Source organism: Pelecanus crispus, chromosome 12, assembly GCF_030463565.1.
Source record: "Pelecanus crispus isolate bPelCri1 chromosome 12, bPelCri1.pri, whole genome shotgun sequence".
Classification (NCBI taxonomy): domain Eukaryota; kingdom Metazoa; phylum Chordata; class Aves; order Pelecaniformes; family Pelecanidae; genus Pelecanus; species Pelecanus crispus.
The window spans coordinates 12,550,686-12,620,115 of NC_134654.1; the positions used below are offsets into that span (position 1 = coordinate 12,550,686).

Here is a 69,430-nt window from a genome sequence, read left to right on the forward strand (position 1 = left end):
TCGGAAGCAGCGTCGCCTTTCCAGGAGGCGCCCGTCCCGATGCCACGGTGAGGGGCGGCGTGCAGGCGGTCCCGTTGTATCCCCCCCATCTCCTCCAAGGCTGATCCCGGGACGCTGCTCGGCTGCTGCCTGCCGGGACCTGGCAGGTGCTGCCTCGCTGCCCGTGCCTCCCCCTCCCCGCTGCGGCACCGGCGGCCCCGGCCCGCTCCGCCCCCGCCGCACCGTCACCTTCACGGAGGGCACCGGGATGCGGGAGCGGGCCCGGCGCGGCCCCCCGGTGCGGTGCGGTGCGGTGCGGTGCAGCCCGGCCCGGCCCCCCCCGCCGCCGGCCTTACCATGGCTGCGGCGCCGGGCGCCGTCCGAGAGCGGCGGCTGCCGAGCGGCACAGCCGGGCCCCGCCGCCGGGATTAGCAGAAATAGCAGCCGGCGGGGGCGGGGGCGGCCCGGGGCGGGGCGGGGCGGGCGGCGGGCGGGGCGGGGGCGGCCGCTCGGCACCACCGGCACCGGCACCCGGCACCAGCACCGTGCCCTGGGACCAGGCACTGTACAGCGGGCACCGGCACCCAGCACTGGCATCATGCACCCCGCACCGGGCGCTGCACACCGCGCACGGGGCAGCAGTACGAGGCAGCGGCACCAGGCACGGGGCTCCAGCATCGGCTCCGGGACACTGTGACCAGGAACAGGACACCTGCACCGGGTACAGGGCAATGGCACTGGGTGCCAGGTACAGGGCGCCAGTACCAGGTGTAGGGCACAGGCACTAGGTACAGGGCACCGGCATGGTGCACCGTGCACCAGGTGCAGGGTCCTGGTGCAGGCAGCAGCCAGCGGGTACAAGGCCCCAGCACTGGGTACTGGTACCGGTGAGAGAGAACAGCACTGGGGGTGACCTGCCAGCAGCAGGCACCAGCACCGGGCATTGCTCGGCAGGTACCAGGTATTGGGCAGGAGGCACTGGGCACGCCAGCCACTGGGTATTGGGAGCACTGGGTACTGGGTACCAGTTAGGGGGTATTGGATGCTGGGAACCATGCACCAGCTACTGAGCACCAGGGAAACGTGCTGGCACCACACATCAGGCACCATATGCCGGGTACCAGGGACTGGGGACTGCACTGCATGGGGCACCAGGTCCCAGTCTTTCCCAGTGTCCCCTCTGCAAAATCCCAGCCTGCCCCCCCCACACCCTGGAGCCTTTCCCAGGGCTGATGCCTGCAGCCCTGTTTTGGCTCTGCTGCGACTGGCTGGCAGGCTGGAAATCTGTTGGGGGAACCAGCAACAGGCTGTGTCCCTATCCCCATTCCCGTCCTAAACCAGGGATTGCAGCCCCTTCCCAGGGTGCCCCCAGCCCCAGGCAGCGAGTACCAGTGCACATGGCTGTATGCCCTTGTTCCCTCTGAGGGCAGGAGAGGACGCTGGCACAGCCGGCCGGGGCAGCATGGGGCGCTTGTGTTCCCAGCCATAAAAGGGACTACGGGAGTCTTGGCTGGTGGTGGCCGTTCCCTGCAGTGAGCAGCTGGCAGAGGGTCAGCCATCCCCAACTTTCAGCCTCCTAGTCCAGCTACCCACTGGGGCTGTCCTTGTCCCCCCCCCCAATGCACCCCATGCCAGGGGGGCAGCAAGGCCACACACATGCCCAGAGCATCCCTCTCATGAGCAGCTCCTCCCTGCTTCAGTTTCCTTACACATAAGACAAAGCTAGTGGTAATTTCCCAGCAGGAAAAGCTGTATCTAGCCCTGCACAGAGACTCCCACTGAGGCTGGGTGACTCTGCAGGGACCATCTCGGCCTTGTCCCCAACCGTGTCACCACGCAGGGCCTCGTCCCCCGACATGTTACAGGGCCAGACTGTGACCAGATGGCTCCACATTCCCTTTAGTCCCACAAATAACTGACGCAGTCCCAATGTGGGGTGGGGGAGCCCCAGCAGCCACCTGGACCCCATCCACCTGGGGCAGCTGGGCAGAGAGCCTGGCAGCCCTTCCTTGCCTGCTGCCAGCCAGAGGGCTGCAGGCAGCACCACAGGCAGGGGAGCAGGCAGGGCCAGGTAGGTGAGGGTGGCTGTTTGCCTCTCTAATCCCCACAGCGAGCGCTTTACTCTGAGATTACTGGGGATTACAGGCTCGGGTGTTCCAGGAGCTCAGCCCCGTCTCTCCCTGCCCTTCAAGGAGCAGCACTGAGCCCCACAGGGTGTGGGAGGGCAAGCCAGGCACTGCTGTGATGAGCTGGGTGTCCTCAGCCATGCCAGCAGGCACAGCCTGGACCAGCCGCTGGCTTGCCAGGGCCTGGCTCCAGGAGCTCAGTGCCCATTGAGGCTGGCGAGCTGCAGCCCAGGCTTTAAATAGAGCATTAAAAGCTGAAGGGATCAGCTGCAGAGTGGGAGGGGGGATGCAAGGGGCTGCATTTTTCTTGGCCGGGGGATGACGCAAGAGGAGCAACAGTGATGCCAAGGGAGGCTGGTGCTACTTGAGAGGTCCCCGAGGTCCCTGAGGCACCCCAGTCTCCCTCACCCCAGCTGGCAGAAGCATTATCAGGTCCCGGCACAGCACAGCAGGGCCAAGAAGCCACCACGAGCCGCTACCAGGGACCAGAGCTCTGTAATTACCATGGGAGGCTGAGTTATTTTGGGAAGTGGCTATGCTGCTGCCAAAGCTTTTATTCCTTCAAACCAAAACAAGATGGAAAGAGCCCAGCCCAGGATGCTGCATCCGGCGGGCGCAAGGACATTAACCCCTTGCCTCCTCGCTACCCATAGCCGGGGGGGCTGCCTGCTCCCGCCCTGCCTATACTCAGCTTTGCCCCAGGTCAAGGCAGGTCCTGCTGGCTTTGGTTGCACTGGGGGAGTTTCAAAGGGGGGGGTTGGTGGGGGAAGATTTGGGGTCATAGAGGCCACAGGGTGTCTGCTGGGCATAGGACAGGGCTGGGGGATCGGCCCAGTCCTCAGCTGCTGGCAGGTTCAGAGGCTGCATGTTCGGATGCTTTTCTGCATCCACCGTGAGAACCACTATTTTTAGCTCTTTCTGTTGCAATGGGTCCAGTTCTGGGGCCTTCCCAGCATGGAGGTTGGGCCAAGGAACGCCAGCCCGAGTGGAGCACCTCACAGCTGCTCCACATAAAACGTCCCAGGGGACAAAGCCCCAAAGAGTCTCCCAAAAGCCACCCCGAAGGATGGGCAGAAGCAGCAGCCAGGCAGGGAGGCTGTGTTTTCCAGTTTCTGAAGCAGCCAAACAGCCTCCAAGATGGGGATAAACTCTTTTTTCCCAGCACGAAGAGGATGAGCCACATCGTGTACCCCACAGTGCTCCAGCCATCCTGAGCATGGGGTCCAGGTGGGCTGAGGGTCTGTGCTCAGGGTGGCACCCGAAAGCCTGGGGTTTGATTCCTGCCTTTTGCCTTCTTTCCCTTGATCTGAGCCTGTAAGGGCTGTCTGTGCCTGGGTTGCTCCCAGTGCTGGATCCCTGCAGGGCAGCAAATAGTCCTCAAACACATGTGCTACGGTCCCCCAGATTCTAAACCAACATGCCAGGGTTTCCCAGCCCCCCAAACCATGCACTGGGGTCTCCCAAGTCCTAAACCCACACGCCAGGGTCTCCCAGCCCCCCAAACCCATGCGCTAGGGTCACCCCATCCTTGCTCCAAGCCCACTAGTCTGTCTCTCTCCAGGCAGCTCCAGACCCCAGTAAGACTAGGGGGTCTGGGGGCTGTCAGCAGCCAGCTTGCCCATATCTGGCCCTCAGAGGGCCACAGGGTGAGCTCCATAGGATGGCTGGCACAGCAATGGGGACAGAGAGTCATAGCCATCCAAACCTGCAAGCCCAGGAGGGCCCACCTCAAGCCCTGGCCAGGGACCCAGGAGTCCTGCCTGCCCACCCCAACTGAGTCCTCACACATCTCATCATGTCACCAGTCCCAGCAAACCCTTTGCAAAGGATTCACCAGCCAGTGTTGCCCATCTCTGGCACCAGGCCTGGGGACCTGGTAGCACTGGTGTCACCCCAAGCTCCCACCCCGCAGCCCCAGCCCATCACGTACCTCCTCCTCTGGAGTCACAGCCGGAAAGGGGTTTGCACCGGAGCCGGTGGAGGATGGCAGTGGGACCGAGGAGAAACAAGTTTTCCCATCAGAAGCAGCTGAGGTTTTTCAAGGGCCCTCTGCTAATCCCTGGCTGTCCCCCACCCCGTCCCCCCCCCGTCCCTGTGTTCCCCCCAGGACCACCAGCTGGGTCAGGGATGGGACCCACGTGTCCCCAGTTGGCAGAGAGGGGCAGGGACAGGTGGGCACTCAGGAAAGGCAGTGATGCTGCAGGGGAGCATGGGAGAGCTGTATCTCCAGTGCTGTTTAAAAATGCCACATTTATGTAGACCCTACAAAAACCACCAGCAAGCGAGGTGGCAACGCATGGCCCATAGAATTTCCCTACCAGGTTTTGCCCAGGGCGAGCCGCACCTTTCAGGGACCAGAGGATGTTGGGGTGCCTCTCATCAGCCCCGTCTGTGGGGGGACAGGGAGCTGGAGCAATGGCCCTTTATTCCTATCCCCACATCCAGACCCACCATCCCACGCTCCTGCAAGAGGAGAAGCTGAGGCAGGCGGGTACCAACACACCAGCATCAGCCTCGGTGCCCCTCAGGGGTTTCTGGGGTCTAGATTCACCCCATGGAGCCACCAGGTCCCAGTGACCCGGTGACATGTGTGACCCAAGGAGGTTGCTCCTGTCCCAGCCCAGGCTGCTGGGGGGGACGACATGGGGCTGTGACAGTGACAGCTCTCTGCCCAAATCACAGAAGGAGGGCTCAAGCTGCTCCTGGACTGTGCAAAGTCCCCAGGCCTGAGCTGGAAGGATGGACACTGTGCCCAGGGGTCAAAGGGTTGCTCTGGGGACAGTGCCAACCATGACAGAGACCCTGCAGAGCCAGGCACCAGGCATAGCATGGTGGATCAAAGGGGTGTAGGACAGGAGAGATCTTGCAACATCTATAGACCAGCCTCTGGCTCAAAGCAGGGATGGACACAGCCACAGAAATGCTGGTGGAAAGGGCTCCGGAGGTCCCCACTGCTACTTCCCACTCGCCACCAGAAAATCCTCCAGTGTAGGCGAGCCTTCCTGTGGCCAAGGATGGGGACTTTTCCCCATATCCCTAAGGAGCTGGACACCCTGGCCAGATCCCAATGACCCCTCTCCAGCTGTCCATGACCCTATGATGCTGGGTGCCCCATTGGACCCCAGAAACCCTTCTCCAGCTCCCCATGTCACTTCACTATGGAGTTGGGCACCCTGGTAGGACCCCAGCAACCCTTCTCAACCTCCCCACATCCCTATGGAGCTGGATGCCCTCACCGGACCACAGTGGCCCCTCTCCAGCTCCCCATGTCCCTGTGGAGCTGGGCACCCTTGTGGAATCCCAGCAACCCTTCTCTTCAACTCTGGACATCCCTATGAAGCTGGGTACCTGACTGGACCCTAGTAGCACCTCCTCTCTTTGCACATCTCCTCAAGCCTCATGAGGACCCTACTGCCCCGTCACCCCATTGCCCACAGGCAGCCGCTGTCACCCTGGAAGTGTCCCCCCTGGAGGGTCCCACCAGCACTGGTGCCCACCCTGCTGAGATGCCAGGGGAAGCCACACTCTCCCCCCGACCTGGTCACCCAAACTTACCCACAAAGAAGGCGATAAACCCAGTGGCTGATGGCTCATTCCCATCATCGTAGCTGGAGCCAGAGCTCTTGGTCTGGGCGTCATGCAGGAGGACAGTGGGGGAGGCTCTGCCGAGCAGCACTGACTTGGCTGTGTCCTTGCCAGAGCCACCAATGCCTTTGGCCACCACCTCGGTGGTACTTGGATGCTGGCCCACCAGAGGGGACATGGGATGTGGGGACACCTGGCTCCCCACCTGCAGCAAGGGCCACCACGCTGAGCCGGGGCCAAGCTTGGGCAGAGCCCTGCCAGGGATGTCCCTGGGGACCACCTCAGACGGGGACAGAGGGGGACCCTGGGGAGGACAGGGGGCATGGGGGGAGTTCTCAATGGTCTGCAGCTTGGTCTGGGTGCCCTTGTCCCTCCTGGGAGGTGACGGCTGGGGGGGACAGCCGGGTGCCGGGAGCGGGGGTGCCGAGACCCTCACGCCAGCTTCAGGCAAGGCTGGGGGGCACTGCGTGGGCGAGGAGCCTTGCCAGGCTGCCGCTGGATGGGCAGGGGGCCGGCAGGAGGCCAGGTGCCGCACACACCGGTGGCCGGATTTGGGGATGGGGTGCTGCACACCCCCGGGGGGGGGCTTTGGGTGGAAGATGGCTGTGGTGTGGGGCCACTTTGGCTGTGCCAGGGCCACTTCTCTGCCTGGTGAGGGGGGGCTCCCAGCCGGTGGCTCGGTCTGCGATGAGTCATTGGTCGTGGGGGTGACTGAGCTGCCACTGCTTCGGCCCTGCTGTGGACAGCTGCCAGCTCTTGCCTGGCTCTCCCCCTGCCCGGCACCGAGGGTCCTCTGCAGGGTCACCAGCAAGTGGCCCGATTGCACTGGCTGCACAAGGCACATCCTGCTCTGCAGCTCCATCCAGCTGGGCGAGGGGCTGCGGGGGGACTGGGGGTCCTGCGGGGATGGGGGGTTCCCACTGCTGGGCTGGGTGTCCCCTGGGGTCCTGGTCTCCCATGGCAGCAGGGGTTTGGGGACCATGGTGTTTCCCAGGGGTGACGGCCACAACAGGTTCCCCTCTGCCCTGATGTTTCTGGGGAGCAATGGTGTCCTGCTCCCAGAGCAAAGAACCATCACTGTGCAATGTCACCAAGGGCACTGTGACGGCACCATGACATTGGCAGGGTGTTTGCCCCCTGTCCTTTCACCAGGGTGACATGGGACAGGCAGTCAGATGAAGAAGCCACCCCAGGGCGGGAGTGAGCCACAGTCACCTCCCCAACGCCCCCAGTCCCTCCTGTGCTGAGGCCTTGCATCCCCAGAGCAATAAATCATGAGGTTTTCCTGATGGGGTGTCCAGCCTGGGTCTCGGGACCCCTTCAGGCTGCTCTGTCTCCCTTCCTTGCCCAGCTGCAGCACCCCTGGGGACATCCTCGGGGACATCCCCTGGTCCCTTCCCTGTCACCCCCCATGAGCTCCTTGGAGTACAGGTTTTGTCTAGCCAAAGCTCAAACCCCTCTGATGATGGAGATCCCCCACCTTGGGGACCTTAATTTGGTTTAGGAAGGTGATGAGGACAGCGGGACAGCATGGGGACAACCATGGACCACCACTGTGTGGGGCACAGACCACCTTGCTGTCCCCTGGGGCTTGTTTTACATCAAAGACAAAGCTGCTCCATGGCGCCCACAGTCATGCAGCTCCATAACATGCCTGTCGCCACCGTGGGCTCTGTTATCATGTGGGGTGACAATGGGCACAGACAGGCAGGGTAGGGACATGGGGTTTGGGGCTCCTGGGGGCCCAGCCAGGCGGTGCAGGCAGGGAGATGGCATCAGCCCCAGGGCTGTGGGGGGCACCCACATGCAGTGGGAACAGCATGAAGGGGGACAACAGTGCTGCCACCATGGGGGTGACCGAGCCTGGGCGATGCCACCGAGTCCAGTACCACCACGCTGCCCCGAGCAGAATCCAGTCCCTCCTGCCTCAGTTTCCCCAAGAGCTCCCAGCCCCCCCAGGGGAGGCGAGCGATTCCCAAGCAGGCCGGGCAGCGAGCAGGGAAGGATTTATTGACTCACGGCTCAGGGTACATCACAGTTTGAGCTCCCTTCCCGCCTCCAGAGAGGACGTCGCCTTGGACTTCCCGGGCAAAAGTGCGCGGAGAGGCTTCACAGTTTCATCCCTTTGAGAAAGCAGAACCGAGGCAGTGACAAATGGCAAACGCTACGTCGTATGAAAAAATAATACAAACTCTTCTCTTTAAATATCTTACAGAAAAATGAACCTGAATAAAGAGCATGAAAAGCACCGCGTGGCGCAACCCCGCCCAACCACCCCACTTCAAGGGGACCAAGACGAGCCGCTTCCCCACATCCCTCTGGACCACCCAGTGTTGTCCCCAGGGATGTGCAGTCACGGATTAGCACGGGCAGCAGGGACGTGGGAGCAGCAGGGACCGCTACATGCCTGTCCCCACGCCATGGGGGCATCACCCCCCCATGGACCCCTTGCTCAGCCAGGGGTGCCGGCAGCCCCCCAAACCCGGGGTGCCAGCAGTGTGAGAAGGGCTGGCTGAGGACAAGGGCATTGCTACGAGGCTGCCCTGGGACCCACGCTCACCCGGGGGGCCAGGGGCCTTGTACCCCCCCCAAAGGAACCAGGGGGGTCCCTCCTGTGTCGCAGTGCAAGTTCATGGAAAGCCAAGGCACCGCCGCTAGGCCGCGGCTCTGTACGGGGGAGCCCACGGGGCTCGTGGGGGTGCAGCGGCCACGCAGCCCCCCGGCGTGCAAACGCGAAGCGAGCCAGGGCGGGAGGGGGACATGGGGACATGGGGATGGTCCCCATGGTGCGGCCAGCCAGGCTTGTTCTGGGGGGTAACAGCTACAGCGTTGTGGGGGGATGCACAGGGGCTGTGCAGCCCCAGGGAGAGCCAGCTCCCAGGGACAGCGTGGGCAGCGGTGCGGGCAGCAGTGCAGGCAGCCCGTGCAGAGGAGACGGGAGGGGGTCTCATCCAGGGAGCCCCAGGGATCCAGCCCCAGGGGTGGCGGCAACTGGAGGAGTTGCTGGCGGTGGGTGCAGCTCCTTCTCCCACAGCTTCAGAGGAGACGCGGGCAGGTGTGGGGGTCTATCGGGGAGGCGCGGGCAGCCCCGCCTCGCCCCGCTGGTGCATCTCCCCGAAGGCTCGGTCCAGCTGCTCCAGCTGGGAGCTCAGTGGCAGGTGGATCTCCAGGTGCATGCGGAGGGTTTCCAACCACTGCTCCAGCTTGCTGAAGGACGGCCTGAGCAAGAAGGGGGAACATGTAGCAGCTCCGCTGGCCCCGTCCACCCCTGCCACCCGCTCCAGTGGTCCCCCGGTGGGGTCCCAACCACTCACCGCTTCTCAGGGTCCAGGTCGCAGCAGCAGACAGCGATGGGGAAGAAGCTGGGGGGGCAGGTGGGGGGGCAGTAGCGGTCCAGGAAGCCCCTGACGTTGAGGCCAAAGTCAGTGGTGCGGGGCAGGTAGTCAGGGTCAGCGCTCACCCGGCCGATGATCTGGGGGACAGTGGGAGGGAAGAGCAGGCTCAGCCCCAGTGGGGGACCCCAAACACAATGAGGACCCCAAGGGGAGACCCCACCCCCAAGCAGAAAACTCAACCCCAATGGTACTTGCCTCGCACAGGACAATGCCGAAGGAGAAGATGTCCACCTTCTCATCATAGCTCCTCCCTGTGGGGAGAGATGGATTGGGCCATGCCGCACGTCCTGCCCCAGCAAGTGTCCCCTGCTTGGCCATGTCCCCCCTCCTGGCACCGCAGCCAGGCTCACCATTGATCATCTCAGGTGCCATCCAGTACGGATTCCCCACCACTGTGTACCGCTTCTTGCGGTCCGGTTTCTTCAGGTTCTTGAGATGTTCAGGCTGATTCTTCTCATCCACCATCAGCCGTGCCAGCCCAAAATCAGCCACCACCACACTCTTGTTCTGGGTGGATGGAGAGAGGTGAGGTATGGGGGGAGCCATGCAGGGGGCTGAGACTCCCACCCAGGCTGGGGGAGGACACCACCAATGTGGGACTCACCTCCCGCACGAGGCAGTTGTGAGAGTTGAGGTCACGGTGGATGATGTTCATGGAGTGGAGATAGGCCTGGGGGAAGGATGGGCTGAGAGCAGAGGGCACCCCCACCCCACGGTCCCCCACCCACCAGCACCCATCTCACCCACCCATTCTGCAGTGGCACCCACCATGCCGGCGGCGATGTCCTTGGCGAAGCTGACCCGCTGGCTCCAGGGGTAGTGGCTGTCCTGGGGGCAGGAGGGGAGATTTGCCATAGGAGAGAGGAGAGGGGTCCCAGAGCCCCGGTGGGGCTCTGGGGTGGTGGGGGGCCAACCTGCCCCCCAGTGCTCACCATGCTCTTGATGAGGCCCCTCAAGGTGCCACCCTTGATGTACTCCGTGATGAAGTTGAGCCTCTTCTCCTTGTACAGCACCCCAATGAATTTCAGCACGTTGGGGTGCTCCAGGCAGCGCATCACCTTCACCTGCAGGACCCCCCCATGCCTGTGACACCCCGAGGCACTCAGCACTCACCCGACCAGACCCACTGCTTGCGTGTTCTCCATTAAATAGGCAGGGCTGCCTGCACCCCACGGTGCCTGGCCACCCCTACTCCAGATGTCATGCCCAGCATCCCATGTCAGGGTGGGGGACGGGATCGGACAGCCCCATCCCTTGTGTCTCCCAGCGCCAACCAGGGGGATTAAAGAAAGGGGACGCTCACCTCTTTGAGAAAGGTCCTCTGCGTCTCCTCGTCAAAGCGGATCAGCTCCTTCATGACCATCACCTCGCCTGTCTCCCGATGCGTCACCTGGCAGGGAGTGCAGGGGCTGAGCCACCACTCCCACCTCTGGGAACACCCTGGGGGAAGACGATACCCCCTACTCCATCCCAGTGAGCTGAGACCCTCACGCTCGTGACACTTGTGGCCGCCCAGACCCACCTTGATGGCCTGGCCAAAGCAGCCCTTGCCCAGCACCTCGCCGTGGATCAGATCAGAGGGGCGGAAGATGCGATGGGCACGGGAGACAACACGCAATGACTCAGAGCGACCGATGTCCTTGCGTTGGGATGCAGGTGAGCCCACCGAGCCGGAGCCTGGAGACTTGTCTGTGCTGCAGCTCCTCCTGTGGGATGGATGGACAGTCAATCCCAAGGAGGGACTGCTACGGGAGAGGAGGGCGAGCTGGTGGCCTTACATGACAGTCCGCTGGCGCATGGCACCGGGCTCCCCGCAGGGCAGGGGGGCCGGGGAGCGCAGGGGGCTGCACAGGGCAGGCAGGGGACTGCAGGCAAGTCCTGACTCGTGGGCAAGAGGCTCGTGGGGGTCGTGCTCGATGGTCAGCTGGAGCAGGCGGCTGGTCTCCTGGATCAACAGGTCGATCTAGGGCAGAAAAGGATGGCAGGGGTGGTTTGAGGCGGGTGCAGTGCTGGTTTGGGGGGCACCCTGGAGGGAACATACCTCATCCAGGGGGACGTGGCTGATGGGGGTGCCGTTGATCTCCAGGATGCGGTCGCCCACATGGATGGAGTTCTTCATGTCAGGGCTGATGCAGTCTGGATCCACCCTATGGGGCCGGCAGGCAATGGGGGTCAGCCCCCCAGCTCTGACACTGCCATGGGTGGGGATACGCTGGGACACTGCCCACGAACCACCCCCAGCCAATGGGGACAGGCTATCATGTCCCCTGAGAGTCACCTCTGCAAGACAGGGACATGTTGTCATGGTACCCGAGTCACCCCTACCAGATGGGGACATGCAGGCAAGCTGCCCATGGGTCGCCCCTGCTAACTGGGGACATACAGTCAAGCTGCCCTTGTTGGATGGGGACACACGCATGCTGCCCACAAGCCACCCTTGCTTGATGGGGACATGGTGTCACAGTACCCATGAGTCACCCCTCCAGGATGGGGACACGTAGTCACGGTACCCACGAGTCACCCCTGCTAAATAGGGACATGCAGGCATGGTACCCACAGGTCACCCCTGCTAGTCGGGGACATGCAGGCATGTTGCCCATGAGTCACTCTTCCTGGATGGGGACATGCTGGCACAGTACCCACAAGCCATCCCAAGCATACGGGGACATGCCAGCCTGGTACACACAGCCCACCCTGGCAGATGGGGCAATGCCAGCATGTCACCCCCCAGCCACCATGATGGACAGGAACAGGCCAGCATGGTCCCCACAAACCACCCCAGCAGCTGGGGACACGCCACCACAGTCCCCTCTGACCACCCCCAGCTGCTAGGGACACACCAGCCCCAACCCTCACTCTCCCACCCCAGAAAGTCTCTGTGGGGTGGATCCCACCAGCAGAAGATGCGCGGGATGCCCCCACCCCCGGGGAGGGGACAGTGGCAGACGGGACACAGACGCACTCTCGGACGCGGACGGTGCGTGGGTGCTCGGTGCCGCAGCCCTGGTCAATGGAGACGGAGAAGCCACGCTTGCCATCGGAGCAGGCAGGGATGGAGACAAGCGTGACTGTGTGCGGGATGCGGGAAGCCGGCGAATCTGGCAGGATCTGCTCGATGACCGGCGTCACCACCATCTGGTAATAGCAGTGCCCGCTGTGGGGCCAAGAGGAGGTGGGTGGGTGCAAGGGGATGTGCTCCCCCCAGCCACCCACCCAGGCTGGGGCATACCAGTAGAGCTTGGAGCGTTCCACCAGTGCATAGGTGTCCCCGTCCCCGATGAACATGCGGCAGTTGAGGCAGCTGAAGCACTCGGGGTGGTACTTCTGCTCCCCAGCCACCTGGAGGCAGATACCATCAGCCCCAGGGACCCAGGCGTCTGGGGCACCGAGCATGGGTGCCGGGGCTCAGATGGTGCTGGGAGCACCCATGGGTACACCAGAGCCAAAGGAAGGGCAGGCTGAGCCACGGGGGTGAGGGATGGTCATGCCACCGGGCTGGGGATGGCTGTGGGGACACGTCCCCACCACCCTGAGCCACCCCCTGCGATCCCCAGCCACAACATGAGGGCACGCCCCCCGCCCAGGGTTCCCGTAAAATGCAAAGCACACCCCTGCCACCCCCAGAGCCCAACCTGTGCTGGGGATCTGCACCCCCTCCGCACCTCACCCCTTTCCAGGGAGCTGAGCCGTGGGTCAGGGCTCCGTGCTGCACCCCCCGGGCCCCCCCCAGCACTCACCATGACCAGCCCCTTGGTGATCTGCTCGGAGCAGCCATGGCAGAGCTCCCCAAAGCGTGCCCAGTAATCCTTCTTGCAGTAGAGGCACCCATCCTTCTCATAGTACTGGTGGGACAGAGAGGCCCCGCACTCACAGCACCTGCGGCAGGGGATGGGGACCCCCTTGTCACCATGTCCCCATTGTCACCCTGTCCCCATCATCACCGCAGTGGGCAGCCAGTGCCCATCCACCTCATGGCTCTCTGGGCAAGCTGCTGATTCCTACCCTGCTGCAGGGCCACCACATCCATGTGTCACCGTCCCCAGGGTAGCAGCAGGTGGCTCCGGGGGTGCCAGTGCAGGCTGGCTGTGCAGGGATGTGCAGGGACACTGGGGTGGACAGGGCAGGGGACACAGGGCAAGAACAGGCATGGGGAGGGATGTGCCAGCCCTGCATGGACATGCCAGCCTGGTCATGGACACACAGAGGGACATGCCAGACTGGTCACAGACATGCCACCCTGATCACAGAAATGCCAGCCCAGCACAGACACAGAGGGACGTGCCACCCAGGTCACAGACACAGCGACATGCCAGCTTGGTAACAGATGGACATGCCACCCTGGTCATGAATGTGCCAGCTTGGTTATGGACACATGGAGGCATGTGCCACCCTGGTCACATACAGAGGGACATGCCACCCGGGTCACGGACATGCCAGCTTTGGGGTTGCAACACCCTGGGTAATGCAAACGGGGTGCAGGGAGCTGCTCTGGGACTGTGAGATGGGGGTGCTGGGAAGGTGAGGTGCAGGGAAGGTGGGGTGTTGCAGGGAGGTGCAGCAGGGGGTGCAGGGGGGCTGTGCAATGGGAAGGTGTGCCCAGGGGTGCAGAGAGGGTTGTGAATTTTGGGGGTGCACAGGCAGGTGCAGGGGGTGCTGCACAATGGGGTGCTGCATCAGGTTGTGCACAGGGGGTGTGGGGGCTGCTCTAGGGGGTGCAGGGGTGCTGTGCAATGGGGTGCTGCATCAGGTTGTGCAGGGGGGTGCTGTCAGGTGTTTGCTATGGGGGGGGTCTGCAAGGGTGGTGCTGCAATGGGGGTTGCTGTGGGGGGTGCACGGGGACTGCTGCAGTCCCCTCCTGCCCTCCCCCTCAGTCGGGGGCGGGCGCCGCGCACAGGTGGAATACCAACCAGGCGTGACATCACGGCGCGGAATTTCCCCACCCCATGACGTCACCCCGCCAGGACTCCGCTGCCCGAAGCCTCCCTTGGGCTTGGGGGTTCGGGGGGGGCAGTGGCTAATGGGGGGCGGCCGCGCGGCCCCGCCCCCTTAACCCCCGCCACCCCACGGCACCCCGACGGCGGCCGCATCCCTCCTCCTCCCACACGTGACTGGGCCGCGGCCCACGCTCCCTTCCACGGCTGCAAGCGGAGCTGGGGTGGAGGAGGAAGGCTTTTGCACCAGCGAGCCCAGGGCTGCCGGAAGCTGGTCTCCGGGGGGGGGTGGGGGGGGGAGGATCCAGCTGCGGCCCCCGCAGTGGTTTTGCTGGGGCTGATGGCCCAGGGAGGGGGAGAGCCGAGTGGTGGGGGGAGAAGATAGGCAGAGCACCCCGGGGGGTGCAGAGTCCAGCCCGACCCACTCCCACTCACTTGGCTCCGGCGCTCAGGACACGGCTCTTCCTCAGCATTGCCGCCAGCATCCTCCGCGGGACGGGGGTGGACCACCCCGGTGCCCCACCACGCTTGGCAGCCCCAGCCCCATGGGGAACCCCACCAGGTCCCAGCCACCCCTTGCACCCCTCACCCAGGACCTTCCTCCTCCTCCTCCTCAGGGCTCCCACCGCTCGAGCTGCCGGGAGGGTGCGAGTGAAAGAGGAAACAGGGAGGGAGGGGGCCGGGTGACATCAGCCCTGCACGCCCCGTCATTGTCACCGGGCAGGAAGGGACAGCGCAGGGGGGACAGCGGGGTACAGGCAGCAGAGCCCTCTGCCAGACTCAGCATCACCCGGTGAGCCCTGCCTACACCCCGCTGCCTGTGCTGCTCCACGGGCATGAGGACATGCAGCCACGCTCGTGCGAGCATTCGGGTGCGTGCGATGGCCTCGCACGAGTCCATGCCATGGCCGGAGAGGGGGCATCTGCTGTCCCTGTCCCCGCGGAGCATCCCGGTGTCCCTGAGGCCATCCCGGCTGGATCGAGGGCTCCTACCGGAAGCAGTCGGCATGCCAGTCAGCATTCAGCGCCTGCAGGTACTGCCCATCGTAGATGCCCTGCCCACAGCTCGCACACACCGGCAGGTCGGTCCCTGGATGGAGGGGGGGAAACATAAGGGGGACAGGGCTGTCACCCTGCCAGCTGTCCCCATCTTCCCTGCAGCAGCACCCAGGCACATCCCCCAGGATTAACTCCTTCTGCCCGGGGTGATGAATTCTGCCCCCTGGCCCCCACCCATCGATCCCATAATGGGGACAAGGTCATGGCGCTGATGTCCCCGGGGCTGGGGACAGGGCTGGGGCTCAGCACAGTGGTGCCAGCCAGGGCCCATGTTGTGCCAGAGTCCCTGTCCCCCGGGGGCACTGTCGTGACGGTGGGTGCCCACGTCACTGGGGGGTGTGGGTGCCCACAGAGAGGCTGAGGGTGGGTACAGGGTGCAGAGGTGGGGGGTGGGGGGCAGGAGGTAGTGTTGCGGACCCAGGGTGTCCCATGGAGGTGCTGGAAGGGTTGCAGGGTTCAGCCAGCACAGGGGACAGGCAGGTCGGGGGATGGAGGGGTGATGAAGGGGGGAGGGGGGGTAGGGACACAGCAGGGTGCCAAGCAGCAGGACGGATGTTTGCAGGGCACAGAGGTGCTGGGGATGGAGGAGTGCCTGGGTGCTCATGACTGGGCGTGCAGGAGGGGCAGGATCGGGGGGGCATCCACCGGTGGGGGGGATGCAGGGGTGCAGGATGGGGGCAGGGAGGGATAGGGATGCTGAGGTGCAGGATGGGGACAGAGGCTGCAGGGGGGGTGAAGGGGTGCAGGATGGGTGCAGGGAGGGATAAAGGAGGGATGCAAAGGTGCAGGATGGGAACAGAGGGTGCAGCAGGGATGCAGAGGGGATGAAGTGGGGCAGGGGGGATGCAAGGCTGCACAGAGTGCAGGGGGTGTGAAGGAGTGCAGGATAGGGGCAGAGGGTGAAGAGGGAATTGCGGGGGGGGAAGGGGTGTAAAGAGGGACACAGTGGGACATAAAGTGCATGGAGGGACACAGAAGGGTGCGGGAGGGGTGCTGGGGGATGCAGGGTGCATGGGGACACACAGAGGGGTGCAGGATGGGTGCAGGGACACAGAATGTGCTGGGGGATGAGGCAAAAATGGGGTACAGGAGCAGTGCAGGGACACAGAGGGGTGCAGGATGGGTGCAGGGACATAGAAGGTGCTAGGAGATGCGGCATGGATGGAATACAGGAGCAGTGCAGGGACACAGAGGGGTGCAGGATTGGTGCTGGATGGGGGACTGCGGGATGGAAAGCGGTGTGGGGGCACACAGGGGGTGCAGCAGGGGGATGTGCGGGTGCAGGGAGGGAGGTGAAGGATGCAGGGTGGCTACAGATCTACTGGGGTGTGAGTTCAATGGGGGTGCGGGGAGGGATGAGGGATCCGGGGTGTGCAGGGTGGATGGGAGGCACAGTAGGGATGTGGGGTTGCAGGGAAGGAGGCAGGAAGGATAGGAGGTGTTGGGGAATATCAGGGTGCAGGGAGGGAGGTGCAGGGTGTTTGTGGGGTGCAGGCAGGGATGCAGGCCGGAGGGGGATGTGGGGGTACAGGGAGGTGGGGATGCAGAGGGGGTGCAGATTGGATGGGGTGCAGTAGGGAGACATTGAATGTGCAGGGGGAGATGTGGAAGTGTGTGGGGTGCAGAAGGGGGATATGGGGTGCAGGGAGGGGGATGCAGGCTGGATGGGAGGTGCAGGGGGAGATTTGGGGGTGCAGGGGGGATGCAGGCTGGAAGGGGGGTGCAGGGAGAATGCAGGCTGGACGGGGGTGCAGGGAGGGATCTGGGGATGCACGCTGTGGATGTGGGGGGATGCAGGCTGGAAGGGTGGTGCAGTGGGGGCTGCAGGGGTGCAGGGGGTGATGTGGGCTGGATGGGGAGTGCAGGGGGGAGATGCAGGCTGAACAGGGAGTGCAGGGGGAGATGTGGGGGTGCAAGGGGGATGCAGGCTAGAAGAGGGGTGTAGTGGGGGATGCAGGGAGTGATGTGGGCTGGTTGTGGGGTGCAGGGGGCGATTTGTGAGTACAGGGGAGGATGCTGGCTGGAGGGGGAGTGCAGGGGGGATGTAGGGGGGATGCAAGCTGGATGGGGGATGCAGAGGAGGATGTGGGGGTGCAGGGGGGCTGCGGGGAGGATGCAGTCTGGATGGTGGGTGCAGGCGGGATGTAAGGATGCAAGAGGGGGATGTAGCTGTGCAGGAGGGATGCGGGGGGGAATGTGGGGGTGCAGGGGGAATCCGGGGGAGCTGCAGGCTGGCTGGGGAGTGCGGGTGAGCCGGGAGGCCCCAGTGGCGGCGGAAGCGCTGAGTCAGACGGGGGGGGGCCTGTGGGGGGGGGTCACGCACCTTCGTCCTCTCCCATAGGCTCGTCCCTCCAAGTGCAGCACAGCAGCATCAACCTCATGCAGCCGCGCTGCCCGGCGCCGCGCCTGGCCCTGGCCCTGGCCCTGGCCCCGGCCCCGGCCCCGGCCCCGGCCCCGGCCCCGGCCCTGGACCCGGACCCGGACCCGGCCCTGCCCTCGCCTCGCCTCGCCTCGCCTCGCCTCGCCTCCCCGCGGCCCCGGCCCCGGCCCCGGCCCTGCCGCTGCGGCTCCGGCGGGCGGGCGGGGATGGCCGGGCGGGAGCACGGCGCCGGCGCGGCCGCCGGAGGGCGGGGCTGGGCGGGGCTGAGGGGCGGGGCCAGGGCAGGGGCGGGGCCGGGAGAAGGGGCGGGGAGGCGGTGCCAGGGTGGGCGTGGCCAGGAGGGCAGGGGCGGGGCTCCCGGGCGAATGGGGCGGGGCCGGGCACGTGCGGGGCTGCGGGGGCACGCGCGGCGCTGGGGCTGTCAGCGTGGGCAGCGCACGGGTGTCCCCAGCTGCCCCGGGCTGTCCCCGTGGGGCAAGGTACGGATGTCCCAGTCATCGCCTGGGCTGTCGCCAGGGGGCAGGGCGTGGGTGTCCCCACCTATCCCATGCTGACACCGTGGGCAGGGAATGGATGTCCCTCTGCGTCCCCGGGCTGCCACCATGGGACAGGGCATGGATTTCCCCATCTATCCTAGGCTGTCACTGTGGGCAGGGCACGGGTGTCCCCATCATTCCCAGGCCATCACCATGGGACAGGCCATGGATGTCCCGCTGGGTCCCTGGGCTGTCACTGTGGGACAGGGCATGGACATCCCCATCATCCCTTGGTCTGTCACCATAGGGCAGGGCATGGATGTCCCCCTTATCCCCCAGGCTGTCACCATAGGACAGCACATAGATGTATCCCTCATCCCCTGGGCTGTCACCAAGGGCAGGGTATGGACATCTCCCTGCATCCCCAGGCCATCACCATGGGACAGGGCATGGACCTCCTCCTGGGTCCCTAGGCTGTCACCACAGGACAGCACATGGATGTCTCCCTCATCCCCCAGGCTGTCACCATGGGACAGGGCATGGACCTCCCCCTGGGTGCCTGGGCTGTCACTGTGGGACAGGGCATAGACATTTCGGTCATCCCCTGGTCTGTCACCATGGGACAGAACATGGATGTCCCCCTCCTTCCTGAGGCTGTCACTGTGTGACAGGGCATGCACATCCCCCCTGGGTCCCCAGGCAGTCCCCTCACCCAGCCCCTGTGTCCCAGAGCCGTGACCATGTAGTGGGGCAAATGGCATCTCCGGACCAAGGACGCAGCACATCCCCAGGCTTGGGGCAGAGCCATGGGCGCAAGACAACAGGGCAGTGCCACCTGTCCCCACCACCACCACGGGGAGGGGAACAGGGACGCAGGACGGAGCCAGAGTCCTTTAAAAACTTGTCCTTTATTAGTCTGTCGGAAGCAAGTCCCTCTTGATAGGGCATCCCACCCAGTTATAGCAAAGTGAGTAACATGAAGGGACTGAGCCCCTCCCGCCCATGGCCCCCCCCGGGCTGGGGGAAGCGTGGGGACCCGGGGGGGGGTGGCCCAGGGCGATGGGTACATCCTCCCCCATGCAGCCCACTGCCACCAGGGCCCCCTTCCCTCCGTCCCTCCAATGTGGGGTGCCCCTCATCCTGCCCCCCCCACAGGGTAAGCTCTGAGGCTGGGGGGGGGGGGGTGACACCCCAAGAACCCCCCCCTAAATCCCGTAGGGAGCGATAGCACCAAGGGGGACGGCTGCTCCCCGCAGTTTATTCCGTGCTCCCTGCCGGGCCAGAGGGGCTGGTGGGGGGACAGGCGCTGCCGGAGGCGCGGGGTCCCTCCTGGGAACGTGGGACCAGGGATGGCCCCGGCATGGGGAGGGGATCCGGGGTTTTGGGGTGTGGGGGGGTGTCTCAGCTTTGCTTGGGTTTTACATTCTGGACCATGCAGTAGCACCAAAGTTCATGAGGTCATCAGTGACAGCGGGCGGTTACTTCCGCTTCCTCCCGCAGTACTTCCCTTGTGCGCAGCCCACGCCGCCTGTGGGGGGGGGATGCGCAGAGTGAGCCCCCCTGCACCCCCCAAACCCCTGGGGGGTGTCTGGGAGAAGGGCAGGGAGTGCAGGAGCCAGCCCCAGTGGGGCGGGGGCTCACCCGGCGGCAGCGCTCACCTCTAAAGCCCAGGGCACCGAGGGCTCCTCCGAAGGTCTTGGGGGGCTTCCCTGGGGGGGGAGGCAGAGCAGGGTGAGTGGGACCCCCACCCTCCTTGGCCGCTGGGTGCAGGGGAGATATGCACCCCCCCCAAAAAAAAAATGTCCCACTCAGGGGATGGACGGACACTCACCACCAAATCCCAGCTGGCCGGCGACCCCACCTGAAAGCAGAGCAAAGCCCTCAGCACCCACCGGGCACCCACATTGGTCTGCCCCACACCCCCATCTGAGTACCCTCCCACTCAGCTCAGTCCCCTGGGTCCCTCCCCAGGCCGTAACCATGTCCCTGTGCTCCGTGGGCTCTGTGTGTCCCCACGAGCCAGCCGGGCACTGAGATGTGCCCGGGGTGCATGCCAAGGTGCCGAGCTGGGGATGGTACCTGGAAATATCGGTGACACGCCAAAGCCAGGAACTCCAACCCCTGGGGAAAAAGCAACAGCTGGTGACAGCCTGTGACAGCAGTGCCACCCCAACCCTGCCTAGCTGGGGACATCCTGGCTGGGGACACCCTGGCTCACTGCAGGGACAGGGGCACCCGTCTGGCTTCAGGGTGATCTTCCAGGCAGTGGTGGGGGACAGCAGCAGGGTGGGGACAGCAAGCGGGGATGAGCGTGGTGCAGTAGGGGACACGCTCCCATCCCAGCTCCAAACCATGGCACTCACCTGGCTGCAGCCCCCCAACACCAAAACCTGCGGGACGGGAGAGCCCTGGTGAGGGGAAGGAGCATGGGAACAGGCACAGGCACAGGGATGGGGACAGGGATAGGGGTCACCCCTCCAGCCCCCCCAGGCCAGAGCAGCCCCTGTTCCTCACCTGGCTTGGGAGGTTTCCCAACAGCTCCTGGATACAAGATCCCTGCATCGGAGAGGGGCATCAGTGAAGCCCGCAGTGGGGCTCGCTGCCCCTGGGGCTGCAGCCAGACCCTGCTATGACCCTAAAAGGTCCCCAGGCAGGGACCTGCATCTCCATATGTTGGGGAAATGGTACAGTACTGTCTCCTGTCCCCATGGAATGGGCAATGCTGGTGCTATGGCCAAGGTACCTGCTTGGCGATGGCATTCCTTTCCAATCACACCCCAGGAGCAGGGCAGGTGGCAGACACAAGATGGGGCACAGGGCACAGTGACAGTGTGGGGTGGGACCATGCAGTGGGACCAGGAGGGGACAAAAGCGACCCTGCATCCCATACATCCCCTTTTTGACACTCTGAAAACATGCTGCTGCCGCTCCACTCCCTGCACCCCAGCCCTGGGGAGCCCCGATGCCAGGGGGCCACATCACTCACCAGCACCAAGCCCACCAACTCCAAGGCCACCGACTCCAAGGCCACCAACTCCAAGGCCACCTATGACAGGGACCCCAGGTGAGCGCCACTGGGGATGGTCAGCAGGGCAGCACCTGATCCACTCCTCGCCCAGCCCCATGTGTGCCCGTCCTTCCTTGGGCAGCCCCACTCCCTGCATTGCCCTGCAGGAACATCCTTCTGCCCACATCCCTCTGGGGGAGTATCCCTCTGCCTGCACATCCCTGCTGCCTGGGCTCAGTTCCTGCCAGAACCTACCTGGGATGCCGCCAATCCCTGGGACTCCAGCCCCGGGAACACCTGCCAGAGAGAGACCATTAACCCCTGTCTCCCCACAGCCCGGCACCCCTAGCCAACACTTGGCCTGTTGGGGTGGTCCTGACACCCATCCTGGGTGTCCCCAGCACCCATCTTACAGCACCCAGAGCAAGAAGACCCAGAGGGGGCTCACCGCCCTGCATGATGCATTGCTGCAGGCAATGCAGAGCAAGACAAAAATATCCCCGAGCCCAGGGGAGGGGGCACAGGTGGCACATTGCCCCCACAGGTTACAGCATGCCACCTCCCACACCTGGGCCACCCTCCGTTGGGGCACTAGGGAGCATGCAGGGGACACGAAGCAAGGCCAGCACCCCAATGGTCACACAAGGAGAGTGCCCCGTGACAGTCCGAGGTGGACCTGGGGCAGGGTGGCAGAGATACGTACCGAATTTGGGAGGTTTAGCACCAGGCTGCACCCCTACTTGGGGGATGCCTGAAAAGCAAATGAGTACACCATGGTTAGGATGGTCACCCCTGCACCCCTCCCACATGCCACAATCTCCCATCCTGCCTGCATCCCCCCCCATCACCCCTCCACATGACTCAGTGGCTTTTAGCATCCCTAACCACCACTGTCTCCAAGCGTGTCCCTGACCAGAGTGTGACAAAGCACATACCTGCCCCGGGGAGGATACCAGTACCAGGTACCCCCACGCCTGGCACTAACCCAGGCACAACTCCAACGCCGGGCGTCACTCCTGGCACTCCAGCGACACCAGGCACCCCGCCTGGCACCCCTCCGATGCCTGCACCTGCAGAGAGAGGGGGTGAGGCAGCGTAAGGGTGATCCCTCTACGATCCCCATACTCCTGTGGGATGATGTGCATGGCATGGGGTGCGCACCACTGAAGCCTCCCAGCTTCCCCTGGACCAGTCTGTGCCATGCCGGGCTCATGGGGAGACCGCAGATGCCCACTGGGCAGGTAGGGCTGCCTGCTGTGGGCTGAGCCATGAGCGATGGGCTTCTCCAGTTGACTCACCAAATTTGGCTGCCTTCGCTGCTGCTTTTGCTGCTGCAGCCGGACCTCCGACCCCTGAGTGGAGACAGCAAGAGGGGGGTCAGTGTCCCCAGTCTCTCCGGCAATGCTGGGCAGAACCCATCCCTCCTGCCTTGTCTGCATCCCCCAAGGGATGGCCGTGACTTGATGGAGACCACTGAGGTCCTCCTCATGCCTGTCCTGCCCCAGACCTGCCCCCCACACCACCCAGGCTGCCACCACCACCTGCATTCTCCTCACCTGGGACACCTCCAATGCCGGGGGCCAGGCCACCCACTCCAGGAGCCAGGCCACCTATGCCAGGAGCAAGACCACCTACACCAGGAGCCAGGCCACCCACGCCAGGAGCCAGGCCACCTGCTCCTGCAAGGAGAGAGGGAAGGACTGGGGCTTCAGCTCAGGAAGAGAAGTGGTGGAAGGAGCTGGCTGAAAAGGCATGGCAGGCTGGGGTGGGTGCATGGATGGTAGGATGGATGGATGTGGAGTGGATAGATGGATGGTGGGTGGATGGATGGATGGTGGGAAGGATAGATGAATGGATGTGAAGTGGATGGATGGTGAGATGGATGAATGGATGGAGGTGTGGATGGATGGACAGATGGGTACTGAGGGGGCTGGCCGATGGTGTGGATGGGTGGGTAGAAAGGAAGGTGGATGGACTAATGTATGAGAAGGTGTATGGATGGTGAACCTAGGACCCTCCATGCAGGCCATCTCTCTGCAAGGCACCCCCTGACACAGCCAGGACCTTATCCCACATACAGCCCTGCGGAGACCTCATCCCCCCAGCCCACAGGGACCCTGTGCAGTGCCGGGCCTCAGACCCAACCAGGGGAGCAGCCTGGGGTGGGGAAGCAGCAGGAGACAGGACATATGGGATAACCCCGGAGAGATCCTGGCTTACCAAACTTGGCTGCTTTGGCAGCTGCTTTGGCAGCAGCGGCGGCCGCTGGAACTCCAACTCCTGCAGGAGAGGGGAAGCATGAGGGGCATCAATGGGCTGTGGTGGTCACACTGGCACCCCTCAGCTGGCACCGCTGGGGACAGTCCCAAGCAAAACCCTTAGACACCATCTCACCTGGTATGCCTGCGACTCCACCGGGCACCAGACCGGGCACGCCAACACCAGGCACGCCAACTCCAGGCACACCAACTCCAGGCACCCCAACTCCGGGCACCCCAACTCCAGGCACCCCAACTCCGGGCACCCCAACTCCGGGCACGCCGACACCAGGCACGCCGACACCGGGCACACGCCCTGCTCCTGCAGAGAGGTTCAAGGATGTGGCCAAGGAGGCAGGTTCCATAGGCGGGGGTCCCGCTGGCCTCCCCATCATCCACAGCACCAGGGCTGCCCCCCACCCTGCCCATTTGCAAGCGTCCCTCCTCCCTCCCTGGGAAAGGATGACAGTGACTCACCAAATGCTGCGGCTTTCGCTGCAGCCTTCGCCGCAGCTGCTGCAGCTTCTGGGCCACCCACTGCAGGGACAGAAGGGAGAGAGTCAGGCGACCGGTGAGGCCAGCACCACCCCATCAGCTCATGCCAGCCCATCTGCTCACCTCCAACACCGGGCACCACGCCAGGAACCCCAGCCACGCCAGGCACGCCGGGGACACCAGGGATGCCAGGAACACCAGGAACACCACCAATGCCAGGAACACCAACACCAGCTCCTGCAGGCAACAAGAGAGAAGTTAGATCTCGTTGAAGCAACAGTTGAAAGGTGGGACCTCATCATAGGTCTGCTCTCATCATCGTGCCATGGTGAAGAGAGCACCCCACCACCTCATCCCAGGAGAGATGCGCAGTGGTGCAAGGGAGGGACTGGCCCCGTGTCTCCCAATAGGCCCCAGCAGGGATGGTAAATCTGCTGTTGTAAAAGAGAGGCTGGGAAGTCACCAGCACAGGGGACCATGGTAATCCTCGTCATCGTGGGGGACTCCAGATGGTCCTCATCATGGTGACATCAAGCCTTGCAGCCAAACAGGCCACAGAGGAAAAGTGGTTGGTGGTCCCCAGTCTAGAAGGGCTGGGTGCCCTGGGCACTGGCCAGACTGGGAAGCTGCCCAGACATGTGACAGCCTTGACCCGCTGGCACTCGTTAGTGCCACAGGGACAAGCATCAGGTCACTTCTGGAAGGGCTGAATGCCAGAAGGGTTGTCCTCATGGCCCCCTGCTCAACAGGTGCCTGGCACCCCAGCACAGAGCACACACCCATTAACTTGTTGCTGCCAAGTTTCTCCCTAAGTCCCATCCTTCCCTGGGCACGTAGTGGGATTTTTTTCTACATGATGTGGAAGAGAAATGGAAGAAATGGCCAGCAATAGTTTAGCCCTCAAAGGAAAGCTGCCATCGAGCATGGCTGCTCCCAAGGTACTCCCAGGTCTCTGCAGTGATGATGCAGGAGAAGGTCCTGGGACCTGGCCATGTAACCTCTGGCACTGCCTTTTGGAGCAGCACATGGATCCCCCAGCCCTGCATGGAGCCTCAGGACCACTTCTGCCTTCTCTCTGCACCTGGGCTCCTAGCTTCACTGCTGCTTGGCCATGTCCCTCATCCCCTCTGGGTTCCTCCTTGCTGGAGCTCCCTTGGGGGTGGTTATGTCTGCTGAGCACCTGGGCCTTGGTAGACCAAGTTGGATGCACTTGCTGGATTTCACCAAGTTTTTGGAAGGCAGTGAACCTGGGCAGGGGTCCCTCTGCCAGCGATCTCTGCCCACCTGGGCAGTGAGGCTGAGCCTGCAGGCACCAGACCCTGGGTCAGGTCTGCTGATGGAAAAATTGATTTGGTACAAAATGCAAGAATTCAGACGAGGTCCAAAGACACAAGTTCAGTCTCATCCGTTCACCTCCATGAAGCAGCCTGCAGAAACCTCAGAGAGGGAGAAGGTCCTGCCCTGGGGATGAAGCCAATCCCAGATGCAGCAGCTGGGAGCTGGACTGGGCACATCCCGTCCCTGGATGCTTCTCCATAATGAGCCATCAGGAGTGATCCCCAGGGGAGACCCGGCTGCCTGGGGGCACCCTGAGTGCCACGGGTGGAGAGGATCAGCAGGGGTCCCCAGGGAGCTGCTGGGGAGCTCCTTGCACCGCGCAGCACGTACCATACTTAGCTGCCTTTGCTGCTGCTGCTGCTGCTGGTGTCCCGACTCCTGGGGACAAGGAAGAGAGGCACCCTCAGCCACCAGCCCCAACACCTTCCGCAGAGCCAGGTGGTGGGGACAGGGCTCCTGGGAACAGTCACCTGCCACCCCGGGGACACCTCCAACACCGGGCACCAAGCCAGGGACACCGCCAATGCCGGGCACGAGGCCTGGGACACCGCCAACGCCGGGCAGCACCCCTGGACCTGGAGGGAAGCAGAGCAGTCAAATGCCACTGGTGGGGACATGGTCTCCCTCAGTGTCATGAAAGGCTCGAGGGCACCTGGCTTTTAGGTGGGCTCTCCACACCTCCCAGACCAGCTGCTCAGGGGACCTGGGATGCTCCCAGGATTGGGATTCCCAGCTCCCTACACCCAACCCAGGGTCTGGAGCCCACCTGGCCACCCAGCAGCTTGGGGATGCCCAAGGTCCCCTAAGGCCATGGTTGTAAATCCCAGCTGCTCCCAGGGCTGACGCATGTCTTCTGGATGCTCCAATGAGTGGTCGTTTGCTACTCACTTTCCTCCCACAAAACAGCCAACAAGGGGAGCAGTGAACATGAGATCTGCATCACTAAGCACATCCCTCCACTAACAAATGATGGCTCATTACAGACACTGTCTCCCCGGACACCCTGCTGGAGCCCAGTACAGCAAAACCACATCTGTTATGGAGAAACCATGCATGATGGGGACGTACTGTCCTGTGTTGAGCTGCTGCATTGCGAGGTGGCCAGCCAGCCCTCCAATCACTACTGAAAAAGCTGCTTTTTGCAAACTCAGGCTTTGCTATGCCCAAGCCCAGCTCTCCCAACAGGCTGCTGGAAGCTGCCCCCAAGGGCATAAAGCCCCTCTGCAGCCTTGAGGGAGTTTTCACACCTTGCTGCCTCCCACCTGCAAAAGCTGCTGGCTCAACAGAGTGGCTTCACCTCACCTCAAGCTCTGGCAAGGAGCCACTGGAGCTAGGGCAGGGGTCTGGGGCTGGGAGAGCACCCCAGGAGAAGTGACAGGGGGTGGTGGGGCAGGCGGTGAGGCTGTGCAGCCCTGGCACCAATGCACAGCTCTTCTGCGCCCCAAGAGTGAGCCCAGCCCCACAGGCAGCTGCCGGATCTGTCCGAGACAGCAGGGAACTCACCGAAAGCTCCTGCTTTCGCTGCTGCCTTTGCTGCTGCCGCCGCCGCTGCTGCCGCTGCCGGCCCTCCAACTGCCGGGGTAGCAGGAGAGAGTCAGGGGTGCAGGTCGGGGGGGAGGTGACCCTCCCTGAGCCCCAGGGCCAAGCCCCACCATCGCCTCACCTCCGACTCCTGGGACAACGCCGACGCCAGGTACCACTCCACCAACTCCCGGGATGCCGGCAGCCCCGGGCAGGACACCGGCTCCTGCCGCCAGAGAGAAAGAGACTGTCAGATCAGTGATGCAGGGACACAACCAGCATCCCCCCCAGCCTGGGAGGGAGGGAGGGAGCTGCTGCCCCACTGGGGACGTGGGTGATGGATGTGCCCACGGAGGGCCACTCACCCAATTTCGCTGCTGCTTTTGCTGCTGCTGCCTGTGCTCCGACTCCTGGGGAAGGACAGGGGCAGCCACTGAGGTACTGAGACCATTCCCACCTCAGCTCCCCCATCCCACAGGAACCCTGGGGACTGGCCCCTCCTATCAGCATCCACCCCTGTCTCCTTTGGGAGGTGATGCACCCCTCCAGGCTGTCCCCGGGGTGACACTGCCATCCTGAGGCCACCAGACAGCCAGGCAGTGCCCAACACCCCATTCGAGGACTGGCAAAGTGACTAGGGTGCCCAGTCCCCCTGCCATGCCCATGCCAGTCCCCCACCCTGGGGCTGCCTGGAAAGGGAACATACCTGTCCCGGTGGGGTACCCTGCCTTTCCTCCTATCCCGATGCCAGCTCCTATCCCACCGGGCCCGAAGCCTGCAATCACAAACAGAAAGACAAAGACAGGTTAGGCACTGGCCCTAGGAAGCAGGGTGAGGCAGATGAAGCAGCTCCCTTGGTCCAAAGGATCTCCCCCTGCCGGCATCAAGGGATGTGGGGGCGATGCTGGAGCCAGCTCCCCGGAGCTGACATGCCAGTTCAGACATCCCTGCCTGGAGCTGGCTGCGGCTCAGGATGTGTCCAAGCAGAGAGCCAGCCAGCCAGCTGACCACTGCCAGTGCCGCGACGTGCCTGCGGATTAATATCTCCCAGCCCTGTGGCACGGGATGCCAGGAGAGCCGGGTTGCTCCCAGATGGGTCCACAGGCATCACAGCAGGGCAAGGCATGGGTCCCCTGAGGGACCACCTCATCCTGGGAGGGGGATGCCCCTCACACTGCCCTGGGGGTCTGTGGCCACGAGGCCATGGCGGCAGCCGGCAGAGCCGTGAGGAGCTACGACCGCGGAGCAAGGGCTACAAGCACTCACCGTAGGGCAGCTTACCAGTGCTGTAGGGCAATCCATAGCCACCTGGAGAGGAGAGAAGGTGGCGGGTTAGCACCTGGCTGCCGGTGGCTGTGCCCCCTCTGCCCCGCGGTGTAGCCCCTCTCTGCCAGCCGGCTGTGCGGCACCAGCCCTTGGGGCTCTTTCCTTCAGGACAGTAAATCCTCTGGGATACAACCCCCCATGATGGAGCTGGGCCAGGAGATGCTCTTCTCCATCACCTTTGAAGCAGCAGTTCCAAAAAGAGCCACCTGCTCTCAGCCCTGTGCTGAGGGCTGTCGTGCCCAAACCTGGTTTTGCAGGAGTCTCCTGTGACGCCACTTCGGCAGGGTGTCCCCTGGGAGCCCCACGGCAAGAGCTGTACCCAGCTGGCTGTGCCTTGTCTGGCTCCAAATGAAAGGTTTTAATTGGAATCAGGGCTTGGGAGACTCTGTTGAAACGTGACCTTGTTAGGAGGTTGGCACAAAGGGATGGGGAGGCATTACGAGTGGGAATATCACAGCCAGGGAAATGTCTCCTTGCGAAAGAGCAGGATCCCACCGCTCGGGACGGCACAGGGATGCCCATGGCTTGGCAGGGACTGTGCGCTTGGGAGCTGGCAGCACTGAGCTCCCATCACTGCTGGCAGTGGCCTGAGGAGGGGTGATGGGCTGCCACACCCCTGATGGGGACACCTCGAGTGGCACGTAGAGTGGAGGGTGTCTCACACACTAAGCCCTCCCACTGGAAGGGCTTGCAGGCAGAGCGGGGATGCAGCTGCTTGCAGCCAGGATGGGATTGCTCAGGGCAAAGTGTCTCCTTGAGCACAGGACACTGTCCCCTCCCGCCAGCCAGCATGTGGGGACCAGATTTCCCTCCACCCTGCCAGGCTGTACCATCATGTCCCACACCAGCGCGGCATTGCTGGAAGGCAGAGGCTTTCCAGGCTGTGGTGGCTGTGAGCCATACCACGTATCCCCCACCTTGGGGACGCCCCTTGCCCATTCCAGGGCACCTCACCAGTGCCTCGCTCCCCCCAAAGCTGCGGAAGGGTCCAGCACTGGGTGACACGTGGAAGTGACTCCATGGGTCAAGAGTCCAAGCCCTTTGGGTCTCCAATGGTTTTGCCAGGACCAAGCCCAGCTCCCCACCACCCCCAGCCAGATGCAAGAGCAGCCTCTGCCCTGGGGCTGTGCACACCCATCCTGTGCCAGCACGGGGATGCCACCAGCACTGCCAGGGAGGCTCAGGGCCAATGGGCACACCGGCTAGCATGGAAAGGGCTTCGCACAGACCAATGCCACCCCAACACAGCCAGGCACTGGGGAGCAGTCCCCATCCCTACAGCATCGGGTTGGACCTGATTTCAGCCACAGCTTGAGGCTGAGCCCCTAGTGAGTAAGGTGGACCCATGACCACCTCCTGAGCAGGGACAGCACAGAGCAGGAGCTGGCTAGGGGATTTGGAGGAAATCATCCAAAAAGGAGACTTTCCACTGAAAATGTTTTTTCCCCACTGTCCCTTCATCCCCTCTTGACCCAGACCTACTGCAGCTGGGACACAGCCCAGGGAACACAGGGATGTGTGGCAGCCCCCAGGTCCATCCACAGCATCAAAGTCACAGCCTCGACAGACATCCCAGTGTGTCCCCATGCTGCCAGCCCCAGGCCCTCAGAGGTGACAAACTGGCATCCCTCAGCATCCCAGGAAGGACTGGGCAGCACCCAGCAGCTGAAACCACAGCTGGGGACACCACCACTGCCCTGCTGCTCCCCATGAGAGGCATGATACACTGACGGAGCTCCCTGGCCAAGGGAATGGGTGTCCTCCCCTGATTTATTTAACGAAGGCTCCCCATAAAGTGGGTCAGCTGGCAGCGGCGTCCCATCCAGGCTGTGGGCCACTGGTGGGGCTGCCGCAGGATGGAGCCAGGCACCACGCCATGTGCTGGTGGTTTGCTCTCCACACCAGGCACCCCATGAAAGGCAGTCTGGGGCCAGGCTGCAGCCGGGAGGCCAGACGGTATCTGATGGCAGTGGGGCCGAGTCGTCCTAATGAGCATAACTGCCTCCGTGGGAGGAAACCTCAGTGGGCCAAGTATTTCTGCTGCCATTTGCGGTGACGGGCCCCAGTTGGGGGAAGCCAGCAGAGCTGCAGGGGCTGGCACCTGTGCTGGGGTGGGACCTGCTCCCTGGGGGTGGGCTCCCGCCACCAAGGCTTTCCTGCCTGCAGCAACTCATTTCGGCGAGTGGGAAAATGCCCATGGATATCTACTCATTTCCCAGCACCCCAGGGATGCAGGTCCCTGGACAGATCCAGCTGCCCTCCTCCTCGGGGATGCTCTTGGGACTAGTAACCTGGCAGTATGGCCCTTGGAGGGCACAGCACCCAGTACTGGCTGCCTGGCACTGCCAGTCCTGCTGCTGTCCCTGCATGGGCATGTCCAGCTGGTGACAGGCAGAGCTGGCAGCAGGCACAGGGCAGGGAAATGGAAGTCCCTGGAGCAGCCCAGCCTGGGAAATGGGTGCTGAGCACCCTCAGGCTTCCCTGGGCTGGGAGTGAACCTCATCTGGATGGGCAGTGGGGAGGAAGACCTGCCTGGATCTCCATCCCCACCACCTGCCTGCTCTTGGTGGCCTTGGCTAGAGCTCCTTGAGCCCAGGACATTTGGCCCAGGTGAATGCCCAGTGATGCCTGGCACAACCCCAGGAGCCACAAAAAGGAGACAGTCCCTGCAAGGGCTGTGCCTTGTGCCAGGAGGAGCCAGCAGGGACCCCAACCTGGGGTGGCCTGGCCCAAAGCATGTCCCCAGAACATGCTCTTTCCTACCTTACCACAGCCGGAGAGAGGCACAGCATTGTCCTCATGGGCTGGGGGCAAGACCAGCAGCAGCATCCAGGCAGCTGCCCACAGGGCTGTGATAGACAGGGCTGCTGCTGGACTCACCTGCCCAGCGCCCCTTGCTCTGTCCTGCTGTCCCAGGGCCAGCACCAGCACTGCCAGGTCCAGGGGACCTGGGGGCACTGCAGCTCAGCTCTGGGGAACGGCGGGTCCTTCTCCTGGCACTGCTGGGGTCCTTTGTCCCTAGCCCGGTTGGCTGTGGCAGCTTACCTGGGAGCTTAGGAGCTTTGATGGGATACCCCAGAGGGACACCGGGCTGCTGACCTCCAAAACCTCCCAGTCCTGCAAAGCCAACAGCAGACTCTCACCTGGAGCCCGCGCCCAGGCTGCCACCAGTCCTTGTGAGAGGGGAGCACCCCGGGGCACCCCGGGAGAGGAGAGTGGGTGGCTTGGGAAGCCCTGAGGCATCTTCTGGCATGGGGAGGCCATGGCTGTGATGAACAGGCTTGGGAAGAAAGAGAAGGACAGGCGAGAGACAGGACACTCACCAGGGATTCCTGCGAAGGCTCCTGCTCCTAGGCAGAAAAAACAAAGGCACCCATGTGAGCTTCGGGGCTGATCCTCAGGGTCCAAACTAGTCTGCGTGGGCTGCGTGGGCTCAGCCAGAAGTCGGCTTTGCTCACCCACATGCCCTATGGGGCTGCAACCCCCAAAAATGGGCTGGAGCCAGCCCCAGCAGGATGGGGATGAGGGCAGAGCTGGAGCCAGCCCTGGACCCACCCTCCACCCCGGTGTCCCCAGGGGATCAAGGGGACCTACCTGGACCTTTTGGCTTGACTCCAGCACCAGTGGGTACTCCAGGCAGCACCCCTACACCAGGGAAGCGAACACCTGCAGCAGAGACCAGAGGGGCCGGGTGAGTATGGTGGGGCATCGTGGCGTTGCTGGTACCTGAGACCCCTGCACCCAGCTCCCAAATCCTTGTCACCCATCTCTGGCTCAGCCCTAACCCTTATACCCTGGGACAGGCTACCCTCATCCCCCAGGGGCTTGCTGGGACACCCCTGTGCCAGCCTCCCCACACCACCCGGGGAAGAGCTGCCAGGGAAGTGTTTGCTCCAGCCCTGCAGCTGCCTGTACTTGGGCGTGGGGGACGGCTGCCCACACAAGAGGGTACATGGCACCATGGGTACATGCAGGGTACATGGCACCCATGAGTGGGTCCCACTCATGAGAGCAAAGCACCAGACCACAGCATGGTATAGCCAAGCCCAGGCATTGTTCTCTGTCCCACTGATGTGCAGTTGCTGTATGCAAGCTGGGACTCTTTGGGGAGTGGGAGCAAGGCAGGAGCCCACTGAGCCCCAGCCCTCCAGGGGCAACAGGCAGTGCTCTGGCCTCGCAGTCATTTGGGTTGGGTTTTTGGTGTTGGTTTTTTTTTTTTGGTTGGTTTGGGGTTTTTTTTCTCTTTTACAAATGTCTTTCATTATAACTCATGTGTTTTCAGACATGGAAAAGACATTCCTGACCAGCAACACACTTCTTCTGACAATGTCGAAACATCTTGTTTTCACAAGTTTTCCTCCCTCATATTACTTTGCAGTGAGGAATTCCTCTCCCCCCGCCACCTCCTCCCCCTCCTTCCCATGCTGCCTTTGGCTGGGCAAGCCAGCCCTGGCGTGGTCATGCAAGCTCCTCTCCCGGTGCTGAAGCCGCCTGCTCCTGCGGAGCTTGGCATGAGACCCCTGGAGATGCCAGGTTGCCCCACCTTTGGCATGGTGGAAATGTCACTACAGTCCCAGCGAAAGGGTTTGGAAACTGCAGGCAGCAGTGATGGGACAGGCAGGGAATTAGGCAGGTGGGCAGCATGGGGCTGCACGCAGCCTTCTGCAGGGCAGGGTGCTCTGCCTGCATGAGCAGGGCAGGCAGGGGAGGTGTTATAACGCCCAGGGTGCAGCTGGCCACAAGGCTATCAACTTAAAATGGGTGCTGCTGGTGGGGTGGGGACACACTTGGAGGTCAGGGTGCTGCTGGTGGAGTGGGGACCCCCAGCTCACCTGCGCCAGGGAGCACACCGCCCGGGAAGGCTCCAGGAATCCCAGCGCCTGCCGGGCGAGAGAAAGTCAGGGATGAGCGCCCAGCCAGTGCCGTTCCCCGCCCTGGCCCCCCACTTTGGGGCTGTGCACCTACCTGGTACTTTGGGGGGTTTCCCTGCTGCACCAACCCCAGGCTGCACCGCGCCTGGTACCACTGCACCTGCAGGCAGCAGAGACCCCCTGAGCCCTGGCACACTGGCTCCTGCCCACCCTGGCGGGCATGGAGACGCATCTGCCCCAGGCTTGGCTATGCTGGGGACGAGGGGTATTTCCTACCTGTGGAGACCCTGAGGCTACTAGGACCACCAATTCCACCCACACCACCAATGCCAGCACCTGGGGGCATTGGGAAGAGGAGTGTACTAGTGTGAGACGCCACTGCTGGGCTACGGGTGGCCGGAGTGGTGCCAAAGGAAGGGGCAAGCTCAGGACAGCTCTTGGGGAGCAAAGAGGACACCCCAAGGCAGCACGAGGGATGGGTTCCCCAGAGCTGGGCACAGGGACCAGGCAGCTGGTGTTCTCTGCTTCTGGGGGCTCGGGCTTGGCCAATGCCTCTTTCTCAGCACACCAAGCTGTGCCAAGGTCCCTCTGCAGTGGTGGGGATCCCTGTGAGAGCAGCACCTCTGGCTTGCAGCCCCCCAGCCTCACAGGGAAAGCCCTCCAAAGGGCACCCAGGGGACACCAGGAGTCCCTGGGGGCTGCCCAAGCCCTGGCATTGCCTTGCCTGGCATTGCTGCCTTGCCCAGCATTGTTGTGTGGCCCAGCATCGCATTGGACACCTTCAGCACTCACCAGCTTTCGCAGCAGCCTTGAGTGCAGCGGCAGAGGCAGCACCAGGGAAGACACCCCCAGGATAGGCACCTCCAGGGAAGAGACCTGCAGCACCTGCGGGGAGGATAACAACCCGCCTGAGCATCCCCAAAAAGCGGACAGTGAGAAGGTGTCCTGCCCTCCACACTGGCCATGTTGCGCACAGGGGGTGGTAAGCCATGGGGGGCTGCATGGCGGTGCCAGGGGCTGGTGTTAGGCTAGGCAAGGTGGTGGTTAGCAGGCACTGTCCTGCACTGGCTTCCCCCTGTATCCCCCTGCAAATACCTGCTCCCATCCACATCCCACCCATCACCAGCTATGCCCATGCCACCCAGGACACCCTGTGGTGTCCCTGGCTGCTGTGCATGCTGGAGTCCCCTGCAGCCCCAAGCAGGCTGGCTGGGCTACATGCGGGCACTGTCCCCCTGCTGCAGACCCTATGGGGACCCTGTGTCCCTCCTTGCCTATCTCTACTTGGGGTCACCCAGCCATGATTGATGCCATGATGTTGGGGGACTATAAGGGCTGCCTGCTGGTGGCTGCCAGTCCCTCAGGTCTGGCAAGGGTGCCCAGCCCAGATGGGACCCACCAGGCAGGCTACAGAGAGCACCCGATGGGGACAAGCCTCATGCTGTCCCCAAGATGGGTGTCTAGGGACGTCACCCTGGGGACAGTCCGGAGTGGGGGCGGCTGGTGCTCTGTGCTCACCTGGCTGCAGGCCAAGTGGGCCAAGTCCCCCGAGGCCACCGACCCCTGGAAAGAGAAGTGGGGTGAGGTAGCAGGGGGTGGCCAGGGCCAGAGGAGCAGGACCGTCCTGCTTGCACCATCCCAGTGGGATGGGAGCATGCCCCAGCAATGGGCACAGGGACGGGTGACAAACATGCCTACCAGCATCCTGGTTCCCCATCCCATCCCTTTCTGCCTTGCGCACCCCCCACCCCACCAGGCCACGAGGGGATGGAGCCGAAATGTTTATGGCTGAGGAATGAGTCCCTCTGGCTCCAGCCAGTGCTGCCTTCCAACATCTGGGGCTAATCAGCCCTCGCTCCCTCCAGGCGCAAATTCCACTGCCTTTGGCTCAGGGCGCGGACACCGCTCCGGCTGGGACTTCACGGCCGCGCCGCGTTTGGTTTTAATTACGCCAAACTAAAGGGCCTTGTTTTTCTTTCCACGAGCTGAAATCTGAGTAAACGGAGGTTGCCGGCCCCCACTTCGGGCTGGCACTCCTGCCGTGCAGACAGGCCGGCTCAGGGGGGTGGGGGTATGCAGCATGCCCCTGCCCTGGGGCACAGAGGGTACCCCTGGGATGGGCCAGGAGGGGACACCCCGGGTCTCCGCCTAAAAGAACATCTCTCCCTGGGCCTCGATGGGCACTGGGCATCTCCACTGGCACCAGATTTGCCCCGTGCACATTCAGTCCCTGCTGCCCCAGCACCTCTCAGCTGTGCCTGGCACCTCCCCACCATGCCCCAGGCTTGGTGCCCTCTGGCTGTGCATCCTCCTGCCAGCATCTCATCTCTCTCCCAGTGATGGCCCCTCTAGTCCCCTCATTTCTAGGCCAGACAAACCCCAGCGTGGGCTGCAGGAGCCCCAGCAAAAGCTGCTCAGCCACGAACACAGGCAGGTGGAGGTGCTGCCAGCTTCATGTGGGCACCAGCTCACAGCACAGCTGAGTGAGCATTACCCAGCTTTGCATCTTCCCAAGGAGCTTTGGCGCAGGTTTGCAGGCAGCAAGCACCCCAGAAGGGCTGTCTGTGGGGGCTGGAGGGGAGAGGACAGTGCGCCGAAGTGGGGCATGAGGGCGGAAGGCTCCCTTGCAGCTGTGAGGGCTTGGCAGTGGTTAGTGTGGCAGAGCAGGGCAGAAACTGCCAGTTGCTGCATGTCTTGGCCATGGAGATGCCCAGGATGGTGGGCTTCCCTTGGCCACATGGGAGAACCTGAGGGCCGCAGGGGTCGGGAAATATCCTGGCCACTGGCACAGCCAGAGAGGGTGAGAGAGACAAGGAAAGGCTTCTCACCTGGTTTGAGAGGTTTTCCTCCAGCCCCGAGTCCTAAGGGTAAGTGAGTGGAGAGGGGGTCAGAGCCATCCTTCCTCCAAGCATCTCCCAAGGTGGGGACACCATGGGGGACAGGACCAGCCTTGTGGCAGACCACCTGCCTGCCACAGGGCAGCTCTGCCAGGGGTGCTGCCCCCCTCCCCATCCCACACCCACACCCTGGGCAAAGGGGTCCCAGCACTCACCTGCTCCCAAACCTCCAACCCCAGCACCTGCGAGCAATGGCACAGTCTTAGCACCCATCTCTGTGAGCACCCACCACCCACCCACCCATGCCAGGCTCCCGGGGATCCATGGAGAGGCAGACAGGGTCACAGGGGTGCAAAAGGATGGGGCATCCCCCCTGGCATGTTCCCAAGCTTTTGGCTGAAAGACGGGGGACAGGCTGTGACCACTGAGCACCTCCCATGGCCAGGGCTGGGCAGGATGTAGGTGCCAGGCCTGGGCTAGTGACCCCCAATGTAATCCTGGCACTGACACCCACTCCTGTCCCCATGCCGTGGGGCTGGCGCTGGGGCAGCCACCCTCGGCTAAGTGGCCAGACAGGTTGTCCCCATGTCCCCTGATCCTGGCTGGCAGGTCTGCAGCCCTCTGTGCTGGCTCAGAGTTACCTGGGGGCCACCCAGGCGCCTGTCCCATCCCTGCAAGCAGGGTGATGCCCCCCCCCCAAAGCTGCCAAGAAACCCTTACCTGGGAAAAAGCCTCCTCCTGGGACTCCCCCTCCCGGGATAGCACCAGGGACCCCTGCAAGAGAAGAGACCCTTGTTAAAATCCCCCCAGGGATCCAAGTGTATCCAGCAGGTTGGGCTGGGGGGTACCTCCTGAGACGGGGAGCTGCTCCCTGCAGAGGGGTTGAGATGCAGAGCCCTGGGGTGAGGGCTCAAGGGCAGATGCCTTTCTTTGCACACCTCAGCTTCTCCAGTGTGACAGTGGTGACAGGGCTTGGAGGTGCCCCAGCCAGGAGCTGGGGAGGGCATCTTGGTGGAGGTGTCAGCAGGACTTGGTCCTGCATGGGAGGGAGGTCCATGGGGCTGACATGGAGTGGGTCTGGCTGGTGTCCAGCTCTGCTTCCCAAAACCTGTCCTGTACCACAGCCAGTGCCATCTCCATCACCTCCAGCTTCATGTGGCTCTGAGGGGACGGGTCCAGGCATGGCCATGCATGGGAGATGAGGCTGTCCCAGTTCATCCCCAGCAGCCCATGTTGATCCCAGCCAAGCCTCAGCATGTTTGGCTGTGGGTGCCCCATGCCCATGCTGCCTGCCCTGCCTGCTGAGCTGCCAGTGGGAAGAGCCAGATCAGGCCAGCAGGACTGGGGTATTGGACTGCGGGAACAGTGTTAAGACCCATTGAAACCAACTGTATCCCTCTGCCTGTCTCTGCGAAGCTGAGATAAGCACCCATGTTCCATCACTTTCCGGGGCATCTGGAGCTCATGCTCAGAGGTCATGCTCAGACACCACTGGAACGTTTTTTGGCTGGTTTGGACCCTGCTAAAGGTCTATCTCCTGCAGACCACCAGGCAGCCATCCTTTGGGTGGTCCTCCCTGCTTCATCAGGGCCTTGGATGGGGTGGAGGCTTGCAGGTGGTTTGGTGGGACAAGGAGGTTGCAACGCAGAGGGATGCTCCTCTTTTCACTCTGCTTTTATCTGGAGCACATTTTTAGCACTAGGGGGATTGCCATGGGATTTGCAGGATGGCTGGCAGGACTTGCAGTGAGGCTGGCAGGAGGATTTGGGGGTTGCCAGAGGCAAGCACATGACTTCCATGGCCAGCGCCCCTGCAGCAAGCTGCACCCAGCTCTTCTGCTTGCTCTGGGCAGAGGGGATGACATCAGGGTGGACAGGCACTGGCAGCCTGCAGTGGCATGGCTGGGACCTGAGGACCTGCTGTCCTGCTCCAAGGCGGCAGTGCCCTCCCCAGCACCCTGGCCAGAGTGGGGGGGACACAGCACCCCCAGGAGCTGGGTGCATGCAGTGGCACAGCACTGGCAACACCACCACAGGCTGCATGGTGCCCATGGACTGGGCAAGGTAAGCCAGCACAAGCAGGTGCCAGGCAGGTGGCAGAGCTGGCACTCCACAGTGGAGGTCATGTTGTGCTGCACATCTCTTCATCTCAGATGTGGTGCAAACTTTCAGGGTCCCTCCTCGCTATGCCCCATAGCCCCCTGCTTCACCTCAACAGCTGCCCACTGCAATGTAGCAGGGATGAGGGTGTCCCCTGGGCCCTGCTCACATGTGTCCCCCACCACCCAGGGCACCTGGGATGGACCCCCAGCCCAGTCGCACAGAGAGACCAGGTGCCAGGATGCACCCAACACGTGTGTCAGGACACACACGCATGCAAGAGGGGTGTCAGGCTGTGCATGCACAGGAGATATTGGGACACATGCACTGGCCGGACACACCCACAAACTCATCAGGATGCACATGCAGGTGGATGACCCGTGACAGGACCCATCACACGGCCCCCACATGCCCCAGTGATGCCAAAGAGTGGGGCTCAGCCCTGTGCCCCCCAAACCAAATCCGGCCCTAGAGCAGCTGATGTCCCTTGGAGTGGAGCAGACACGAGCTTGGTGATTGCTCCGGCCAGCAGGCTCATCCCTCTGGCACAGCACAGCCCGGCCCGGCTGCCGGCCAGGGGTTTACAGAGCGGCTCCTTTTCCCGGCACATTCCCCCGCCCACCCCCACTCCCCCACCCCACCCCCCCACCCCACCCCCCCCAGCTTGGAAAAACACATCCCAACTTCTTGCCTGTTTCCAAACAAACTTTGAGTGTCCACACAGTGCCTGTCCTCCCCCACCCGCCCTGCTGGGAGGGGTCACTCCACCGCCATTGGGAGCGAGAGCCAGTGGGATGGCCAGGATCCGGCCAGGATCTGGCTGGGGACCACCGTGCCTGGGGCCAGCAACCATCCCCCACCAAGCAGGAGGGTCCCTGCTGCGCTCAGCCTGCATGGTGCCCCCCAGCCTCAGCCCCCCGCGGCCAGACAAGGTCCCTGGTGCTGGGGTGATGCCGGGCACCCCAGGGACCCAGGTTGAGCTCCCCTACCTCTCTGTCCCCCTGTGCCAGCGCTGCCTGGCAGAGACCCCCAGGGAAGCTGGGACAAGGCAGGATGGCTCACAGCCATGCATGGGGACCCTAGAAAGGTCCAGGTGACACGTGCCTGCAGCCATGGCTGCCATACTCAGCCCTTCACCATTGTCACCCTCAAGGGCGCTGCGGACCCTGGCAGAGGGCATCCCCCAGACACCATCCCCAGCGCCAAGGCACTGTGCTCATCCCAGTGCCTCGTGACAGGTCTGCACCTTTTGGAGGATTACAGAGGATGTGCTGGTTCATCAACCATGTCCATGCCCAGATCAGGAGGCGAAGGGGGTCAGCAAGTACTGGCAGGAGCCTGGATGGCTGGGGGGCAGTGGGATGGCTGGGGTGGGTATGCGATGTGGCTTTGGGGAGCGGAGGCTCAGGAGCAGTGCAGGAGGCTGCTCCCCCCTTGTTGCTCTCCCTGACCAGCTCTGCTGCCAAACACGGCCAGCTCTGCACTTCTCTTGAAGCTCTTTTACAAGCTGCCTTGGTGCTGGCAGAGCCAGGCTCATCCCAGTGGGGAGGCAGTGCCCATAGCCCAGCTCAGGGTCTGCTCCCTGGTGCAGGCATTGCCAGGGGACATGGGGGTCTCTGACCCACTCAGCTCTCTGGCTAAGGACCAGCCTCGAGCAGCCAAATTCACCCCAGCATCACCAGTCCCACCCATCAGCAACACCACTGTGGCTCGGATGTTGACAGCAGCTCACGCACTCAGCACCAGCTACACTGTGGGCTCCCCGAGACTGCACCAGGCTACTGCAGTCGCTCTCCGACTGGTCTCTGCCCTTCCCCAGCCCTGTCCTTCCCCAGCCTTGGGGCAGGAGCACATAGTCCAACTTGGGGTCTTCTCCCTGGCATGGCGTGCCTCCCCTTTGGCTTCTCCATCCCACATTCCCTTGGCACTTTGGGTAAGGGGAAACTGAGTCACCAGCCTCCCAGGACTGAAGGAGCTCTGTGCTGCCTCTGCCCCTGGCCCGAACCTGCCAGGACTCCGGGAAGGGGGGGTTTCTCCTATCTCCCAGCTTGTCTCCTGGGCCAGGGCTTGCTGAAAGCCTGCAGAGCATGGGGCTGGCCCCCAACACCCCAGCACCCACGTGGGATATCTTCTCAAGCCAGGGGCAGGGTAATTTGCATTCATATGTGTGACCCCAGCTGTGGTAGGGTTGGACCCCTGGTGGTGTTCAGGATCTGGTGTGGGGCCTTATTTATAGAAACTGGACTTTTTCTTCCATAGCTCTGTACCACAGGTCACTGTGCAATATCTGCACTATTTTTTGTCACCTGCACTATTTCTGATTGACCACTGTTGGTATCATCTGCACCATTTCTACCTGCATCACTGCTTGCAGCTTTCTTTACAAGCCAGAAATATGGATATTTTCTCTATTAGACAACTTATTTTCACGTCCTTTTTGAGACTGACAACAGGACCCACTGCAGGACACGAGCTCACACCCTCACCGGGCAGCCAAACCTCAGACCCACTAGCAGACCTCACCACCCTCCCGGCTCCCAGAGGATGCTCAGCGTGTAACCACCGCAGATATTTCCCCTCTTCCCTCACGCCGCTGTTTTCTTTTTCTTGGGAGAATCAGTTTTCGAAACATGCAGTCTCCAAGCAACTTTGAAGCCGTGTTGTATCCTGGCCTGGACTTGCTGGTAGCAGAGGGGGCTGCTGTCGAGAGCCTGGCTCCTCTCCAGCCCCCAAGGCTTCAGCTTTCATCTCTGAGCGCTGGTGGACAAGCTGCACCCTGCAAGCAAGTTGTTTGCAGAGGCGGCAGCAGCCCCAGCAGGCCAGTGCCTTGGGGAAGTGCCCGGCTGCCGTCCCAGCCCCACAACTGGCACTACTGGCCCTGGGGCACCCTGGGGACTCTGGGTGTCCTTGGAGGGTCTCCATGGTGCCCAGGCTGGAATGCCAGCACACCCGGTGCCAGCCTCTCTGCACCCATCAAGCTGCCCCCCGTGGTCCCAGAGCCTGCAGGGCTGGGACCCCCAGGGGTCCCTTTTGTCCCCCCTCTAGGGGTGTCATTCCCAGGAGACCCCCTGTGCTCTGGCACAGGAAGCAGTGAGGAGTGGGTGGAAGCACTGAGGGACGGATGTCCCTCTCAAAACACTGGGACACAATGCACTTGGCACCTTTTAGGGAAACATAAGGCAGCTTCCCCACGCAGCAGCCTGGATCCGGCCGTGCATGTCTCCACAGTGCCCAGTACAACTCCGCTCCCGCGGGGGGTGCAGAGCAGCAGGGGCTGATCCTGACCAACTGCTGGGAGCTTCCTGAGTACTGCCAGCTGCTGCAAGCTCAGGGCTCAGCCTCTCAGCAGGGGCACTGGTCTGATGGGGACTGTCTGTGTGTGCAGGGGGGCTCCCCCCTTTTCCCCCTTGATCCTGGGATCTCTCAAGGGTCCCTTTCCTGCCAGGCTGGTTTGGAGCTGCACCAGCAGTGGGTGATGGAGGATGCTGCCCTGAGCCCTCTCCAGGTGGGTGCACCCCACAGCACCCTCGCATCCCCGCCACCCTGTGCCACTGGCCATGCCTCTGTCCCAGCTCAGTCCCTGAGGGCTGGCAGGGCAGGAAGCACAGCTGAGCCTGTGTGGTGGCACACAGCACACCAGGCTGCAGAGACACTGGTCAACCCTTCCACAGGGAAGCATTCCCCAGTGTCCCCATCAGCACTGGGACCATCTCCAGGGCCAGGGCCACCTCCTCTGTGAGCTGCTTCCCAAACCAGCAAACGTCCCTGCAGATTGAGCCAGGGACTGGATTTGGGCCAACAGCCCCAAACTGCTCAGAAACTGCTGTAGGTTCTCAGCCCAGGGCCAAAGTCCTCCTGAGACTTTCCCAGCTGGCCACTGCTTGAGAGCTGGGGAGCAAAGCCACTGTGGTTCAGCAAGCCAGCACAGAGCTTCAATGCTGGGGGCAGAGAGTGACCAGGACTGAGCTGCATCCCATCAGGGATGGCACCTTGACCCTGAGCTGTAGCTACGCAGGATCAGGCACTGACAGCAGCTCGGCTTTACAGGCAGCTGCCTGGCTTGGCAGTGCTCTGGGGTCACGCTGCCTGCACAGCTGGGGCCAGACCAGCCTGTGGTCAGGGTCCTGGGAGCCCACCACATTGGGGCAGAGCAGGGAGCTGCAGGGCACTGGCAGATGATGCTGTGGGCTGTGGAGAGCAGCCCCAAGGGCTCTGCCCTGGGCCAGGAGTGGCCCAGCCTGCAGCTGCCTGCTGACACACACAGCCCTGGCACTGCCCTCCCCTGCCCACGGGATCCTGCCCTCTCCCCTCCTCTGGTCCTCAGTCCTCTGTGGCTGAGAATCCCCATGTGATGGCTCTGCCCCCTACCCCATCACTGGTGCTGGCTCTGCCCATCGCTTGCTCTCCATGGCAAGGCACGGGGCGATCACCGCCTGGCTTTCTATAGGTGGCTGTTCCATCCCTGACCCCACTGTCCCCACCTTGTAGACCTTTGCCCAGTTTGAACACTGCAGCGGGCTATAAATCTGCGCTCAGAGCTGCTCTCCCCCTCTCTGTGTGTACTCATGGCCCAACCACAAAACGCGAGCCATCCGGTGGGCAGGCACCTGCTGCACTGGCCGCTCCTGCTTTGTCACGCGGCAGCATGGGACCACACCGCTGCACCCTGGCTTTCACCTCCCCACTCCGGCAGCAGGTTTGCTGCACGTGCATGTGCATGTGCGTGCGCTGGGCTGTCATGCAGCCCCTGCCGCTGCCTGGCCAGGGACCAGCCAGCAAGCCATGGCCCATGCCATGCACTGGTGGATGGACCTGACACTGGTGACACAACTGCAAGGAGGATGGCGTGATGGCCACCCCAGAAACCCAGAGCCTGTGATTCGGGCGGGTCAAGCTGCTCTGCAGCCACACCAACCTGGCAGACTGTATCACAGCCACACGCTATGCAGCAGCTCACACACATCGACTGCAGGATGCACATCCCCACTGCCCCTCCAGCTCACACCGCTATCGCACCGGGGGCGTGATGGGTGCCAGCTCCCCCAGTCCCTCACAACTGCAATCCCCACTGCGCCCTGTGCCCTGCCTGCATGTCCCCAAGCTTCTCGTGTCCCCGAGCCTCTCTCCAGGATGCAGCACCTCGCAGCCTCCCCCCGACAAGTGCTTCGCGCAGCAGTGCCGTCCCCAGACAGCCTGGTGTCACCGCCCTTGATGACATCCCGCCCCACTCGGGCATGGAACACGCCACCCGCCGGGTTGGGGGGCCAAAGAACCTTCCGGGGAAGTGACACCCAGAGGGGCTACCCTCCCACCCTCGGGGATGTCCCCAAGGCAGGTCAAGGGGGCTGCCTGTCCCTAGTCGGGGACACGCAGCCAGGGCAGACGTGGGTCTGTCTGGGAGGGCTTGAGGTGGGGGCAGCAGCCGAGCCCCGGTGCTCGTAGAGGGTCCCCGCAGAGCCGGGGAAAAGCTCTGGCTGGGGCTAAGGGGAAGAAGCCTTTTCTTTCCTTACCTCCTTGCTGAGAAGCCGGGAGGATGGAGAAGAGGAGGAGGACTCCGGGAAGGAGGGGTGCAGCTGCCTGCCTTGCCATCTCTTCAAGCAATGCCCCCGTGCTCCCGCAGGCAGTGTGTTTTATCCCAGAGCTGCTTAATTGTTGCTTCCAAGGATGCGAGGGGAAGGGGAGGGGGGTTTGGAAGGAGGGAGGGGAAAAGAAGAGGGAGAAAGGGGGAGAGAGGCACAGGACACTACGTCATGAGGAAAGGGCAAACACACACAAGCCTCTCCAGCCGATTGGGCTGGCTGGTTCCCCCCCCCCCCCCGACTGTTTTGTTTTTTTTTTTAAATTCCTCTCCCTCGCTGCTCGCTCCAATCCGGGCGCGCCTCTGCCAAAAACCTGGAAGGGGTGAGCTGCCAAGGCAGCCTGCTGGGGGAGGGCAAGAGGGGGCTGCGCCCACCCCGGTGGGCCACCGCGTCCCCGGGTGGCACCGGGGGGGGGGGGGGGGGGGGGGGCGTCGTGCCCCGCGTGGCACCGGTAGGTCTCGCGTCCCGGGTGGCACCGGGCAGATGGGGGGATGCAGGTAGGGACCGGCTGGGTAAAGGGACGGGGGGTTCCGGGGGTGCAAGCGGGGTGCCAAGCGAGGAGCCGTTCCCAGCCGCGGGGTGCCGCGGGGTGCAGGGGAAGGCAGCCGGCACGGTCCCGGCCCCGGTGCCCGGCTGCGGCGGGGCACCACCGGCGGTGGCCGTTAGGTGGCGGGCGCGGGGTGTCCGACCGGCGGCAGGAGGGTGAAACCGGGCAGCTTGCAGAAAAATGTACTGCTTGGACCCGGGAGCGGTGCCCCCTCCCCGGCCCCGGCGTGTCCTGGGGATACGCAGCGCCCCAGCCCGGGCTGGCCCGTGGCTAGTGATGGCCACCGCGTCCCCCAGCCACCTCCAGAGCCCGGTGCCGGGGGCCTTTCTTGCCGCTGAGCTGGGCTGCTCCCCTCTTTCCAGCCCCAGTTCATTCGGGGTCACCCGGGCTCTGAACCCGCCACCGGCTCTGAGTGCAAAACCAAATGCTGGTGCAAACCGAGGAACCGCGTGTTCCTGCTGGCCACCTCGTCCCCCTTCTCATGGGGTATCTCTGGATAAGTGTTGGGGAGCAGCTGGGGCAGGCAGCGAGTTAAGCAGGGGGGATGAAGAATAAGGAGTGCAAAATACCCCTTTCTCTACAGCCTGCAGCACTGGCCGTGCTGGAGCACTGCATGCCATCACCGCAGGTCCAACACAGGGCCTTCCCTCTTTGCCAGGAGCTGAGACACTGCGCATTCCTGTACCCAACCCCCTGTGAGCCCCAATCCTCTGTCCAGGGAGTGAGAACACGTGCAAGGAAATGCCCTGTCTGCACCCCCTTCCCACAGGGCTCCCCGTGAGTAGGCCCCCTCATTCCCTGTGCTCCTTCCACAACTGCAGAAATTGGCAGCAAATTCTCAGCAAATCCACCCAGCTCCTCTCTGCCTGCGAGAGGTGCAAAGTCCCAAACCTGGACACCCACTTAAAGAAGTGTGAGCTAAATCCATGCTCAGGACAGTCCATCCGGAGCCCGGCTGTCTGGTTTATCTCAGCTCCCACTTTATTTTAGGGAAAGTGCTGATGGCTACGGCCGCAGGAAATACAGGAGGCGGAAATAACAGAGTGTTTTGCCCTCCACACCCAGTGCTGGGACACATTAATGAGATAGGGGGGACCATGCAGGAGCCACTGGCCTCTTGGTGGCCTTTGCATGGACCCTGATTTTCTGTTCACCTGCATCCTTGCAAAGGGCTGGGGGACATGAAGCACTCCACAATGAGGAGAGGGGGTGAGCATCAGCAGGGGCAGAACAGCCGGGCTGGCCTGTCCATCCACCCAGCTGGCGTTGCTGAATGACGTAATGCTTGAGCGAAAACATACTCCGTCGTTAAACACGCTCTCTCTGCTCAAGAGGAGCGACATGGGAGTGGACAGATGTGGGGACAAGCAGCTTTGCAGCAGTTCCAGTGGCTTCAGGGCTGTGATGTGGTCCACGGGGATACAGACCCCCAGTCAGGGCTGGCCAGGGGTCTAGGTGATGCATCCTCAATGCGTGTGTCTGTAAAACATGCAGAGAGCAGGGCTGTGAAAGTGGCCTTGCTGGGAATCATAACTGGGGCAGCTGGACATCTCTAGCAGCTTCCATCTCTTGCCAGTGAAACAGCTCTGACTTTTGAAAGCGTGTTTTTTACCTAGAAAGAATAGATGCGAGGCAAGATCTCCCCGCCCCTGGCACTTGCGCTGGGGAACGGGATCCAAGCCCTTTGCAATTTGGCCAGGGCAAAGCCAAGTGCTTTGCAAGCTGCCCGCAGGGAAGGGCTGGGAGCGTTCCCTGAAGTTTGCAAAGTGTCGGGGAAAAGCTGTGCAATTTGGCTCATGCCAGGAAGGCACGGATATGGGTATGGTCTGACAAGAAAGGGGGAAGGCAGAAAACATTTCCCACAGGGGCGGCCTTGCGGAAAAGAGGGGGTTTGCTGCAGAGTGCAATATCTGGGTGAGAAAGCCCACCACGAGGGCTGGAGCAAGAGTACCTGGGATTGCATCCAGGACCTGCCTGTACCAGCGCAGAGGTGGGTGAAGGGCTTGGGGACTTTGCTGGGAGCTGTGGCAGCTCTGGGGAGGATGCCTCCTGCAGCTGGTCCCTGGTGCAGGTCCCGTTGCGGTGGCTGGCAAGTGTAGATTGCATGTGGTTCCCCTAAATGCTGACATAGTTGCTGGGGGGGATGCCAAACAGCCTTACCCTGCTGTTGCACACACAGATTGCTGTCCTGGGGGTAACACTGACACACAAAACACAGAAGTAAACACCCCTTTACCATAGCTACGGAGGAGCCCTGCACTTGCCCCCCCAGGACCCGAAATCCTGCTCCGCGTGCTATTGACGGCGTTGTCATAGGAAACGGCGCTGGCTAACAGGGTGTGATGGGGCTTTACAGTGCCTGTGCAGGAGCACACGGGATGTGCTCAAAGGAAAGGTATGTGTGAGCGGCAGATCACAGAAACACCGGTGGAAGAGGCCCCCTGAGGTGTCCAGCCCCAGCTCTGGCTCCTGGCAGCACCGTCGCCAGCACTGACTTGGGGCAGTCTCAGCTGCAAATCCTCCAAGAATGGGGACCCCCCACCTCTCCGGGGACCTGTCCGGGGGCTGCACCATCCTCCTGGGGAAGAAATTTTCCTGATCTGGACCTAAGTTGTGTTTCCAGCCGGGGATATCCTGAAATGCCCAGGGCAGCGCCCACCGGAAGCCCTGCCCTGCATCAGCTTGTGGAAAGAAGAGGCAGAGAGGAGACATGCCATACAGATGATGATGGAGAAGGGGCCCAGTGCTCTGCATTTGGATGCAGACATCCTGGTGAGCTGGAGAGAGGATTGCTCTCCCCAAAGTAGATGGCCATGAGCAGGACACATCACACTTGTGTCCCATGGCTGCGTTTCTGCAAGGGACCAGCCACGACAGCCAGTGCCAGTGCAGGGAGAGATGCAGCTGCAGGGACTGAGGGGCAGGGAAAGATTGGGGATGCAGCGGGGCCACTGCAGGTCCTCACTGCTGCTGTGCACTGACTCTGGTGTTGAAATAGTGTGGCTTTGTCATCGTGTCAGGGAAGCTGAGGCTCATACGTGGGTTTGGTCCAGCCAGCCTGACTGGCAGCGTGTGGGCCAAAATTTTCATTTCACCTGCCCGTCCCTCTACTGAGCAAGTGCCTCATGTTTGGCCATAGTGCATCTTCCAGAAAGGTGGTGCAGTTTTCATCTAAAGCACCAAAGGACAGAGAAGCTGCCTCTTCTCATGGGTGAGCATCCTTATGTTTTCTTGCCTTGGTTCACCAGCTGTCAATTGTTAACAGGTTACCACCCCTGTAGATAAAGAAAAGAAACCTCCAAACTAAAGAGGCTGTCCGAAATGGACACCTCTGTAAGTCTGCCTGCTACAACATCCCAGAAAAATGCCTCCCAGGGCATGAGGGCAGGTTATGAGGCACGGACAGGGCTCTGTAGTACCTGGGAATCAAGTCAAGTCTCTGCTCAGTCTTATTTTTGGCAAGCGAAACCTTCAAGCTTGTCAAGTCCCGCATTCAAAGGTATTTTCACCAGCCCACAATTGTCTCTGTGGCTCTCTCCTGAGCCAGCTCTGACATTTGCAGCCAGGTCCGAGTGGTGGGCAGCAGGGAGAAGACCAGCCAACACCCCAGCATGTAGCTGTGGCTGTAGCTCTGGTGTTTTCTGGCCAGAAACCTGGATAACTCCTGCCCATCAGCAGGCATGCTGTGGGCAGCCTGGCAGGAGGGCACCAGTGGCAGGCCAGGGTGGGGCATGTGCTTATGCTGGTGCGCGGCAGGAGCTCTGGAGCTGGGGAACATCACCCCCTGCTCACATCAGCCATCAAAGAGTCACGGCTTTGGTCTCGAGACCCAGCTGGATGGGTGGCTGTTAAAACATCAACACCCCTTTTGAGGACCACTGGGTACTCTGAGCACAGTGTGGGGGTGGGCTCTCAGCTCTCACTTCCCTGTGCATGCCATTGCATCAGCCCCGCATGTTCCCTGGGGGGAACATTCAACCACCCTGTGTGCAGCCCAAGCCACATCCCCATGAGACATCCATCTGGCATCCAGCCAGTGCAGCCAAGGGAGCCATCCCATCCCTGGCACAAGGCTGGAAGCCACCAAGGAGACCCATTTCAGCATCATGGACAGGATCTTCTCAGCTATCCCTGTGTACACTCAGCGCTGGGGTGTTTCTCAAAGCATGAGAGGTGTTGCCAGCACTGCAGGGGCTGTCTGGGGACTGCAGGGGCTTAGGCAGCCTCTCCCCGCCAGCCGCCGATCACTGGCAGGTCCCATTGTACATGTGTCTGTTGGGTTTGATTAACTAACGAGGCTCGTATGACCCCAGCTGTACCCCGTCCAATCTTAACTTTCCATTAGCTCTTCTTTCTCTAGCAGTCACTTCCCATGGTTGTTATGGGAAGAAGTTTTGCCAACCTGAGGATGCTGCTTAGTGGGACCACTGTGGTGGTAGGATGCTCTTCCTTGGCATGACCAACAGAAACAGCATTGTTCTCTCACGGCCACGAAGGGACCTCAAGATCTCTCAGGAATGTTTGTCATCGGAGTCCCCTCGGGGAGAGGAGGGGAGACACCATCCCCAGCCCGTAGTCTAGACACTTAACGCAGGTTCCTGTTTTCCGCCATGCATGAACAACTGTGATGTTTGTGATGATGACTTCTCTGCAGGTTTTGCCTCTCTCATCCTCCCCTCTTCCTTTCCCCTGCAGGTAACCAGCCCTCCTTGTGCTGAGAAGTCACACGGATGTGCAGCACCTGTGAGGCTCAGATTGTGTTGTGAGTGGTGCAGCCCTGGGACAATGGTGGTGGGAACTCCATCCTTGGACATGTTCAAAACATGCCTGGACAAGGCCCTGAGCAGCCTGACCCAGCTTTGGAGTGCTATCTTGCTCAGGGGCTGGGCTGGAGACCTCCAGACATCCCTCCCAAACTAAATCCTTCCATGATTTATATCAAATTCTCTTTGGTATTTATGTAGTTCTGGGAAGCCTTCAGCGATGTATCGTTGAACCATTATAATCCAATGCTGGCCAAGGAGGGATTTAGTGGTCCTGGCTCCATACATCTCATTCACACTGTCCTTCCCAAGGACAGCTGAACATCTGCTGCCGATAGATAACTCCAGGCCGTGTTGTAGCCCCACTCCCAGCTCGGGCATGAAAACTCTCCTCTGCCTGCCTCCATCCCCACTGCCACGGACCTTCGGTCAGATCTTTCGAGTGGCTGTTTTTGTCCTTTTCCAGGCTGCTTGCAAGCTTTCCAAGAGTTGATTAAAAGGTACCATCACTGCAAAACATGCTGTGCCTGGGTGGATATAGCTTTCAGCAACTGAAACACAGTGTTTACTGGAACACTCCACGGTCGTTCTCGGTCAGGACAGATTCCATGCCAGATGTCAGCTCTGACCCCCAGCAGTTTCGGCAGTAGAGACACTTAAAAATTGGAAGATTGTTTTGTAGTCTCAAAAGAAAAAAAAGGGTATGTTTATTATGGAGATATTGCTTTTCATTGCCTGTGTACTTTGAAATGGCCAAAGCGTGTTCAAAGAGACTTCCTTTCAAATCGCCTTTGTGCAGAGACTGAAGCTGGAAAATATCAACCCAGAAGGGGAAAACTGAAGCAAGTTGTGGGCAACTGAGCACAGAGATGTAACTGGTAACACTCAGCCAGAACATGAACTTTAGACACTGCCTGTGCTCCAGTTTGTGTCTGCAGCACAGAGGGGCCCTAAGGAAAAGGCGGTGGAGCTCTATTATCTCGCAGCCAGATCCTTGTGGTGTTGAGGGGAAACATATAGCAGGCAGGGTTGGGCTGTCTCCCTCCCTTCCCAATGCACCCTGCAAATGCCAGTCGATGGCTCCCAGAGTCCTGATAATCCCAAGCATGAGTCAGAGCCCAAAAATCAAGAGCAGAGCTTCAAATTAAGACTTATTAAAGAAAAGAAAAAAAAAAAGAAAGAAAAGCACATACTGGGTATGGTTTCTTGTGTTCTGCTTTTTAAGCCATGAGGTTTATGCCTCCAGCTTTTCTGTGCATCCAGAAGGCTTAGCATTTTCTTTTCAGTGAAGTGAAATCTGAGTCTCCCCCAGGCACATGACTCGGGGAGATGGGGATTAAAAAACCTGCAAGGCGAGTGATGCATTTGCTAATGGCAACAAGGCTGTGGATCCACAGAGACAGTGCCCTGGGGATGTCCTTTCCCAAAAACGCCCCTTGCAGGGAACTGTAACTCCTCACAGAGGCTGGAGGACACTGGCCCATCCTGCTTCAGGGTGACCTGGAGGCTGGGAGGGACCAGCTCAGCCATGGGGTGACCTTGAGATAAGTTCCCCGTGCCAGAACGCTTGTCAAGAGGGGGATTTGGTCCAGCAGTAATCTCCAGCCTTCTTGTCTGACTCCCAAAGAGGCACTGCATGTGTAATTAAAAGCCCTGCAATCCTGAGATCTGGTATTTCGTGATCTCCTTGCTCGGAAATTACAGAAATCCTCCAAAAAGCTAAAAACGAGCTTTTCAGTGGGGCTGCAGCTGGCTACATGCTTGCAGACTGGTGGCTCGGTTCCTCTGTCACCTTCCCTGGGCTGCCCAGGGACCTACAGCTCCCCCATGGAGCATTTCCCCATTATTTTTCCCCTTGGGGCAGCACCCACTGCTGCGTGGGGTGGTCACCCACAGCTGTCCTGGCTCTGCCCAGGCAACTAGAAATGTGACTGTGGGGTTTAATGGCTCTAACAAAACAACATGGTGAGGAACCTGGAGAAGTGATGGAGGAAGTCATGGGTCTGTGGGACAGCCGTGTCAGGGGTTACCACAACAATGCAGGTGTGAGGACAGGAGGAGAGGGTAAAGGGGACCCAGAGGGTGGGCTGAGAAGATGGCTGGACTAAGGCAAGGAGAGCTGGAGCAGAGCTTGCAGCCAGCAGCCAACTGGCGTGACCTGCAGCAAGGGGGACCCAGCTGGAACTGCCATTTGGGGTGTGTGCAGCAGCAAAGGGGTCATTGATGTAGGAGAGATTTAGGGGGCCAGGGAGGGTGGGGAACCAAGCGCCAAAATCAGGAGAAAGACAGAAATGGAGGGCACCATGGAGGGACAAGGAGAGGCATGGGTGGCCTGGTGTTGCAGAGCAGTGACCAAGGAGGAGGTACCAGTCTGGTCCAAGATGGGAGATTGACACACAACATGAGGGATGAAAGGGTCCAGCTCTCAGAGATTGGAACTGAGGGGGCAAGAAGGGCTGAGACCTTGTGAGAGGGAGACAGCATGCCAGAGACAACAGAGCAGTCAGGGTCTGAGCAAGGGCTGGTGACACCAAGGCAGAGGTGCTGGTGGGAAGGGGACCCAGAAGCTCTTGCATGAGCTGAGCTGGGATTAGAGACACTGGGGATGGGAGCAGTGCAGGGGTGGAGGAGATTCAGAGGTCCGTGGTGGGATCAGGGGCACATTTCATCCCAGCACCAGCCAGACCTCCTCACACCTCCTGGAGCTCCTCCAGACCTACATCCCTGCAAGATGCTTCCAGTGCATTCCTGGTCATCTCTCTCCCATTATGCTGGAGCTGATGCTGTTCCTCAGTCCTTCTCCCTAAGCAGCAGCAGCAGCAACCAGGTCCTCCTGCAGAGGGGCTCTGCCCAGCCCAGCCTGGCTGCCTTTCCCCATTGCTGTGGGGCACTTGGCCAGCAATGGTCGTGCTCTTCTCCAGCCAGTGACCATGCTGGAAACATCCCTCCCAACATATCCCCAACCCATGTTTCCCTCTGAGTGTCTGCTCAGGACAGGAAGGTGGGGGGGACACCAGCCAGTGTGCTCTCAGCCTGTAGACCCCCACTTCTCCAGACCACCACCAATGCCTGGCACAGTCAGGAGGGTTCATGTTGAGGAGCTGCCCCTGTATCTCTCCCAGGGATGTGTGAGGGCTAATCCAGAGCCTCTTCTTGCTATCTTCTCCTGGAGACGAAGGTGAGAAACACTGCTAGACCTCTGGTTTGGGGTGACAGGCAGGCTGGCAAGAGCCCTGGGCAACGTGCATTGCATTTTTGGGGCTGTTTGACTGAATTGCTCCTCTCTTTCCACCAAGCCCTACCATAGGTCTCAGCTTCCCAGGGGAAGCTATAATTTTGTCCATCTGTTGGGGTTTGGCTTCCTTCCCAAAGAGCCCTGCAAGCCACTGCCCAGACCTGGCAGGTCTCAGTGCCCTTCTGTTCCCATCGGCCTATCTGGGCTGAGGAGTGAGCCCCAAAACACAGCCCCCCAGGAGGGATCAGCCGTTCACCATGCAGTCTGGCAGTGAGCTCCAGCACAAGCGAAGCCCTGGCCCTCCACCAACGCATGCTGTTTCCTCCCGGGCCGGCTGGCCAAAAGGAGTCAGATGAGGACATGAGAGGAGCCGGGAGTGCAGGCAGGCGTAGAGGAAACAGGGGGTAATGGAGGGCACCAGGCTGGGTTCGGGAGCTGGGCAGTGCTGGGGATAAGCCTCACCAAATGGGAGTGGGAATTGATGCCGGTGAGTCCTGCTGCCAGCCACGTGGCTCATCTCCTCCTCCAGGTTTTGTGCTGTCTCTGGTTTGGTCCTTCGCCAGGGTCCATCAGCAGCCCCTGCTCTTTGGGGCATTTGTCTAGGGACAGAACTTCCTCACTTTCAGATACAAACAACCCTTTATCTCTGCAGTCTCCCTCTGCTCAGGGTCACAGCCGTCACTAAATTTTCCTCCCAGCCTCAAAGTTTCACCTGTCACTTCGAGCAATGGTGTCTCCATCTCTCAAGTCCTTTATTCCTGCTGAGATAACAGAGGCTTCGCTGTCCTCATCACTTTTATTCCCAGGAGCAGGGTCCGAATAGAGACAATTCTTCCTGCCACGTGCTCCTGCAAGCTGCTGTTTGAAATGCCCGCTCCCCATGGTGTGAGTGCCCTGGTGTCAGCTGTGTGCTGAAAACAGGGTTGCCTCAGAGACATGCATGGGTGAAGCTCTTGAACGGCTTTCAAGTTCACCTCTGCTCTGCCACCCAGATCCCACTGCCCACAGTAATGCTTTGGCTTAACTCAGCCAATTAAGACGTCATTTGTAACTAGCACATGGATAATATTTCAATTTAATTAGTGCTTCCTTTACTGCAGAATGTTGCCTCAGGCTAGGTGAGCTGCTTGCTGAAGAGGCTCCAGACAAAAAGAATGTTGATGAATTATTTCACCATTTCAAAACAAAGTTTGGGGGATTTTTCATTCTAGCATGGAACTGGGTTATATTTGATGGCTGAACAAATAAAGCAAACCTAGTCATCGTGTTTAAGACTGAAACAAGCATTTCACTTTGAATCCAAATTATTAGGGATTTAGTTTTGATTTCAGGGACAGAAATCACAGGAATACTGGGTTTTGGTAAAACAGATAAACATCAGTCTTTTAGCTCTGTTGGAAATGCTGAAGGTGTTTCTCAGTCCCAGAGGTGCCTCAGTGCCAGGTCTGGGGAGCCCCAGCCTGAGCAGGTGAAAGGACAGTGAGTTCTGCAGTGGGTTCAGGAAGGTCCCCACCAGCCCCACGTGTGCAGACATGACACACCTGCAGGCCACCTGCAGCAGACGCCTTAGAGCCAAGGTCACCCTGCTGCTGTCATGTGTTAATCCAGCTGGATGCAAAGAGCATCCAAATGCAAAAGTGAAGAGCAAAGTCCCAGCAAAATGAGAGTAAAGAAGAAACAACCACGCTGCAAACTTCCACAAGGACTACTGCATGAAAACATCCTCTGTATCAATGTCATTTTCATCAGACAGAGGTTTTCAGGTGGCACTTTCAAGGCCAAATATTTTACCCAGGGAATGGCTAGCCAAGTCCCTCCGCACATGCAGTACCAGGAGCAGGCAGTGCCTTTGGGCAAAGGCATCTTCCCTCTGAGCTGAACGGGGGCTGCTTGGCAGAGGGAGCAGGCTGCACTGACGATGCATCCTGCCATCTCACTGTAGCTGCTTTTCCTCGCAGCACTTCACAACTCAGCACTCTTGAGTTAATTAGAGCACCATATGCCCCTTTCTCACACATCATAAAAGCGTGTGTTTAAAGCCGGGTGATAAAAGGGAGCATTAGTCTGGGTCACTGCAAGGCTCTGATCTCAGCTCGGCTCTGCACACTGCCTCGCTCTTCTGGACTGCTCTCAGACCAGGTGGAAACGATGTTTGACTCCATCTGAACTCGCTTTCCTGCCAGCTTGCTTGAGAGACTACCAAGTATTTTACAGCTCTCCCAGGCACGGTTTGTTCTCTAACACCCTCCTACAGCCTGTCTGTCCCTGCTTAACTCTCCTCACTCCCTCCCGCTCCAGGTGCTGCGTTTCTGTCTCCCAAAGGAAATTTGGGACCTTGCCTGACATTAGCCTGTGGCAGCAGTCAGCAGGTCTGTCCCTGGTTTTGGTCTTCGGATGGCTTCAGGCTCTTGCAGATGGCTGTGGACCCTGCAGGCTGCTCTCCCCTGGGGCATGCAGGGTGCAGGGCATGTCCCCAAGCCATGGCTTTGAGCACATCCTGTGGGGACGTGTGAGCACAGGGCAGTGAGCCCATGGAGAAGGCTGGCCCAGCTGCTCTTGTGCCAGTCACTGTATATATCCAGAGTTCTCTCTACTCCCCTCTGCCTGGAGGACACATTTGTCTCCCATCCTAGTGTGCAAGGCAGAATAACATGCCAGATGTTTTATGTTAAAAGCTCCCTTTTTCTCCTTTCCGCTTTCTTTAAAGAGTCTCAGACAGGGAGGTGAGGACCCTGTCTGCTCTGGTGAGGACCACCTAATCTGATTAGGTCTCTTTTGGCATAAAGCGTATCCAGGCCGCCATCAACCCCAAATTTGAACATGAGATGGAGTACAGCCCTCAGCAAGGAACCATGGGGGCTGTGCATGTCTGATGAGCAGGAGAGCCATGGAGCTGCAGAAAGAGAGCCCGTAGGATCCTGCAAGACAATGTGGCTGCCCCAAGAAGCCCAGATTTGTGGAGAATCACCGGTGTTGCAAGACTGTGTGGCCCAAGGAGGTCACCGGGGATCGGGACCTGGCAGCCACCTGCACAGGGATCTGAACTGGGAAAAATTCTCCCAGTGGTGCATCTGCTGCTCCCATGGACCATGTCCATTGCACTGTGTCCATGACTTGGAACATGTCCAGGTCCCATTGCTAAGATGGGTAGTAGAGAGGAGCTGTAGCCTGGGACACTTCAGAAAGGCCAGGACAACATCCTCTGGTGGAGCTAATCCTCCTGGTCCTATGTGGGGCTTGCAGCAGTTTTCTTGCCTGTAAGCCTGTGGCACCTTGACTTCCCTTTGCTGTAGCACCAGGACCATGGTTAGTGTCTGGAAGAACATCCCCAGTAGTGGTCTGCTGGGGATGACTCTGGACAGGGGGACCTCACCCCTTGCCCTCCTCCAGGGGCAGGGTCAGTGACAAAACCAGTCCATCTCTCCTGATGTGCAGTGAGACGAGGAGCCAAGCAGAGCCCCAGCATGCTCCTGGTGCCGTTGCAACCCCTTTTGACACGGATTTCTGAATCTCCAGGGCCAGTGCAGTAGAGGAGGCTTGGGGAGAGCTGTACTCTACGTCCCTGAACAGTCGGGCACCCGGCATGCTCCTTGGCTCCTGGACAGCCCTCACTTGCTCTGCCTGCCCAGCATCCCTGGGACTTGGCTGCAAGAGAAGACAAGGAGGCTGAGCTGTGAGCAGTGAGCACCATGTTATTTTTGCTGTGCTTAGAACCTTGCCCTGTGTTCCTGTTTCCTTGTGTCGTGGTTTAGCCCCAGCCAGCAACCAAGCACCACACAGCCGCTCACTCACTCCCCCTACCCTGATGGGATGGGGGAGAGAATCAGAGGAGTAAGAGTGAGAAAAACTCCTGGGTTGATAAGAAAAGTTTAATAACTGAAATAAAGTAAAATAGTAATGATAATAATAACAATACAACAATGATAATGATAATAATAATAATAATAATATACAAAGCAAGTGATGCACAATGCAATTGCTCACCACCCGCTGACCGATACCCAGACAGTTCCCGAGCAGCGATCGCTGCCCCCGGCCAACTCCCCACAGCTTATATACTGAGCATGACATCATATGGTATGGAATAGCCTTTTGGTCAGTTTGGATCAACTGTTCTGGCTGTGCCCCCTCCCAGTTTCTTGTGCACCTGGCAGAGCATGGGAAGCTGAAAAGTCCTTGACTAGCATAAGCAGTACTTAGCAACTACTAAAACATCAGTGTGTTATGAGCATTCTTCTCCTACTAAATCCAAAACACAGCACTATTCCTGCTACTAGGAAGAAAATTAACTCTATCCCAGCCTAAACCAGGACACCTTGTGCTATATTTAGACAACTTTGCAGGACACAGTTGCTCCTGCTCCAAAAACATTTTTTTTCTGCACACCTCTGAAGTCTGACAAGAGAGGGGCAGGTGAAGGCCAAGGCAAGGTCCCAGGGTCTGTGTGCCTGGGCCAGGTGGACAGCACGAGCAATGTTGGCATTGGGCTTCCCTGGGCTTAGCAGTGTTGGCTTGATCCTGTCTCGGTGGATTTGGATGGATAATGTCCATCTCTCACATGGCATTGCCAAGGCTCAGGGCATCCTATCGTGATCTGCTGGATGGAGTTCTGCAGGAGGACAGGGAGACTGTGGCCGCCCTATGTCCCTTGCTCTTGATGCACCCTTGGAAGAGTGAGATGGAGAGCTCAGGGGCACATCTCTCCCAAGGTCTTGCATGGGGGCTCTGCCGAGCTCACATCTGCCCCTTGAACATCATTACAGCTTCACAGCCAGGTGACTCTCTTTGCTTGCTGAGGCCTGGGAAAGTGGGGACACCTTTCAGGGAGACAAATGTTAAATTTTCCCCTTCATCCCCTGGCTCTGGCAGCTGAGCGCTCATCTCTGTAGTGCCTAAGTGGGGAGATTATTAAGTGAATATGAACATCCTTGAGTCTAATCCACAAGCAAATGCAAAGTTAAATTGAAACCAGAAGATGGCTTTAGCAGCACAGTTTATAACCATTAACCCTTGGGTGACACGAACTGGACTCCCCCTGCAGTGCCAGGAGAAGGTCGTTAGTCTGATACTCCGAGCCTGGCCTGGGGAGAAGGAGGTCCAGAGGACAGCTGTGGCCACTGCGGGCATCTGTGCTGCCTCTCCACTTGCCAAGCCCCGTGCATGTACCAGGACAAGGTCGGGTTGCTGGTGTGCATGGCTTGGGGTCAGCAGCATCCCAAAGGGAAGATGCATCTCGCAGCCCAGAGGGCTCCCAGCCTTGTGCATGCTCTGGGATGGTCTTGCTGTGCACCCAGAAGGGCTCCAGCTCCCTGCTGCCCTGCACCCACTGGAGCGCCTTGGAGACCCACAGACCTCTTCAGAGGAACTGCGAGGAAAACATATGACCCAGATAGAAGTCCCAACACACCTTGTTACAAACACTTTTGGGGGATCCACAGGGGGTGCCCAGAGACCCTGCTCCTCTCTCCAACCTGTCAATGTCAAGTGCTGGACCTCAGAGGAGGCACTCAGCAGTGGTGCCACTTTCAACCCCAAGACAAGACTGCAGTGTCCCCACAGGGAGGGGGAGCAGGACAGACAAAACAAATGGCAAAGTGGCCCTGGCCATGGAGCAAGGGGAGAGGGTCAAGGTGAGGAGGGGAGATGGAGAGGTGGTGCAGCTGGGCCATCGTGAGCAAGGGTAGAGGGGTAGGCTGTGCCCAAGGAAGGAGCCATGGGACAACCACATGTTTCCAGTGCAAAGGCAGAGCCTCATCAACCTGTGCTCATCTGCCTGCTACCTTGGGCTGTGCCTGCCCGTCTCTCCTTCCATCTCCCCTTTATTCACCTCCTCCTCCCCTACAGTTCCCTGCCCTCTCCTCTTCCACTTGCTCCATCTCTCATGTGTTTCTCCAGCCACGCCCTCCCCAGCCACTGCCTGTCATCAGCCCAGTGTCCTGTCACCAGAGACAAGCTGGGACCACACTGTGGGGTTTCCCCTCTCCAGCACACCCTCCCGGTCTGTGCAAACCCATCTTTGAATCCCAAAAACCTTCTTGGTGCTGGGATTTCCCTGAGACTCCCAGCTACCCATGATTTCCCTGCCATGCTTGTGCCAGCAGCCCACAGCTATATGAAGTGCTTGGCAGGAGGCAGGGTGACCTAAAAGACACGGACCCCATCCGAGTGCACGGGTCTCAGGGCAGTGTGTTCCAGGGAGCACAGGCAGCTGCCAGTGGGAGCAAAGGTGCACAAGGGGAAGGCTTAGGACATGGTTGGCAGGGCCACGGCTGCCCCTGCTCCAACAACCACATAAATAAGTAAATAAGAAACTCGGGCCCTTATTTATGAGACTTTACTATTCATTTTTCATTTGGGGAATGTGAACAAATGAAAATATGAAATATTTCTCCAATGACACAGTTTCCACCCGGAAAGCACATTCCTTGAAGGCAATGTGCATGTGCACGGGGGTCACATGGGACCAAGCCTGGACCCTGGTGCAAGCTCTGCCTCATGAAGGGGTGGAGGCTGTGGGGCCAAGTCCCATGGCAGAGCTGTGGTGGGAGAGCAGTGAGGGTCTTGCTAAACTGAAAAGCCCTGCTGGGGTGCTGGAAGGGACAGAGCTGAGAGCAGGGGACAGAGCCTGATCCAAGGGGAGAGGGGGCAGATTGCACCTCCTGGTCCTCCTCCTTTACAACTAGAGCAAGGATTCAGCCTCCTGCTGCACACCAAAAAGAGATTTCCTTCTCCCAACATCTACAAAACACTCACTCCTAGCAGTGCCTGAATTTCCCAAGGATGCGCAAGTATCCCTGTTTATTGCCTTAACAGTTAAAAATTCATTACCAGCTGGTTCCTTCAGAATGGCTCCTCCAGGTTGGTGTTTCCATGTTCTCCATAAGCCCCATGGGGAAAATCCACGCTACTGAAATCTATCGTATTTATGGATTTAGTACCCACACTATAAAGACCATGATCTCATGGGCCAGACCTTGCTGTCTGCCAGCAGCCTCAATGTCTCATAAACCAAGCAGGCTCCGTTTTATGGTCATCCCTATTCCCACCACTCTCCTGCAAGTTATGTTCCAGCCCTTACCTTCTCCTAGCCCTGAGGCAGCAGAGGTGTCCTCCACCAGCTTGAACCCTTCTGTTCCCCTTCCAGCAGCATACTCCAGCTGCTGCAGAGCCCACCCACCTGCTGCCATGCAGAGTTTGTTCCCCCCAACCTCTGCAATAAGCCATGCTCCTCCAGTCCCCTGAGTCTTGGAGAGGAGCAATCTCTTTCCTGGTGGCCCCATCCATGTCTGCTGGAGTGTAGAGCTGTTGTCTTAAGTCACACATCACACCTTCGCAAAGAGCTCACACAAACCCCTGGTACAATTCATTGCTGTTTCCCTCTGTCCTGACTCTTCCTGTACCTGCTGCTGTCTCATAGTCATGTGTAATTAGCCAACATCCCATTATGCTGCTCTCCTGCCCCAGCCTTTCCCCTAATTGCCTTTTACAACTGAGAAAATAACCTATATTCAAAATCCTTCCTGCTAGTCCCACAGTGCAGGATTTTGTCCTTTGCACCACACAGTGTCACCCCACCTCCAGAAGCTGCTGCCCGGAGAAAGCCTCCTCACAGGGACAGGGATGGGAGGCTCCCAGGGCTCCAGGGAGACCTGTCTCAGGGCTGGGGGTGGCTGATGAACCCTGCACCCTTGCTGGCCATCCCCAGCCCAGGCTGACCTATTCCCATGGGAGCTGTGCTGAGCTGGAGCCAATTCTTCTTGTAGGACTGGGGTAGGTGGGTTCCCCTGGGCTGAGACTACCACTGGGTTCGGTTACCTGGGGACATTGCCATAAGCCACCCTATGGTGGGTACATCATTGACCTCACAGGAAATGCAATGCATTTAGGATGGGGGCCATCCTGAGATTACCTTTAATCTCCACTCTTCTCCCCACATACTGACCCCTTCTCTTCATTGACTTAGCTAGACAGTCTTTCACTATTTGTTCGAACTGCCTTTGCAAGGTCCAGCTCAGCTTGACTTCTGGCAATTCTCATTTATTCTGGGCACTTCCAGGTCCTCAGACCCACTTTTCTCTGAAGATCTGCCTGGTCTCTTTAAGCTCTGTTCATTCTCACTGTGATTTTTGGTGGGCAAACCACTACTGCAAGGGGTACCAAATAGTTTTGTACCTTTGCCTTGAAAACCCTGTCATCCTCTGGCACATTCAGCGTCTGAGCTCTTCAGTTCAGTTGACTTCAGTGGCTTGGTCCCTAAACTTCTCTCAGTATGGGAGAGAGAAATACTGCACCTGAACCGTTAAACTGGCAGAGGTTATTCTTCAGTTTGTTTTAGATGAAACCTATGTGGTCAACGTGCATATTCTGCAACCGACTTTTCTATTGTGTCTCCCCAACAGCAAAGACCAAGTCTAAAATAGCAAATTCTGGAGCCATCTATCAGCTGCCACATCCCAGAATAGTCAGTAGCATTTGCTCTCCAATCTATATCTGGAAGAGAAAGGCTCCCACTGTGGCAGCAAGATTTATGGGCAGTCATGATTAAGGGACGTATCCAGACTGCTTGCTCCAGTGCCTAAAAAGGACTTGAGCACAATCAACATGAATAGCCTCCCAGGCCACGCTGGGCTCCTGCTCCACAGGCCTGTGTTAGGAGACACATGGCTCAGCCAGCACATCCCTCCACAGGGCCTCTCTGCCCCAGCTTCACGGGGGATGGAGACAAGGACCCCATCCTACTCATCACGTTTCCTCTACGGTGGCTGCAGTGACTCCAGCATAGGAAGCCTCTGAGTTGACCCAGAAATACTGGAGCACCACCATGATCATGTAATGCTTCAGTCCACAGCCTCCTTTTTATAAGCTGCAGATCCAAATCTGGAGGCTGCCACAGTGCTCTGGAGGTGCCTTTTTCTCTATGCAGCCCTGGAGATATTTCTCCTCCCAAAGCAGAGCCTGTAGCCTAAGTCAGTCAAACCTCAACCACATCAACCATCAAAGCCCTTTCATCTGAGGTTTCTGGCATATCCACATCCATGTCTCTGCATGGCACTCCCCATCACAGGGGCCATCCTGTGCCCCTCACTCATCTCTTGTGTCCCACCTCACATCTGCCTTCACCAGAGCCATGTCCCACACAAGACATCCTGTGATGAACTACATGGGCTCCTGCCACAGCACACACATCCCTCCATGGGGTTGGCCTCAGTCATATTGCTTGACGAGCCCAGTATTGTCCTCCCCTTAACCTGAGCACCTGCCCAGCCTCTCATCCCCTTGAGCTGGGTGCTTGGTTGACCATGCTTGCTGTGAGCAGAAACCTGTGGGTATCAGGTGGTGACACCACTGGGGCAGAGTCACAGCAATTTGCACCTTCACTAATTTGTGCCATGCCCAGATTAGCTCTTGGTGGGACTTAGTGTTGTATTTGGGTTGGGATGACTATAAAAAAGTGGCATGCTGGAGTTAGTCAAGAAAGGGGCTGGAGCAGGCGATACACGAGGGGAGGCTGAGGGAAGTGGGTTTCTTCAGCTAAGGGACTACCTAATTGCTGTCTTCAACTGCCTAATGAGTTACAAAGACAGAGCCAGACTTTCTCAGAGGCGTGCAGCAAAGGATCCAGGGGCAACCGGCACAAGTTGCGGCAAGGGAAAATCCAGCCTGTCGTGATGAAAAAGATTTTCACAGCAAGAGTGAAAATCCTCCTTGGAGATGTTCACAACTGGCTTGGACAAAGCCCAAAGCCACCTGATCTCTCCTTGGAGCTAGCCCTGCTCTGAGGAGGAGGTTGGACAGGAGGCACCAGAGATCCCTCCCAGCCTGCAGCTCTGTGCCATACTACGATGTCCTGCGTACTTTGGTGAGCAGTACATAGTCTTGGCTTTCATTCCAATTAATGGAGTTTTTTTCCCCAAATATAAACAGTCTGCTCTTTTCAGGAAAATCTGCCGGCCTCTCTTCAGAGCCAGGGAGCCACATTGCTGGTTATAGCCCGGCCATTGATTTACTGGTGTGACTACGGCCAAGTTGGACGGTGTCTCCATGCCGAGATCCAGCATCCTCGAAATACAGGAGAAACCCAGTCTATCAGCTGGTCCATCTCATCCTAATCCAGCGCAGGGCCTTCGCAATGATTAGCGTAATAAGCTTTCAGATGAAAGCCACTGGGGGAGTGCATCCATCATTGTAAGCCTGATTAGAGCTAATTCACAACACGTCAGTTTTCTAGAGATTGTGTCTTTTATTCTGCCTTGCTTCCTGTTTGCAAGCAGATTGCAGCAGTCTTTAATTAATTGTGGCTTGAAATTATTCAGGCACTTCTCAGGGAATAAATCTTTCCCAACTGAACAGGGCGTATTGCAGCAAAAGCACAACCCAGAGAGGGAGAGAGAAGTGTCTCCCTGGGCAGGGTTGTGTCTTTGTCCGAAAGCACTTGCCCTGCTCCCGGTTGATGCCAAGGCCTGGGGCTGACCTCCATCCTCCACGCGTTTTGGAGCTGAGCACGCCTGTTCCTTCACCGTTCCAAGGGCTGACCTCTCTCCTGCTCATGAATGGCTGGTACAAAGCGTCTGCAGCCGAATCCTGATCTGCCCGTGGAATCCAAGTGAATTTTCCTTGGGAATTACTTTCACTACTTGCTCTGCTGTTGCTGTCAGAGGGCCATGAGAAGTGATTGCCATAATGATGGTGAAATCCAGTTTCCCTTCTAAGCCTTTTTTTATTTTATTTAGAGCTCAAATCAACTCTTTTTTGGTTGAAAGTTTCCACTCTTGGGCTCAAGCCAAAAGCAGATTTTTCAAGAAATTGGAACCGACTGGGTTCAGTCATTTCTGAGTCGCACACATGGAAAAATACACATTTCCCCCTCATGCTCCACGGAGACACTTTGGACATGTACAACTCAAAACCAGCTGGAGCAAGAGACTTGGCTTGTTTGAGAAAGTCCACACTGAGGTGTAAAAATGAAGCCAGGTTTGGAGAAGCTCATATTGGCATTTTCACACTTCCCTCCCCAAAAGACCCGTTGACTGGTGTGCAAGGGGTGAGAAGACACACTGTTCTCTCCCCTGTTGCTTTACATTGCTTTCTCCAATGGGATAATCCTGGGGGATTAGCATTTAAAGTAATGAATGTTTAAAGTTAGCAAGAGAAGAATTCCAGCAATGTTCAATTCTTCCTAAGCCCCTTAAATGGAGCCGAGCTGAGGGGGCCTCGAACAGGGAGACATCAGTCAGTTTCAGAAGTCAAATAGAGTAAACACAGGCGATAGTCCCTTCCTCAGTCTAGGACAAGCGTAGGGGGACTCTGTCACCCCAAATGGCCAAGTGGCTTGGACAGCATTGGTCTAACCAGCCCCGTTGAAGACCAAGGCAGTGGGGAGCAGTTTGCTCCATGCATTTGCTCCAGAGCAGCCCCAAGGGTTTTATGTGACTTGCCTGGGACTGAAGCATGGCAGAGGCAGCAACGGAAGCCAATGTCTTAGACACCAAACTTTTAACCACAACGCCCTTCTTTCTTTCCTTAATGAATTGTGTGGAGACCACATGAATGTTGCTGCTGGAAATTTCTGCCTTCCCCTCCTCAGCTCCCAGAGGCAGTTGCTGGGCATGGGATGAGCAGTCACCATGAGACACCAAAGGTAGCAGCTGGGACACATGACCATGCTTGTCCTGATGGGAGGCACAGGGCTCTCCTTTTGTGCCCAAGTTGTCAGCTGGGGGGGGGGGTGGTGTCAGTCTCCATCCCCACCCCACAGGCATGGGGCACCTCCAGGTGTGGTGCTGTGCCAGGGGGCTTTCTCTAAGGAGATGGCCAAGCACACAGGAGACTCTAGGTTTGAGGACTTCCCAAGAGGCCATCCTCTGGAGGCAGGTGCCTGTGCTTAGGGTGCTCAGAGTGCTCAGGTGCTGCTCAGGGAGCAGCAGGAGTGCTGTGGCCAGGCTGGAAACCCATCGCCTGCTCTGGTCCCCCCAGCTGTGCAGTTTCGGTGGTGTGGAGCAGGGAGGGCCTGCACATGAGAAGCACAGCAATCGCTGGAGATCGGGGCCATGATAAGTTGGGTATTTCACACCCTTCCCTGCCAAGGAAGGGTGGGAGTGGGCAGGAGAGGCCAGGAGGTGCAAAGGGCTGGGAGAGGAAACCAGCTGCATGAGTCACAGCAGCAGCCAGAAGCTGATGGGCAGGACACCCGCAGGAAATGCCGTTTCCCCTGGATAAGGTGCAGAGGACAATCTGGCACCAGTCCATGGGCACAGGTTGTCCCAAGTGCTGCTGGATGCAGGGCACACATACAAGCAGCAGAGCCAGCTAAAGAAGGTGGCAGATTTTTGCCCAGCACCATTGGTCCTGATGTGCTACACTGGAGGCAGTGGGTTCCCTTGTGCCATGGGACCCCTCTTACAACAGTTGTCTTGCACTGGGCTAGGTTTAGTGTCCAGCTCTGAGACTGCTCAGCTGCCTGTGGTGGAAGGAATATATTACAGCTGGTCAGCTTTCTGCCAGAGCTGAGCATGCACAGGGTGCATGTGCATGCTGAACTTAAGGGCTTTGAGCCTTCAACCCCCCCACCATGGACAGGATAATGAGCAGCCTCCTCCTCCCTGCAAAACTCACAAAGACGACCAGTACCACTGGGACGTGAGCACTGACCCACACCATGGCTTTGCTCATCTACTGCAACTTCATCCACCTGGATGTGCACAGATGTCCCTGCAGCATCCCTTGTGCCCCCCAGCACATCCATGGTCAGAGGACACTTCCAGCACTGGTCTTTGCCCCAGTGGAGCTTGCACACCGGAAGTCTGGGCAACCCGGGGTTCCTCCTGCCTGTGCTCCTGGGACTTGGTTTGAGCAGGCAGGAAGGCTATGGTGATGATCCAGCAGAGCTGGAGAAAAGACAGTGTCTTCTGGTTTCCAGAAAACATCTCCTATGAAATGATGGAGCTAGTGTGCCAGGGCAGGCTGTGGAAATCCTGCCATGTGGGTCACCCCAGGCTTGACCCTGAAGAAGCGCTGGAGAACAGCACATTGGCAGTCCTGATATGGAAGGAGAGCAGGACACACTGCCCAAGAGGGCTCTTCATCCCCTCTGTCCTGGACAGGCATCTCCTTCAAGGTCTGGGGGCACACAGGGGGCCAGCAAGCTCTGAGCACTGCCTGACTGAATCCCTCCTGGTGGTGACAAGGGCTCTGAGTGAGCAGATGCGGGAGGCACAGAAAAGTCCCAGACACCACAGCACACAGGGGACTTCACCTTCCCAACAGCAACCATAAGCTGGAGAGTGGCCTTCGGCCACTGCGTAAGTCATGCCTGGGACTGGGATGAAGAACCAGGCTTTGACATCAGCAAAGGGGTAAAGGCAGGCAGGCAGGTAGGGGAGCAGTGTGTGATGCCAGCACAGCGACCCTCACCTCATGGGATCAGCCACTGCTTGTCTGGCCATGGGACCTCTCTGCTTCCCCAGCCCACCTCATCCCACCCTACCTGACACCTCCAGCAGCTCCCTGGAGAGAGCAGGGACCCCATCCCAGCTCCCAGGATGAGTGGAAGGGTGACACTCCTATGGGAAGGGAAATGTGGGCAGAGTAGAGGAGGCAGAGGGTGGACAGGCAGCCTGGCCCAGGTTGGGAGGGTGGCAGAGCTCTGTGCCCATGCCAATGCCCAGGGATGCCCATAGGATCCAAGAGGGATGGCACAGGGTCCGGGAGGGCTCCTGGTTACTCTGCCATCCCACCCTGCCCCAGCCCTGGGGCTGGGCACTTCCACACCGGCAGAGCTGTGCTGGCCGCTTTACTCAGTTTTTCCCAGTGTTTAACCTGAATTTCCCCCACTATAACTTAAGCCCGTTTGATATCCTGTCTGCCACGAGCAGGGAGAACAGACTGTTCCCTTCCCCTCTGTAGCTGTTTTATATCTTTGAAAGGACCAGCACGGCTCTTGCAAGGCTCTGCAAGCCCCATCCTGATCCCCAGAGCCACTCACCCCACAGACCGATGCTGTCTCCCATCTCTTCCTTGCCACACCACGGGCAGCAGGCAGTGGGCAGTGCAGGCAGTATCCTGGCATATGTTCTGCTGCACAGCCTCACCCACACGCACATGGGTCCATGCGGCAGAGCCTGGCACAGGTGCTGGCATATGCACACACGCACCAGGAAGGGCACAGAGGGCATTTGCTGGAGAACACCCGAAAGCATGTCATTTAATGCAATGAAATGGCTTGAATTCCCCATGGCTGCCAAGACCGGGCTGGGAGCATGCATGCCACTAGACACCGAAATCTCTGCCCTACACACACACAGCAGGGCTTAAAGTGGCGTCCAGCAGTGCCAGGCAGAGGCACCACGGTGTGATGTGGGGGTGGATGCTGGGGAGCAATGCTAAACCCAACAGCCACTCAGGGACGGTCCCTAAATAAAAAAGGTAGCCTGGAAACTGGGTGTCAAAAGCTGGCCTAGCTGTCTGACCTCTGGGCAAGTGATGGAGCTGGGCATGGTGGCAGGGACATCCCCATGCCATGGGCTGCATCCCCGCTTGCTGGCCTCCCTGCCACGGTGCCAGGGGAAAGGGCTGGCGTGGAGACGATGTGGGGCCAGGCTGGGGCCAGGTGCGGGGAACTGTGCAGCCATGGTCCTTATGGCTTTTGGTCTTTTTCCACCAAAGGGTTTTGGGGCGGGGGGTGTTTTATATCTAGATTTTTTTGGAAGGGTTTTGGGTTGATTTCCTCCTCCGCCAAGCACTAAACGATCACTCTTTCCCCCCTTGGCAGGAGCTGCCTGTCTCGTGGTGTTGACCTTGGCTGGGGTTTCTCTGCGGCTGGAGCGGACTCACACCATAAATTCCCTGTCTTCTAGGAATCTAGCATGGGAAAGAAAAGAAACACGAAAGAGAATCGTAGATTAAAATATTTTGCATCTTAGCACATAACAAAGGGGGGTTGGCACTCAGCGGTCGGGCGACTTCCATGAGTGAAGAGGTGTTGCATGCACAGCCTGGGCACCGGCAGGTTCGGGTGCTGTGAGTGCTGGCACCTCATGGCCCCCATGCCCAACCATGGGGCATGTGGGGACAAGAGCTGCCCTGTCCCAAGGGAGAGCTGTGGCAGAGGATGGCACAGTCCTTCAGCACGCACAAAGGCGAGCGCTGGGCACTGCTGCCTTTCACATCCCTGCTGCACAGCCCACTGACGTTTGGGGCAGCAGGACAAGCCAGCTGCTGTGCATGGGGTGGGATGTTGACCCACGGGCAAGGTTGAAGTTTTTTCAGGAGACGTGGGTGCGGCTGGGGCAGAGGCAGGGCTGTGCCCTTGCCACCACCCAAGGTAGTCCATCATGCACTTGGCCCCAGAGCTGTGAGCTTCCCCTGGCGGCGCCCTGGCCAATGCATGGCTTCAAGGGTGATTTAAGCCACCTTGCCTGGTCCTGGTGCAGGAACCCTGGCAACAAAGCACTGAGGCGAAGCAGCAGACACCAAGTGGGCCAAACCCCGGCTGCTTTCATAAGCAGGCAAGATGCAGCACAGCCTCTAATTGAATCCAGCAGAGCTGCCTCGGACAGACAAAACACAGCAGTGACTCAGAGCACCAGGCTGAGCAGACACAACCATCCCAGTGCCCAGGGAGACTGGCCAGCACCCTGGGGCAGCGGGGGTCACCCAGCCCAGCACAGTGATACCCCCCATGGTCCCCCAGGCTACAGAGAAAGGGGATCCCTGTGTGCAGGAAGTGCTGGGACAAACCCCAAGACTGGGATGTCCAGGTTCCTCTTGGGTGTGCAGGAGCCCGGAGAAGCTGGGGGTGCTGAGGACATTTGGGCGATGGGTGCTGTGGAGCAGGACACCTACCAGTGCTGCTGGTATTGCCGTAGCCCCGTGGTGCACAGTGCTGCACAAAGCCAACAGGCTTGAAGCAGGGCAGTGAAGCTGAGGATGCCCAAGCAGCCTGGAGCAGGGTGCCTGTGTGCCCCTCCAGGGGTGGCTGTGTACCCTTCATGGATGATCAGGACTCCTGCACCCTGCCAGGGCTTGTGGAGCCCACCCACTGGCTGGTGCAAGGGGCAGGAGTGCCTGATGACTCAAAAACCCATCTGCGATCCTTTCCCACCCTGCTCTCTACTGCCTGGGCTGGATATTAGGTGAAGTCCAGCATGCAGACATGGGACAGGGATGTTTGAAGGTCCCCCAGGGAAAGAAGGACATTGTCACAGGCTGCTGGCATCTTGAGCACTGGTGGGAGATAAAATCTTTATTTCCACACAGGAGATAAAATCTTTCTGTGTATCACTGTGTCTGGGAACTCTGCGGAGCAGTGAATCCAGGACAGGCAGGGCCCATCCTAAAGAGGGGTCCCTGGCGGGGGTCTGAAGTGATGATGTTATGGAGACAGGAGTGTGCTGTGCTCGGGTAGCAGGTTTACATCTTATGTGTTCTGGGAATGCCAAAGCACCGTGTATTTGACAATTTAAAAGGGCCCCATGTCCCAGAGCTGTAACCTGCTTTAAGCCCAACCAGCTGGAAGGAGGCCCCAAGCCCCCCGAACATGAGTGATACTTTAAATCTGTTTTAGAACACTTTACTACAGCCATTGCAACTGCCCAGCCAAGAGCATCAGTGGAGCTCATTCCCACTTCCCCTGGGCTTCTAGAGATGGGGTACGGCCAAGCCATTAAAATAAAATAAAGCATCCAAATCGGCTGGGAGGGAAGAGGAAATTGATAAGAAAGGTGAAACAATAGGGTCACACAGAGAAAGCCATGAGTGGCAAAGCTGGGTGGGAATCCCCCCGGTGACATGTCATGAGAGGGTGCGACTGGGAGCACCCAAGGATGCGCAGCTCCTTCCTCAGGGGTTGTGGGTGAAAGCTGGCTGCACTCATACTGGGTGTGGATGTTGCATTACACATCATCCATCAGCCGTCACAGGGGGTAATGAGCTGCTCTCCACTCCCATCACGCATCTGGAGGGGTTGAGCAGCGGGGACTGAAGCAGGATGTCTTCCCAGGAAGCTCTTGCAATGGGGAAAGGTGATTATGGGAAGCCTGAGAAACATCAAAAAGCTATAAGGGTAGTAATGATGGCCCAGAAAAAGCAAGTGGTAGCTCCATGAGCCTGATCCCATGCAAGCAGGGTGAGGATTTGGTGTAGGGTCTCTCTGCCATCACGTGTGGCTCTTGCCTCATCTCTGCATCACTGATGATGGCCAAGAAAGACATCAGTGCTAGTACTGACCCCCTTGGGGACAAATCACTACCTGGGACTGTGTCATCCCCACCAAAAACTTGCTGGGAGCCATGAATGCAGCACAACAGCCTCAAGCCTGAACCTTGCCATAGGCAGGGATGAGCCACAAGGCAGCCCAGCATGGGGGAAGTGGGTCTTGTGGGGGGCTGTCCTCACTAAGGCTTTTATCAATGTCCCACCAGGACATGGCTTTGGTGGGAGGAGAGGAAAGGAGTATGTGGGACTGGGGAACATCAGTTCTGGGAAAAGGGCTTGGAGGGACATATGGGGTGGAGGTGATTGGGCAGCACTGTGCACCCCCAGCACACAGGCAATGCCACTGCGAAGGGGTATTGGGTGGCAAAAGTCTGTGGGAGCGCCCTGAGTCAGCACATCAAGGGAAGGTGAA

The 69,430-nt window shown here is 59.7% G+C and overlaps 2 protein-coding genes across 2 annotated transcripts; both read right to left on the reverse strand.

Moving 5' to 3' along the window:
• Window positions 1-8,755: 8,755 nt before the first annotated feature.
• On the reverse strand, window positions 8,756-17,456 carry LIMK1 (LIM domain kinase 1). The gene is given in 17 exon segments (XM_075719827.1): window positions 8,756-8,909; window positions 9,005-9,162; window positions 9,281-9,336; window positions 9,436-9,592; window positions 9,690-9,755; window positions 9,854-9,913; window positions 10,018-10,149; window positions 10,389-10,475; window positions 10,608-10,791; window positions 10,864-11,048; window positions 11,127-11,232; window positions 12,048-12,239; window positions 12,315-12,424; window positions 12,823-12,961; window positions 14,452-14,520; window positions 14,983-15,106; window positions 17,399-17,456. Coding segments are annotated over 17 exon segments (2,037 nt in total).
• Window positions 17,457-19,409: 1,953 nt separating this feature from the next.
• Window positions 19,410-52,689, reverse strand: ELN (elastin). The gene is made up of 34 exons (XM_075720130.1): window positions 52,527-52,689; window positions 36,305-36,358; window positions 35,800-35,826; window positions 35,576-35,608; window positions 34,266-34,310; window positions 33,540-33,632; window positions 32,842-32,907; window positions 32,709-32,756; window positions 31,471-31,542; window positions 31,200-31,226; window positions 30,922-30,993; window positions 27,817-27,858; window positions 27,257-27,325; window positions 26,916-26,960; window positions 26,693-26,776; window positions 26,533-26,601; window positions 25,500-25,604; window positions 25,360-25,407; window positions 23,815-23,928; window positions 23,674-23,733; window positions 23,366-23,512; window positions 23,159-23,218; window positions 22,495-22,617; window positions 22,237-22,290; window positions 21,874-22,008; window positions 21,642-21,689; window positions 21,194-21,235; window positions 20,918-20,977; window positions 20,446-20,487; window positions 20,295-20,321; window positions 20,011-20,052; window positions 19,763-19,792; window positions 19,590-19,640; window positions 19,410-19,459 (listed from the first exon to the last, which is right to left on the reverse strand). Exons 1-34 carry the CDS (start codon window positions 52,687-52,689, stop codon window positions 19,410-19,412), a joined length of 2,247 nt encoding a protein of 748 aa, XP_075576245.1.
• Window positions 52,690-69,430: the final 16,741 nt, after the last annotated feature.

Excerpts from the sequence above, each read along its gene's own strand:
- ELN (XM_075720130.1), bottom strand. The coding sequence starts at position 52,689 with ATGGGGAGCGGGCATTTCAAACAGCAGCTTGCAGGAGCACGTGGCAGG. Across the intron at positions 23,929-25,359 it reads AGCAAAGGCAGCTAAGTATG|GAGCTGGTGTTGGTGTTCCT; the intron begins GTACGTGCTGCG and ends TGTTGCCTGCAG. Across the intron at positions 20,978-21,193 it reads AGGGATTGGCGGCATCCCAG|GTGGCCTTGGAGTTGGTGGC; the intron begins GTAGGTTCTGGC and ends TCCCTGTCATAG.